The 72,089-nt window shown below is 38.9% G+C and overlaps 1 protein-coding gene across 2 annotated transcripts; it reads left to right on the top strand.

Annotated features, from left to right (window-relative positions):
- The first annotated feature begins 17,839 nt into the window (after positions 1-17,839).
- Positions 17,840-71,007, top strand: SEL1L (SEL1L adaptor subunit of ERAD E3 ubiquitin ligase). 2 transcript variants are annotated; one of them, XM_029238207.1, is made up of 21 exons: positions 17,843-18,023; positions 23,207-23,244; positions 24,081-24,312; positions 40,462-40,629; positions 42,225-42,330; positions 43,131-43,293; positions 46,043-46,096; positions 46,177-46,236; positions 48,495-48,576; positions 48,942-49,096; positions 52,518-52,574; positions 54,870-54,938; positions 57,663-57,740; positions 58,788-58,850; positions 60,159-60,246; positions 60,570-60,718; positions 61,593-61,758; positions 62,287-62,361; positions 63,459-63,631; positions 67,274-67,402; positions 70,257-71,007. In XM_029238207.1, exons 1-21 carry the CDS (start codon positions 17,954-17,956, stop codon positions 70,464-70,466), a joined length of 2,385 nt encoding a protein of 794 aa, XP_029094040.1. In that variant the 5' UTR covers positions 17,843-17,953; the 3' UTR covers positions 70,467-71,007. The 2 variants fall into 2 exon arrangements, with proteins under 2 accessions (XP_029094041.1, XP_029094040.1); XM_029238208.1 differs by lacking the exon at positions 40,462-40,629 and having other exon boundaries at positions 17,840-18,023; positions 70,257-70,466.
- The last annotated feature ends 1,082 nt before the right edge of the window (positions 71,008-72,089 follow it).

The following is a 72,089-nucleotide window of genomic DNA, read 5'->3' as shown; positions in this document are numbered from 1 at the left end:
TTTGCGCCAGGCACCTCTCTGATGGCAGACAACTTAATTTAGTCGTTTCGGGGTTAGGTTTCCTTCAGTCTCATAAAGAAAATGTTTTTTGTTGCTTTGGTTTAGGTTTTTTCACCTTCACTTTAAAATTGAACCAATCCAAGATCTATTGACCCGCACACAACCCCCGTCCCAGGGGGACATCTTACATTAGGGAAAGTTTAAATCACAAAGTGGCATCAAGGCGAGGCAGTATTCCTGGTCCCTGATCTTCCTCCACTGTTCTCTCAGCCCAGCACTGCCTCTGACCTCCCCCTGCTGACCTGGCTCACAGCTTGACCCTGTGACGTAGAAGATTCGATGGGACTTCAGCCACCCTCCCGGCTCCCAGCAACAAGCCTACTGGCTCTCATGCTCCACTCACTCTCCTCAGGTATCTAAGAACATTCAGAGCCTCTCCAAACCACACTCTTGACCCTCCTGTGACTAGACAATCCATGTCCCCATTTTCACAGCATCCCTATGCCTGGTGACATGAGGAGACACTATAAGGTTAACATCTCTTATGGACAATGTTTGTGTCCCCCCCAAATTCATTTGTTGAAACCCTACTCCCAATGTTATGGTATGAGGAGGTGAGGCCTTAGGGAGGTGATTAGGTTCGGATGAGGTCATGAGGATAGAGCCCTCATGAATGGGATTGGTGCCCCCATAAGTGTCCCCAGAGAACTTACTTTCTCTTTGCTCTCTGCCATGTGTGGATACCACAAGAAGTCTGTAGTCTGCAACCTGGAAGAAGGTCCTCATCAGAAGCAACTGTGAGAAATAAATTTATGTTGATTATAAGCCACCCAGTTTGTGGTATTTTGTTATAGCATCCCAAATAGAGTAAGACAATGTCTCCAAAGGACAGGACAGAAAGTGAGCTACAAAATCTCTTTATTTCACACCCAAGGAATTTCAAATTCAAGGAAGGAATTTTCCTTCTGTCCTGGACATTCCTCATGACTACTGTCAGTGCGTGCACGTGTGTGCGCACACACACACGCGCACACACGCACACACACACACCCCACGACAGGTCCGTGAGTGGGGAGGGGATGGGTCTTGCAGAGCACCCTTCTTCGTCCCCTCACTGCAGTTCATCAGCTCTGCTGCTGCAGACTGGGATCCTTTTGCCTCTCTCTCTTCCTTCCTATTCCTGGAATAGAAAAATAAACTCTCTTTGTGTCATATCAAAATCCATCCTGCTCCACTATAGAGTGACAGAAATCAAGAGCCTGGCATCATTGTTTCACGGTGTGAATTGTTTCCACAGCTGTGGATGCTCTTTCCTTTAGCTTTCAAATAAGGAAGGATAACAGCTATTCCTGGCGGCTGAGAAATAGCACATCAGTTAGTACTTTAGAAAGCTATCCACGCTGACTTTGAAGAAAAGAACGCCAGAAAAAGAAAGTGGTTTTATGCTAATGATGGCAGATAAGAGCTTAGAATTACTGTACTTTAAACATTTAAGAAACTGTGCCCTTTGGGGATGAAATGTACAGCATGGGAAGTACAGTCAATAATATTATAACTTTGTATGGTAAACAGACTTATCATGGTGATCATTTTGTAATGTATGGAAATATCAACTCACTATAGTGTGCACCTGGAACTAAAACAGTGTTGTAAGTTAATTATACTTCAATTTAAAAAAAAAGAAAGGACATGTAATCTCAGTATTCTAATAGGTTCTGCGGTGAACAATGTTTACATCGTTACAATGATGCAAACACTAATTATTGATATAATTAAAAGCATGATAAAATTTGGGGGAGAGGATGAGGAAGAAGAGGTGAGGTATTAAATCTTAATCTCTTATAACACTTATAAATTTAAAAATTGCTTCTTTCTTTTCTTTGTATTCTATCTATATGATATGATAGATGTTAACTAAACCTATTGTGATAACAATTTCACAATATATATAAATCAAACCATCATGCTGTATGCCTTATAAACTTATACAGTGATGTATGTAATATTTCTCAATAAGACTGGGGAAGAAAAGAAATTGTGCCCTTATTTTATACTCAAGACGCTCAAGTCAGACCTTTCTAGTTATATGTAGAAATGGCACGTTTGAATTGTGCTTTGCCAAATCTTGGCCTGGGTTGGGGTCCGTCACAAAACATCAGGAGGCAGAGTGGGTAGCCATGGAAGTGAACACTATTTTTATTGAAGTATAGTTGACTTACAATATTATATTAGCTTCAGGTGTACAGCATAATGATTCAGTATTTTTACAGATTATATTCCATTAAAAGTTATTACAAGATAATGGCTATAAATTCCCTATGGTATATAATACATCCTTGTTGCTTACCTATTTTATATGTAGTAATTTGTATCTTTTAATCCCATACCCCTACTTTGCCCCCCTCCCCTCTCCCCACTGGTATCCACTAATTTGTTTGCTCTATCTGTGAGTCTGTTTCTGCTTTGCATATACATCCATTTGTATTATCTTTTGGATTCCACATGTAACTGACATCATACAGTGTTTGTCTTTCTCTGTCTGACATTTCACAAAGCATGATATTTTCTAGGTCTATCCATGTTGCTGCAAATGGCAGAATTTCATGCTTTTTTATGGCTAAGTGATATTCCATATATACATATATAACTCCCATGTGGTGTTATATATATGTATGTCCCACGTCCTAACTTCCATGTGGTGATTAATTTTATTTTAATTTTGAAATTTAATTTTTAAATTTTTCATTTTATTTTTATTATTTAATTTTTTAATTTTATAAACTTGACTGGACCACGAGGTGCCCAGATTAAACATTATTTCTGGGTGTGTCGGTAAGGGTGTTTCCGCATAAGATTAACATTTGGATGGATGGAGTCAGTAAAGCAGATTGCCCTCCCCAACATGGGTGAGCATCACCCAATCTGCTGGGGGGCTAAATAAAACAAATAGTAGAGGAAAGGAGGATTTATTCCCTTCCCCTGCCTGCATTAGCTGGAACATCCGTCTTCTCCTTCCCTTCCTTGGACTCAGCTCCCCAAGTTCTCAGACCTTCTGACTCGGACTGGGATTCACCACTGACTTTCCTAGGTCTCCAGCTTGCAGATGGTAGATCCTGGGACTTCTTAGCCTCTATTTGGTATGATAGATAGATAGCTAGGTAGATAGATCACATAAATATATATTATAAATATAAATAGGAAGATAGATAGAGAGACCTACTGTTTATGTTTTTCTACAAAACCCTAATATACCCCAGTATCTCAATATAACTGTATTTAAAGATAAAATCTTTAAAGAGTTAAGTAAGTTAAAATTAGGTCGTTAGGGTGGGCCCTAATCCAATACAGCTGGTGTCCTCCTAAGGAGAAGAAATTAGAACACAAACACACCCAGGGGGGTGATGATGTGAAGACATGGAGAGAAGATTCCATCAACAGGCCTCAGAGGAAACGAACCCTGCCAGCTCCTTGATCTCAGACCTTCAGAATTGTGAGAAATTATATCTCTGTTGTTTCAGCCACCCGTCTGCGGTCCTCTGTTATGGCAGCCCTAGCAGACTAATACAGGGACATCGGTGTCCTGCAGAAGCCAGAGCCCTTCTCCATGCAGCTTAACATACCCGGAGTTGCAGATACTGAAGGAGGATTCAAGAAAGCAGAGCAGCTGCAGGCCTAGCTGCTGCTTCACACCAGTGGGGTGAGTCAGCAGATCAGCAAGGATGTGTGTGGGCTCTACAGCCTGTGTGAGCTGCTGCTTCCCTTCTGCCCTCTGAATGCCCCACAAAAGTCTTGTGACCCACCCTAACTAGAAACGTACAGGAAGAGGAATTCTGGGGAAGGCAGTTCAGCTTAAGCAAGTTGGCATACCACAAAGTCAACGTAATCACCCAACACGGAACTTAGCCCCTTCTACCATTTCCATGACAACAACGGTCCTCAGCTGGGCTGATTTCGCCCCACGGTGGGATATTTGGCAAGGTTTACATATACTTTTAGCTGTCACAACTGAGAGGTGGGGCTGTTACTAGTATCTAGTGGGTAGAAGTCAGCGATGATCCTAAACTCTCTTCGATACCTGGAGCCCTCATGACAAAGAATTATCCAGTCCCCAAATGCCAATCATCCCAAGGTTGAGAAACCCTGCCTTACAACAAGTCCTTCATACCAAGAATTCTTTCTTTTTTTTTTTAAATACCTATCCATCATTTCCTATTACTCTCTTTTTAAAAAAAAAAAAGATTCCTTTTTACTGCATTTTTTAAATTTATTTTATTTTTAAAATTTATTTATTTTTGGCTGCGTTGGGTCTTTGTTGCTGTGCGCGGGCTTTCTTTGTTGCAGTGCTCGGGCTTCTCATTGCGGTGGCTTCTCTTGTTGCGGAGCACGGGCTCTAGGTGTGCGGGCTTCAGTAGTTGTGGCATGTAGGCTCAGTGGTTGTGGCATGTAGGCTCAGTAGTTGTGGCTTGCGGGCTTAGTTGCTCCATGGCATGTGGGATCTTCCAGGACCAGGGCTCGAACCCGTGTCCCCTGCATTGGCAGGCGGATTCTTAACCACTGCGCCACCAGGCAAGCCCCATACCAAGATTTCTAAGTCTTAGCAGACGTAATGCAGACTGAGCTGGGGAGAGGGGTGTGGACAGTCAGGCTGCACAGTGCCTGGCACACCATCATCTGTTCTGCTTCTCCTTTTTTCCTCCCTTTGCTCTTCACTCCCCCCTACCACAATCCCAGGAGCTCCATATTCTTCCCCTCTAGCTTCAAAGTAGTTTTCCCCTTCTCTAAAATCTTAACAACCTCCAACATCCTGAAACTCAGGATTCCATCTTACACCTCAAAGAGTTATCAAAATATTTTTCCTAAACAATGCGACTTCTAAATCTTGCAATTTCAGTTGACTTGTTTTCCTTTTTTGCTTATCTATATTTCTCATTTATCCCCCACTGAGAAGATATTTTTAGTAGAGGAAAACAGTATGTCTTTGGGGGGGAGGGGAAATATATAACATGTAAAACTTCTTACAAAGTAATACCAAATGAATAAAGTATCAAATTTAGTTGTATACACTGTATGACTTTATTTTTAAAGTGAAAAACAAAAAACCCTAACAGGCACAGGGAACAGCAATAGGAACAAATGACTAGAAAGAAATATTGATACATCAATATGATGTTTAGTTTAGGAAATCAAACAAGAAGTGACTTTGTTTTCTCTGTAGGTGTTTTTCCTAATTTTTAAAAATTAACACAGTGTACATACCCTGACTTAGAGTGGAGGACAGACCTTTAATTTTGATGGATGTCACTCCCATTATTAGGTTACATTATATGGCAGAAGTGAAGGGATTTTTACAAATATAAGGTCCCTAGTCTGTTGACTTTGAGTTAATCAAAAGACAGGTTATCCAGGTAGGGCCTGACCTAATCAGATGAGCCCTTTAAAAGACAGTTTACCGTCCAAAGATTTGAAGCAACAGACTCTCTCTTCTGCTGGCCTTGAAGAAGCAGTGAGTTTGCTGCCATGGCTTTTATCGCTTCAAAGAGATGAACTCTGTGAATATCCACATGATCTCAGAGAAGGAACCCAGGTCTGAGACCCCTCAGTTGCAACCTTGTGAGACCCTAACCAGAGGATTCATTTAAACTGTGCCAGGACTCCTGACCCATGGAAACTATGAGATGATAAATGTGTTTTTAAGCTGCTAAATTTGTTGATCAGCAATAGAAAACTAATACAACAGCCAATGAAAAACATACATTTTAATAAATAAACTTTAGACTGGAAACAAAGTGATCAGGGTCTATATCACCATCATTAACCCGCTATATGATCTTAAACAAGTCACTTCTTAAGGCATGAGGTTTTTAAAATATGTAATGTGAGAGATAAAAGCTTGAAAATTCTATGATTCTAAATCTTGCCACAATAAACACTCAGTTACTGTGCTTTTCTCCTGTCTTGTTGGTAATGGAGTCTTGTAGTGCTAAAGATAAGTAGCCCATTAGTTAGGTTGTCAAAATCTTTTCATAATAAAGAGATTCTCTTTATAACGCTATTTATTCTGTAAGACATGGCACTTGCCTCACTACAACCCAATTATAATTTTGGAATAAAATATGTAGCAAAATGCTTAAGATCAAATACATACAAACTAAAATAGCACAAAGGAATATTTTATGAAAAGGGAAAAAGTCCAACAAGAGACAGATTAAACTGGATGTATGCTTCTTCGAATCTAGAATTGGTTTTTGGAAAGGTCTTAAGACAATCAGGAAATAAGTGCAAGCAGTCTAGCTAGAGGACAGATACAGGAAAGTGCGGGAGTGTCCAAGCAGTATAATTGCATCTGAAGAAGAATGTATGTGCCGTGGGCTGAATTGTATGCACCCTCCCCCCAAATTCATATGTTGAAGCCTTAGACCCCCCCCAATGTGATGGTATTTGGAGATGGAGCCATTGGGAGGTGATTAGATGAGGTCATGAGGGTGGGGTCCTGTGATACATTTAGTGTCCTTATAAAAAGAGACATCAGAATCTGAGGGCACACTCACTCACTCTCTGTGCCTTGTGAGGACACAGCAAAAAGACATCTGTTTGCAAGAAAGCTCTCACCAGAATACAACCATGCTGGCACCTTGATCTCAGACTTCCAGCCTTCAGAACTGTGAGATATAAATTCTGTTCTTTAAGCCACCCAGTCTATGGTATTCTGTTATGGCAGCCCAAGCTGCCCTAATACATATATGTTAGGGGGGAAAATATAAAATTGGAGTTGTAGAGGACAGGAGAGAAAAAAAGGTGTTTGGTGGTCACACGGGGAAATTTTAACTCATTACCCATGGTTACAGGAAATCTTTATAAGTTTTTAAGTGAGAGAGTTTGAGGAAAATGAGTCTGATGATGGCCCCATCAGCAAGTTTATGTGACATGAAGTAATAAGGGTTATGACTAGGATGGTGACCATGGAAATAGAAAAGGAAGTAGAACTTTCAAGAAACATTAGGGGACAAGAATTGCCAGGACTTGGAGATGAATTTAATTGTTGTTAAACTATGAACTCCGTTCTTAAGCCTGACAAGTGAGAAATTCTGATGAGGAAAATGGTGGAGGCCTGGCTAATTAGCATAGAGGAGTTGACGTAGGGACCTGGCCCTCATTACTGGAGGTACCTGCCCTGCCTACTTCCTGGCTAAACTCCCAAGGTCTTCTGGAGAATCCATAAATAACTAAAAATGGTTTCTGGTACCTTTAGTGAGACTGCTCAAGGACAGAATACCCAGGTCGCCCTCTTTCTTAGTCGCCACCTAATCGGTGCTTTTAAAAAATTGCTTAAAATGTTTACAGTCTCCAGATGGTCTCCAACTTTTTCCTCCCTTCTCTTTCTTTATCATAAATCCTTTTTTTCCTTTATTCCTTGACGTAGCACAAAACCCACTCCCTCGTATGTGTACATGCACTCCTTTTGCATGTATATTTGTGTACAAAATATAGAAATGTCTCAATGATTCTGTGATACAAGGATGGACGCCTTCTTCCTCTTCATTCTTGGTCTCTGAAATCAGTCTCCAGGTTGAAATACTGGTGCCCACACTCAGCTTGGGGAAGTTACTAAGCATTTCTATGTCTCAGTTTCTCTGTCTACAAAATAGGGAAAATTGAAGTACCTTCCTCATATTACTATTAACATCAAGCTTAAATGACAACTGCATATGTAAAGTGCTACCACAGTGCTAGGGACACTGCGAGTGCACAGCAAAGCTTAGTTACTACGATTAGGAACTCAGCAAACCTAGGATCTGTCCAGATTGTCAGTAGGAGTGGAATAAATAGAGAGAAATAATAAGCACCCTTTGAAAATGAATAGGTACATATTTGCAATGTCTTATGAGTCAAAGTATTTCAAAATAAAAAGTTATTTTTAAAACCATGAACAAGGACAGCCTGATAAGAAGTTCTCCCCATGACCTTTGCCCCTCTACTCTAGTTACCTTTCACACAAGAGGTAGAATTCAAACTGCCCGACCACAATTGGTCATTAATGCATTTGTGCTGGATAAAAGTCTGACAATAATAAGGCCTTACTCTTTGGTCTTCTGTTGACAGAATCCTTTCTTATTTTATTGCTTTTAATTTTCATGACAGGTCTGAGAAGTAAGGCAAGTGTAGTGATTCTGACTTTGTAGATTAAGAAACTGAGCCTCAGGGAGGTTCCATAAATTGACAAAGTTCCCTGGCTGAGCTGGCAGATGACACAATCCAGAGTAGGACCCAGGTCAGTTCCACAACATGGCTTTTTTCTTAGTAGCACATGAGACTGCTTTTTTAAGAAGTGGTTTTTTTAAAATATATTTTAAAATGAGGTGTATATTAGTTTCCTATTACTGCTATCACGAATTACCACAAATGTAGTGGCTTAGAACACAAATTTATTCTCTTACAGTTCTGGATGTCAGAAGTCCAAAAGTAGGCCTTCGAAGGCTAAAATCGCCAAGTTGGCAGGGCTGTGTTCCTTCTGGAGGTTCTAAGGGATAACCCATTCCTTGCCTTTTCCAGCTTCTAGAGGCTTCTAGAGGCTGTCTGCATTCCTCATGACCCCCTTTCAGCAACAGCATCCCTCCAACCTCTGCCTCCATCATCACTTCTTCTCTTTCTGACTTGGAGCCTCCTGCCTCCCTCTTGTAAGGATGCTTGTGATTATGTTTAGGACCATCTGGATAATCCAGGAGAATCTCCCCATCTCAAGACCCTTAACCACATCAGCAAAGTCCTATGCCTTATAACGGGGGTCCCCAACCCCCACGCAGTGGACCGATACCAGTCTGTGGCCTGTTAGGAACCTGGCTGCACGGCAGGGGATGAGTGGCGGGCGAGTGAGCGAAGCTTCATCTGCCACTCCCCATGGCTCCTCATGGCTCCCTATCCCTTGCATTACTGCCTGCACCATCCCCCCACTCCCCGTGGAGAAATTGTCTTCCACAAAACTGGTCCCTGGTGCCAAAAATGTTGGGGACCGCTGCCTTACAAGGTGACATATTCACTGGTTTGGGGATTAGGACATGAACACCTTTGGCGGGGGTCATTATTTTGCCTGCCCCAAGGTATCATTCCATACAGTAAAATGCATGGATGTTAAGGGCATGGTTCTATGAATTCTGACAAATAGATATATTCATATGAACCGCACACTAGTCAGACTACTGAAGATTGCCATCATCCAAAATTTCCCTCTTGCCTCTTTCCAGCGGCCCTACCTACCCTCACCGGAAGCAGCTGCTGTTCTGAGTGCTGTCGCTATAAATTAGTTTCACCTGTTCTCAAGCTCCATAGGCATGGAATCATAAACAATGTACTCTCTTTTGTGTCTGGTTTCTTTCACTCACCATAATGTTTTTGTGATTCATCCATGATGTGTACAAACCAGTCATCTTTCCTTTTTCTTTTTTTTTTTTTTTTTTGCTGAGTAATATTCCATTGTATAAATAAATATACTACTGCTTGTTTATCCATTCACCAGAAGGTGGACATTTTAAATTATTCTAAAATCTTCCCTATTGTGAATATAGCTACTATGAACATTTTTGCACAAGACATTTTGTGGACATGATCTCATCTCTCTTGAGTACATACTTAAGAATGAAACTCCTGAGTTATACAGTAGGTGTATGTTTCAATGTATAAGAAAAATTTTACTCAACAGTTGAAAGCCTTTACAGCCCCACCAGTTGTATTCTCTTTAAAATATATGTACTGCAGGGGCTTCCCTGGTGGTGTAGTGGTTGAGAGTCCGCCTGCCGATGCAGGGGACACTGGTTCGTGCCCCGGTCCAGGAAGATCCCACATGCCGTGGAGCTGCTGGGCCCGTGAGCCATGGCCGCTGAGCCTGTGCATCCGGAGCCTGTGCTCCGCAACGGGAGAGGCCACAACAGTGAGAGGCCCGCATACCACCCCCCCAAAAAATATATATATATATGTACTGCAAATATTTTCTTCTATTTTCTCTATGGCTCATTCATTTATTTCCTCAGAGGTTTTAATATAAAGAGATAAATAGTTATAGAAATGGATATAGATGTGTGTGGCTGTGCATAGGTATATTATGGGTGTGTGTATGCATTCATATGTATGCACATGTTTATATGCATATGTAGACACACACACACACACACACACACACACACACACACACACACACACTCCCCAACTCAATCCACTAAGAGATTTTGGAAACATTAAACCCACAGTAGCAATGAGTATTCCTGGAATGTAAACACCATTCTCCACTGAAAGAAAGCAGGCTTCCTTGGAGAAATGGCTGATTCCAGGGCTGGGTTAGGAAAAGCAGAAAATATATAAATAGTTCAAAATGTAAGGGGATGCTCAAATAATGATGGGGACATGTCAGAAAGATACAGGACACAGTTTGAAGGAGCACCCACTGGCCAAATATGAGATGATCTGAACCTCAAAATATAATGATAGTGAAGATTACAAACTATTGAATAAAGAAGCTATGAATTTGCACTAATGTAAATTAATTAAATAAATAAATAAGAAGAGAAAGCTCTGCCTACACAAGAAAGCTAATAAAAAATATAGAAATAATGATGGAATTAGAAAATAACCATTTGGCAACCATCATGGTCATTATAGGTTCAGGCAAGAATCATGAATGCACATGGTAAAACTAGTGGGTGAATGTTTGAGGGATGATGAGATATTTACATAGTCTCAAAGTATCCTCTACAAGATACGTATTAATTATAAAAGGTAAATATAGTGGAAACATCCCTTCTTAACAACTGATTAAAATGATCATTGCCAGGATTTGGACTAACCAATAGCACTTGGCTCCTAATGTGATGCACTGAGAAGAATTTAACATCACTTCTGAGGTGTTCTTGCCAAACGTGCATAACCTGAATCTAATCATGACACAAACTGAAATTAGGGCACATTCTATGAAATAACATGTTACACTTTAAAAATGTCAATATAGTGAGGTTCAGGAACACACACACACACACACACACACACACACACACACACACACAGCCTCAGGAGCTGTTCCAGGTTAAAGGATACTAATGAGACATGACAAACTGGATACACCTCACGATCTTGGATTTTCCTTTGTTAAAAAAGACATCATTGGGGGCTTCCCTGGTGGTGCAGTGGTTGAGAGTCCGCCTGCCGATGCAGGGGACACAGGTTCGTGCCCCGGTCCAGGAAGATCCCACATGCCGCAGAGTGGCTGGGCCCGTGAGCTATGGCCGCTGAGCCTATGCGTCCAGAGCCTGTGCTCCGCAACGGGAGAGGCCACAGCAGTGAGAGGCACACGTACCGCAAAAAAAAAAAAAAAAGACACATCATTGTGACAAATTGGGGCAACCCAAATAACGTCGGTAGATTAGATAACAGTATTTGAATCCGTGCTAAATTCCTAACTTTGGTAACAGTTCTGTGATTATGTTAGAGAATTCTTTGTTTTCAGAGAATACACACTAACATATTTAGGGATAAAGAGGCATCATGTCTGCAATTTATTCTCAGTTGTTTTAATCACATACATGTGTGCCTGTGTATACACACATTTTTCATGCATATATGGATATATATTTATTAATGTATATTTTAATATATATAACTCATATTTCTTTTTTGTCAATGCACCCCTTTGAGTTGGATTTGTACGAAGTCAATCCGGTATAGGTGGGAGCCTATTCAAGTATAGGAAATGATGAAAAACCCTATTTTACTTCTAAGGGATTTTCATTTACAATATTATTTGAATATTTTAAAAATCCTTACTTGAAGATCCTTCTCTTGATAATGGCTATTTTGCACTTATCTATCTCAATTCCTAACCAGTGTATAAACTTCCTCTGAATCAAACTTTTGAGTACAATTGTTTTAATTGGTTACTTTAGCATTATGTCCAAACAATTAATAAAGACATTTGTGTAATTAATTGGGTCATTCTGGTGCAGCAGAGGGGAAATCTCCAGGCCATTACTCAAGCCACACTTCAAGATAGCCAGTCTCAGAATATTAAAAAATCGCATTCTGATTACCGTTTAATATTGACCCCAAATCCCTAAACCTTTTGGCCCCAATCTCTTCTCTGACATCCCCTGCTTCTCCTCGCCTGCTATGCCTTCCTTCACCCTCTTCTGCAGCCACAGGCCTCCCTTCTGTTCTTAGACCCTAACAGGTAAGGTTTTCCCTTGGAACCTTCATTTGGTTCCTGTTGTTTATTCCCGGAAGACTCTTCACTCTCACATCTTCATGATTCACTCCCTCATCAATTTAAGTCTTTGTTCAAATGTGTGCATTACAGGGAAGCCTTTCCTGACTTCCCTACTTTAAATTTAAATGGTCCCAACCCTCCCATTAGTATCCTTATTCTCTTCCCTGGCTTTATGTTTTTTCTCTAGAGCACTTATGAGCTTCTAATATATCATAATTTACTTATTTATTTTATTCTTTTTTCTCCCCCTGGCTAGAATGTAAACTCCATGACTTTTGTGTGTTTTGCGGATTGCTAAATCCCAAGCAACAAGAGCCTCACAGGAGGTGCTGAGAAAGGTAAACAAAGAGCAGCCCGTGACATCCAGAAGCTGGCCTGGCATCCACACCCAGGCCATGTTATTCTCCTGTTGGACATAAACAATGTCACAGAATACCAACCACAGACAGGTTACTCTGAGACCAAGGTAAAATGAGACAAAGGAAGGCCGTTTCATAATTTTACCTAAGCACAGACAAAAACAAGTTCCCTGGACCACCCACAAAATACAACACTTCCTCTCTTGGCCAAAATGAGCAATGGCTACTTCTTCACCAATGACAGTTTTATCCTCCTTCTAGTCTCCTCTCCCTTAAGACAAGGTTTATTGATTGATTTCTACGAAATCATAGAAATCAGGGGTATTTCTAATAGCATCCAATCCAGAGCAAAACTGGCTTTCCTGGATCCTCCCACAAATAACACAACCAAAGCCCAAGTCCTATAACAGGTTCTATTTAAAGCCCCTTCCTGAAACACCCTAGAGTGTGTGTGTTCTTCCTCATTGCCATAAGTACTAAACCTAATGTGTTCAACTACTGGTGTATTCCTGGTGGTCTTTGGCTGGAAGACATTGACTGTGCCCCAAAAATATGTGTTGAATCAATGAAGGAAGAAAGGAAGGATTATCCTGTGAATATAATGTCCCTAATCCAACATTCACAAATGAAATACACTGCCATCTACACAGGAGTTAAGTATTCTGAATCTAATGGGAGCTCCCAGCAGTTTATCTCCATTTTCTAAGATTCACTTAATCAAAGTCTTATTGAAATTTAGTTTTAATCCAGTCTTTCTCCAGAACTGGTAGTTAAATCTATGAAAAAGTCAGGTCAAAAGATGCCTGTCTATTTATTCAGGGTATAAAGGTATCCTGGCTTTTCCTTTATCTGGTGTGAGTCAACACTGCTCAGAAAGAATACACATCTCCAAAGTAAATGTCACTTCAGGATGACACTTGGTAAATAGAGCCTTACACTCATACACACGACCCCATCCATTCTATTACCGCAAACTTAGGTAGTATATCAAATACACTTCTCCGTAATCTGGGATCTACATCCTGACTTTTACAAGACTTAATTATAATCATAGGAAGTGACTGGAATATTCAAAGCTTGTTTATTTTGATTACTAAATTATCTACCTGCCATATACAATCCTGGAATTCTAGGTATACAATAAGATATAAAAACATTGTCTGTTTACTCAAGGAGCGCGGAATGTACACAAAGAGATGCCAGGTTCTATCTCACAATATGGTGCAAGGTTTTATATTTTCATTTATCCATGAAAAAGAAACATAAAAATAATGACTTTAATTCACCTCATCTACCTCAAAGAAAGTACTGTACATTCTTCTCCAAGCCCCGAGGGGAAAATATCCTGCTCCCCGTCTCGCCCTTATCCTGCCCTGGCAGATATGTTCATGCAACATATCTGCCTTCACACATTGCCAACTCAGATCTCTAAGAATAGCACAGGCAAGGATACTCAGCTAGAGTTGGTGATAATCACTCCATTCTTGGGAAAAGGCTCTGAGGGTTATCTCACCATCCTTAAATGAAGAACAAGCTGGATTCACATCCTCAACACTTTCAGGAGGTTCTCAATATTTGCTGATTGTTTGATTCATTTCAATGGAATAAGGTCACATCAATGTCAACTGCATAAAAAGGCACTTATTATCTACCTCTATTGGGTCCTATGCTGTGTTGTAATGCAGAGCAAACAGGTTTTCTGCAACTCAGAAATCTGTGACAATGACCTAGAACACTGATATGAACAAGTAGAACAGAGTACAGACAGCTGAGCAAACAGTAAAAAAAGTCTATGAATTAAATAATACTAACATTTTGTACAAATTGAATGAGTACACAACTTTAACTGGGAATGTTGTCAGGAAGCCTTGAGGAGTGTATGCTCAGACCAGATAAGGCCATGGAGAATTCACAACCTTTTCACTAATTAATCAAAATGCAATATAGCAGGCTGACAAAATAAACCTGGCTTTCCCACACCATATTCTAGATCTGCTCTGGAGACTTGGAATTTCCCCCAGGGAGTCAAGGTCTCAGAACATGTCAATTACTCATTGCTGGCTAAAGACAATAGCTTTAGCAGCTCTAAATCTTTTTCAAATTAAGGGAATAAAGCTAACTTTATTAGTCTTAATAAAAATTAATTTTTAATTTGCTTTGCTCCTTTGCTTCAAACAAAGAATCAATAAGAAATAATGTTTGTAGTCTGTCGTTCAGAGTGAAGTAAGTCAGAAAGAGAAAAACAAATACCATATGCTAACACACATATATGGAATCTAAAAAAAAAAGTGGTTCTGAAGAACCTAGGGGCAGGACAGGAATAAAGATGCAGATGTAGAGAATGGACTTGAGGACACCGGGAGGGGGAAGGGCAAGCTGGGACGAAGTGAGAGAGTGGCATTGACATATGTACACTACCAAATGTAAAACAGATAGCTAGTGGGAAGAAGCCGCATAGCACAGGGAGATCAGCTCGGTGCTTTATGACCACCTAGAGGGGTGGGATAGGGAGGGTGGGAGGGAGACGCAAGAGGGAGGGGACATGGGGATATATGTATACATATAGCTGATTCACTTTGTTATACAGCAGAAACTAACACAACAATGTAAAGCAATTATACTTTAGTAAAGATGTTAAAAAAAAAAAAAGAATTACATGGGGATATGATTAAACCTAGGCCCCAGACCCACCATATCAGAAAAAGAGGGCTGGGAGTCTATTTTAACAAGCATTCCTGTAATGTTTATAACAGGACCAATTTGGGAAATACTGATTTTTTGTCAACAATAAAATAAAACTTGTCAATTGAAATGTGGGGAAAAAAAAAAAGAAAGAATGTTTGTAGACGATTCTATAATGAAGAAAGCACTTTTTCCTCCCTGTATATCTCGAACTTCACAACAGACCTCGTGTCCTGGTGAAGAGGGTATTATTAACATACCCATTTTTCAGATGAGGTAAGAGGAGTGAAGTAAATTTCCTGTATAATAGGGGTGCAAGTGCTCCTTAATATTTCCTCTAAGATAAAAGTATGGTAGATTTTTTTAAGATTAAACTATGGTAGACAGCATGTGCTTTGAAAATAGTTTAAAAATACTTTATTGGTAAGGTGTATTCATTAATCAACAAATAATTATCTAGTGCTAGTAGGTGACAAGTCCAATGCTATATTCCTATACATTGAATTGCATAGTTGTCTTTGGCCTCAGCAAGCTACCACCCACTTAAAAGGCAAGTTTGTGACTGTTCTGTAGACGCTTAAAGAAATGAGGATTAATGAGGACTGGCCTGGACAGAGAGGACTCAGCCAAGATGAAATGGAAGTGAAGTTGGGAAGATGCCAGGGTTGTGGCTAAGAAGAAGAAGAAGCAAGGGCAGTGGGGAGAGGGTAGGGGAGCCCATGAGAAGGCAAGAGAGTGTGAATGTGGAAACTGGGAAAGTAGTAAAAGAGAAGCTGAAAATTTGTCATTGCAGCACCTAGCACAGGGCCTTGAATATAAGAAGCACTCAGTAAAGAAAAAGATGAAAAATGAAGTTGGGTCTCAACCAAACAGTGAACTTTCCTCAATCTTATCAGTCAGATAATCACTGTTTCTCTTATGGAGGGCAGAAGTTTCTTCCCCAATACTTCCCACAAGAAAGTAGAACTGTCAGTTTTAAGGCAGCCATTAAAATTTTTTGGAAAAGAAGATGAAAGCAGTGTTTAAGGAAAATTCATCTGGCCATAGTATGCAGTTTAGGTTACAGTGAAGAGAGAATGGTGTTGGTGAGTATGGCTAGAACTCAGGTGCATCAAGAAGGTAAGGGAAAATGAGGGTCAGTAAGGAAGTTTTCAGTGAGAAAGAGAAAAATGGTCACATAGTATACTAGATTTTACTCTATGATTTAAAATGACAGGAACTCTGAGGAAGCATTGTTAATGACAAAAATAGAGATGAGTGTGGTAGTAGTAGAAAAGAGAACTCTTTTTCATGGGACAATATTTTTCCTTCATCCTCTCCAATGTGAATGTTGACAATAGTTTTTTATCCTCTTCCTGGAAAAGAGGACTCTTCCGCAAAGAAGATGGAACACAGATGGTATGAAGATATGTGGCCAGTATGGACTTTGCCAAAATCCTGAACTCAGAATGTCTAGGTTGTAGACCTAAGAGCTGACTGTGGGTGAATACTAGGGAAAGCAGAATGACAATTTGATGAAAGGGTAGGAAGACTAAGCCACCGCTCTGCTACCGAGTTGAGCATGCCTGGAGTTAGTACTTAATACACAAGACTATTTCCACTTCTGCAATGCAATCTGTCACCTTTATCTCCAAATACACCAACCTAGACTCTTGAACCTAGTCAATGTAAGACCTAGGTAGTCAATGAAGAAGAAAACAATGTAACTTACAAAAGGAGAGGGATGAGGACAAATGTTTGAAAGGGTTTTGCAAAGACTGTTTACCCCTTTTTCCAGATTATTATTATCTGGTAGATGTCGTAAAAATGAATACTAGCATTGACATAGTCTGTACTGGGTGGGGTTTATTTCCTCTTGTTTTGTAGGGGAAAGGGGGACCAGTAGTGAGTTCCATCCTGGTTTCCATATATATGGTACTGTTTCGTTTACGTTAAAAAAAAGTACCTCGAATTCAGTCTAGCTGTTGTATTTTTCCTCAGTGCTGATACCACTATGTCCAATTCAAATTTTCTAAATAAAACAAAGAGGAAGAGCTTAACATATTACAAACTCTTAACCTTATAATGTGTGTTTCTTGATATTTATTTGGCTCAAAAAAAAAAAAAAAACCTGTGAGTTCACGGCCTGGAGTTGGTGTCTAGCCCAGGTGTTAGCTAAGTTCTCTTAACTTCTACAACCACCTGCACTTTTAAATATTGCCCCACGATGGACTACGTTTCCCAAGAGCACACACAGAGAGAGGCCCTTGAAGTCCATTGTGGGAATTGTAGTCCTGGGTGACTTTTCGTCCAACCCTGGACTCATGCTCTGATTCCGGGATGATTAAACCCAGGAGCTACCAATTAGCTGGGGCCATGTCGGTGAGGCCGTGGCCCAACCGGGAAAGCCGGTGTGAGAATCTCGCGTAATGATTGGCCAATTCTTGACCCTAGGGGCGGGGCAATAAGGTGGGCGGGAAGGCCGCGGCGATTGGGCGAGGAGCGTACGACGGCGGGCGGGGATTGGCTAAATGCTAGGGCAGGGAGGCCTGGGAAAGGGGCGGAGGAAGGAAACCAGAGCAGGAAGAGCAGCAGCGAGGCGGTGGCGGTGGCGGCGGCGGCGGCTGAGTTGGTGGTGGCAGAGGAGAAAGCGACAGCTCCAGCGGGTGGTAGCGGCCCTGAGAGCAGGATGCGGGTCTGGGTTGGGCTGACGTTCCTGCTCTGTGCGGTGCTGCTGGACTCGGCCTCCGCGTCCTCGGGTCAGTATCCGCCCCCTCGGACTGGAGGCCAGGAGCCACCGCCCCCCCGGCCTCCATCCCGGGGCAGGGCCGTGGGGGCTCCAGCTCACACCTCGTAGTAGCCTGTCACTCGCTGTCATTTCTTGGGCTTCGGTTGGCCTGGGTCAGAGCGGGTGTTTAGGGGAGCTTGAGAGGGGAGGAAAAGAAGGGGCGGTCCCCCTGCTCACACCTCTCCTCACTTCACAAACTTTACACGACTCCTCCCGAATGAGCAGTGCCTCCATGGGAATGAATCCTGACAGCTGGCTTAGACCCACAGTGACACAGGAGCCCTTCCAGAGCTTCCACGACTCTCATGTAGATTATGTACTGCATCGGTTTTGAAACTTTGGCTTTGGGATTTGTAAGTTAAGTAATTGGTACACCTGGGGTTGTCTGGGCAGCGCCAGGTCCATCAAAACCAGGATGTTGACAGTGGTTTGGTGGGTTTGCTTAGCACCTGAGATTGCCCTGTCTCTTTGTTTAAAAAATGAAGACTTTTGATGTAAATGTGCCTACTCTGTACCCCTTTTAAAGAAATATTCTTAAGAAAGTGTTTTTTACTGTGTCACAGTGTTTCTGAGCCGCCCCATGTTTGCTGACAGTAATTTTATGATTTTTGAAAAAAAATCTTGGTTCTTATAAATGTAAACTGGATAGCATCTAGATTTAACTTTTTACATAGATAGAGAAATTCATATGCTTTTGATTTGATTTTCCAGTTAGCTGATTTATACCCTGGCTCTGAAAATTTTCATTTCTCTTTTTTAATAGTTTAATGTACCTACATCTGAAAACGTCTATTTTGAGAGTGTTGGTAAAGAAGCATTTAGTGTTTCTGAGTATTGGTTAAAAAAACAATCAGTACAATAAAGCTTTTGAATTTTAATCAGTTTCAGTTAACAAAACAGCAGTTCTGTGGCTTTAAATTTTTTTTGGAACAAGGCAGGGTATAAATGTCAACTCTTTTTTTTTTTTCCCCAACAGAAAATTTCCCAGATGGTTATCTGAATCCTCAAATTATCCGTCCTAGTTGTAAGTCAATGCTGTAACGTCATTCTGCTTCTAAAATAAGAGGTCTAAACCTAAAATTCTATCCGTAGTGTGGTTTAAGATACCATTTCAAAAGCAACAAGCATATGCCAGTTACTTTACTGCCAACATCATGCTCTGAGGTCTGCCCCCCGCCTTCTAGTGTTGATTTGTGTTCCTGACCAAATCTTTAAAACTCTGTGTAACTCCTGAAGCCACTGCTAGCAGTTATTTGATCAAAGGAAGTATGAAATCAGTACTGTAGAGTACCTGATGGACCATGAACCACCTGCATCAGAATTCCTCTTAAGGGTTTGTTAAAAACGCAGTTTTAGGTCTGGAACAGGTTGGGGTATCTGTAGTTTAAAAAGCTCCACAAGTGATTCTTCACCCTAAAGTGGAAGAACTACTAATTAAAGAACATGGTGCATATCCCTCTGAATTCAATTTGCAGAACTTAAAGAAAATTAAAGCATGTAAACATTTTCCTGCATCTTCCTTTGACTAGATTGCACATATCTAAAGCATCATGTCAGTGGAGATGATGCTTGAAGAAGTTTTTTAGTCAACAGTTGGGATTCTCCATATATTATAATAGAAGACTGTTAATACTGAAGTGTTAAATCTTTGGGTTGTGTTGATGTACTCAAAGGACTATGTTCACAAAACATCTGTTCTGATTTCCATCATAGTTAAACTGCCAAAATGTTTCTCTGGGAGAAGCGAAAATCTTACTCAGCCAGAACTAAAACTATATAGATGTGAATGCTGATCAGTAATAAAGGCACTGCTGTTCTCACGTGAAGTGCAAATATCATAAAACGCTTGTGAGATAAAGTTTTATAAGTTGAGCACATGGATTTTCAGTTGACTTTTTATTCATTAAATTGCTTATTTATACAGGATATCAGCCTCATTTTTATTTTAAAGATTTACTCCTATTTAAAAATCAAGTTTTGGGTCATAATTTTGTGTTGACATAATGTTTGAGTGTTAGTGGTTACCCAGAGCAAGTTGCATTTATTGCCAGGTAGAATTTGATCAGCCAACAAAGGGAATCTTGATCCTATCATTGTTACTAGCTGTTATCTAATATCTTGTCTTAAAGGCATGTAAAAGTATAATACTTTTATTAGAAATGTTTTCTTTTCCTTGTGAATAGATAAATTTAAAGGAGGAGATTTAAAAGATACTACTCTCATTTTCTCAAGATAATAATGAAAAATGCTTTAACTTTTCTCACATGTTTTCTTGTTTTTGACAGGAAGTGTCTTACTGGTTAAAATGGTTTACTTTTTTTCTTTATGCCAAATAATATTACAGAGTCTTGTAAGTTAGGTCCATTGCTAGGTATCTCAGGTAACAGTTATATTAATTAACACCATGTATTTAAAGAGTAGATTTCAGATTGCAGAATATGTTTCATTTCACTGTTCTTTTGTTCCTTAAAACTTTGTTGAGAGTCAACAAGGCAGATGATATTATTCCCTTTTGACACTTGAGGAAGAGGAGGCTGAGCAAACTTGCTATATTGAACCGTGTGTGCAATGTTGACATGTAATGAAGCCAGGTTTTGAGCCTAGCTCTCCAGGCCTTGGATTTGGAGTAATTGGGAATCAGCAGTATCCTAGGATCTGCACAGATTCAATGGCAAAGCCAAAGACAGGATATCTGGTCTCTTTTCACTAAACTTGTAAGACTTTCTGTGTTTGAAGATATATCAGTCTGTTTAATTTACATGACAAGTTGGAAAATGAATTTGTAATGACCACTTTTCCCTGAAAGAGTATCCCTGGTATTTTGCCGTTTTGTTAGCTGATATAATAAAAATGAATATTGGTCTTTTTCAAAGGAAGGGGTATGATTACCAAGGTAATGTAAACCATGGTATTTTGGATATGATACTCTTGAGAGAAATCCATAGCTCTTCATTGAATCCTTTTGCATTCTTCTTGTTGCTTGATATATGTGTTCTGATAAAAGCCTTACTATATTCTTTTTATTTATGTGTAACTTCAGTATTTTTAATCCTTACCTGACTGCCTGTCATAAGTCTCTAGGTTATAAGAAACTTCTTTAAAGTGTTATGTGAATGGACATATTAGTTTCAAAGAGAAAATACCTTTGCTTTAAGATTACCATCTGGAGTAGGCTTTCCCAGTTTAGTAAATGAGAAGGAAAGCTCTTATTTACCAGTAACCTGAGTATATATTCCTAGTTCGTGGAGAGAAAAGAAAGAGAAGCGTGATGCCATTCATACAGAGTAACCCCGATGTCACAAGTTCCCATGTCTCTGGGAGTTCAGAAACACATTTTGCTACTCTAATGCCTGACAGCTTGTAGTGTCTCAAATGTACATGTCTTAAAATTTATTTATAGGCATCTATATTATTTACTTATTAGCTACATATGTGAACTATTGTGACAAGGTACTCAGTTGAGTGATTACTGATTTGAGTTCCAACTAATCTAAAGTTTCAGTATTTGGGGATATACCCTATACATTTCACATTTAATGTCTGCTCTTGATTTATTAACTAGCTAATGTTTATGACTAATTAAATACATTCACACATACAACTTTGTTATTAGAGATGAATTTTTTTTCCTTTATCCAAAGATCTGCTGAGAATGGACTTTGAACCATATGTTAGAACTTGGGCTTTGGGTAATACTTGTGAAGAAGTGAGCATGAAGGATGATTGTTCATTAATTGACATCACTACCTAAATGTTATGGGCACTGTGGGACTAATACATGCTATACCCTTCTCCTCCCCACCCACCAGAAATAAAATATTTGGAAGGTAATCTAAAAGTAGTGAGTGTGAAAATAGCTATAATTTAAGTTTTCTTTGAATTTACAGCACTTTATATATGGCACAACCTCACCAGTAGACTGATTTTTCTCAGATATTCAAAAGAAACAAATACTGTGAAATAGAGTTGGGTATTTGGTACATAATGAGTTGATTATACTTCTTAAAGTTGGCTCAGTACTTTGGTAACACAAACTCCAAAACATGTTTTTGTTGTACTTTGGAGAGTTACAAGTTACCAATCATATTTAGGATCTAACCATATGAAGTAAAGATAAACGGCAACCATAACACCAAATTTTCTAGTAAAAAAATCACATGGTCTTATAGCATTTTGTCTACTGGTTAATTTCTCACATAATTTACGGAGCTGGCAATACTGAAGCTTACACCTGGATAAAATCAGGTAATTTTAATAGTAAGAAGGAAACTTAGAGATCATCTGACAGTTGTTTTTTTAACTGGCTGGGAATACAAAGATCAAATATTTGTGAATGGCCGTTGGGTTGTTGAATGTGTTTATATAAGAGCAGGAAAAAGAATAGCAAGCAGCCAGAATAGAAGTAGCAGAGAAATGCAGAAAGAATAATAGAAGGAAACTTAATGTAATTGGACTAAACCAAAACAGCCAATATGAATTTGGAAGAAAGATGTAAATAGTGGCTGTATTTATTATTTATTTGATATAAGCTATTGATTTCTTAATAAATAGATCTCATGTGAGTAAATATATGATAGTGTGATGCTACTTTTTAATGCATATCTTGTTATGTCTTCAGTAAAGTCAAACACAAATTCTGACTATCTTTGGCCACTCTGCTGTCAGATAATAATAATTCTTAATGTCCATCTTAGTGAACAATAAAATGCTAGTTATCACTAAAATAAGCTAGAGTAACTCCAGATTCTGAGCTGAGGAGAAGAATGGGTGGAATCCCGAACCGCAAAATCAGGGCTCTATTTTTATAAATTTAGCAACTCGTTCTCAGTAGTGGACTAACTATAACAGAAGAACTGGATGGCATCTGAAGAAATGTCTGGTTTTGGTGGCGGTGGTCTTGGTCTTCCTACCTGTGTACCAGATGAAGCTAATGTCTTTCCTGAATAAAGAGGAAAAAAATACCACCCCCAACACCCTTTTTTCCTTTCACTTAATCTTTTCTGAACAGTTGTTGAATACGACCAATTTTTAGATAATTATAGATTTATTTATCCAGTGTCTTATTATTTGTTGTATTATCAAATGCTTTCATTTAATATACCTGCAATTTCCAAACAAGAAAGATGACTAAATTGTCTTAAAATTTCTTTACAGATGAAGAAGGCAACCAGGATGAAACCTTAGATTCCAAGGTGTGTACTCAGATTTACATTGACCATTATTTGATGCCCAATTTAAAAGCATGAATGATGTATCTTCAAAAAGATGTGAAATCTGCATCTTTTGAGCAACAGAACTATATTTTTTTAAAAAAGGAAAAGAAAGATAGCTAGTGCCAATATTAGTTCTTCTGGGAGGAAAAATCACTGACCTATAGGAGAGAGAATAATATTTCTAAGAGTGTTGGTTACTAGATTTAATTCCAACTTAAATGTGCTGTGTGTGTGTGTGTGTGTGTGTGTGTGGAAGAGCCTGAAGGCAGTTACATTTTTTACTGCCTAATGAGAGATTGATTTTATTCTTTCTTTTTTTAGTTTTTTAATTTGAAGATTTAACCTCTGCCATTTGTTTACACTTACCAATTAAAAAAAATCTGCTAATGCACTTACTTGGTTGATTGAATGAATAAGGCTGATTATTACATCTTCAAAGAGACCAATCAGTTATGATCCCTGATCTCTAGATTGGAAGGAATGTAGGTAAGAAACAGGAAGTTATAGTACAGGGCTGTCATATGGGGAAGTATAAGATATATTGGGAGCAAGTAGGGGGAGACCCTAACCTAGACTTGGGGAATTTAAGGAAAGCTTCTTGGGGGGAGGTAACATCTAAGTTGAAATCCGAAGAGTCAGTTTTAGGCAGGTGATGAAGGCATGTGATGGACACATGCCAAAGTGTATAGAGGCGAATGAGTATGACACATTCAAGGAACTGAAGGAGGTGTATCTGGATTAGTGAAAGAAATGGTCAAATTAGGTTGGAGGGAGTCTTGTTAGTAGTGGAAACTAAAAATACTTTATATTGTCAGACTTCTTTGCCGTCAGATGAGTCGGTAGAGGACCATAGCCCAGCAGGCAGAGTAGTCGCTGGTCAGATATTCCTTGATTCAGAAGAATCAGAATTGGAATCACCTATTCAAGAAGAGGAAGATGGCCTCAGAAGCCAAGAAGGGGAAACTGTTACAGAAGAAATCAGCTTTCTAGAATCTGCAAACCCAGAAAACAAGGACTATGAAGAGCCAATGAAAGTACGGAAACCAGGTAGTCTGGACATTTTGTTTACTTTTGCCTTTTAGGAAGGAGGCAACTGAAATTTTAAAACTGGTATAGAAGGTGCAGTAGTCCTATTTTACTGATATTCACCACATATAATGTATAGCGTATAATTTTACAGGATAAGTTACAGAAGCTGAATTTGATAGTCACAATTGCATTTGTATTAGTATTCAAACATTTCTTTTTGGACTCCAGTATGTAACAGTCTGTCAGAGTGGTACACAAAATAGAAACTCAGACAGGAAGTGTTGTCTAACTTGCTGCTTTGGTTATTTTCAGAACTGTGTTAGGATTTTTACTACAATAATCTTTTCAGTCATCCTAGGTAATTTGATTTAGTTGTTTATCCTAAAGTTACATAAAAACTTTAATCCTCTTCTAACTTTTGCTTTCTTGACACTCTAATTTTTAAACTTACAGCTTGATCTTTCTCACAGTAGAGTGTGCTAAATACCTGTTCTATTAAAAATTAGTTATTAATGTATCCACTCTGCCCTGTCCCACCACCCATCTGTCATTTAGTTTATTATTTCAAAGATCGCCGCCATATCTGCTTATTCTGTTATTAGCCAATCTCGAGAATTGATCCAGGTTTTACCTTTTAAAAATATAATTTTTATTACAAATATTTTATACAAAAAAAAGAGAAACCATTTTTTTCTTTGATTAAAAGTACCTTAATCCCATCAAGTAGAAATAACAGCTGTCAACATAGTGGAGAATACTCTTTCAGGCTTTTTTCTAGATGTATGGTTTCAAGAAGACTAAACTGGTTCAAAATGTATATACTATTTTACAGCCTGCGTTTTGCACTTAACAGTTTGTCTTGAACATTTTCCCATATTATTTAATATTCTTTTACAATTTAATGGTTAACGGCTATAAAAAATTTTACATGTAAATATACCATAACAATATTTTTTGCTGGGAGACCATTTTAAGTATACCTTTGTACACATCTATGAAAATTTCCTTAGAGTTAGTTCTTAAAAGTAAACCTTAAAAGTAAAGTATAAAATTTGAAAAGACATTTGAGTTATATTGCTAAACTGTTCTGCAGAAAAGTAAGTCTGTTCCTTTTCCTGTACCTCAGCCAAGTGTATATTACCATTTTTAATTTTTGCCAAATATTTATTTTCATTCCTTTCTTTTTTGTTAGGGAGACTTCCAAACAAGTACAAAAGTAGAGGGTGTAATGACCCCCATGTACGCACCGTCACCCAGCTTCAACAGCCATCAACACTCTTGTTCTTGTTTCATCTTTGCCACTCCATATCCATTTACTCTTTTTTTTCCCTAGATTATTAAGCAAATTCCATTGTTTTACCTGCATACATATCTCTAAAAGTAAGAATTTTTTTCAACAAAATGAAAAATACAATAGTATTATAACACCCACAAAATTAGCTATTATTCCTTTATCACCCAGTACCCAGATTCCGTTTAGTTTTCCCACTTGTTTCAAATGTCTTTTTGGAATTGGTTTCTGTCAGTCGGTGTCCACACTAAGATGTTAGGTTTCTCTTAATCTGTAACAATTTTCCCTTCCTTGTTTTTAAGTGTCATTTTATTTGTTAAAGAAAGAATATCCTTTGTGCCATAGGATTTCCCTCATTCTGGATCTAGCTGGTCATATGCTAGTAATGTAATCGAACTTGTTCCACTATCTGCTGTCTAGTCTATGAACTGGAAGTTGGCTCTGAAGGCCTGGGTAGATTTAGTTCTATTTTTTAATCGATAATATTTATAGTTAGTGTTGTATGCTTCCCATTGCATTACCTGGGAGTTACATAGTATCTGATTGTCCCACTCCTAGTGATTGGTCAGCAGGGTCGGGTGGTGTCGGCCTGACCCAGCCATACAAAAGTTCCTCATTGACCTTTCACCCAGAGCTTTTGGGAACCATTTCGTTTGTTGTCTGGATGCATTATTTCATTAGGAGTTTCAAAATAATGACATGTTAACTTATCATTCCTCCTGCATTTGTTATCTGGAGTTCTTTTCTAAAGAACTTTCCCTCATCAACTATTTGGTTACCCAGAAATATAATCCACACAGCAAGATAAATGCTTGATTCTTTCCCTTGAAATATTTTCAGATAATGATTTGGTGCCCTAGCGACCTCCAAAAGAGACCAGTGAATATGTTTTCTGTTTGTTTTGCTTTGCTTTTGAGCATCATTACAAATCCATGGGTTTTATACAGCTAGGCTTTACTCTTTTGCAATCATGCTTTTTTATTGCTCACATTATTGCATCTTTGGCTCTTGAGAGTCCCTTTAAGTTCATTCCTTTGTCCTTTTGACTAATCGTAGGTAACTTTTAAACTTCTTCCTTTTTAGGCAGGACAAGATGTCCCAAATTCATCTTATACTTTTCCTTACCCCAAAATGAATCTCAGCCATTTCTCCAGGGAATCCATATTCCTTTTAGTGGGAAATTGTATTTATTTTAGATACTGTAATCTAGACACCAAGGATATGCATTGCAACTGAATTGTCATTACTAATAGGCCTTTTTGGTGGGTAAGGTTAGGAAATATAACATTGATATTGATTATTCTAGTTCAAATTAAATATTACAAGTGAGATAACACAGAGGGTCAGAGTGACAAACTCACAAGAATCAGAGATCCTACCCAGTATCAAACTTGACTAATATTTTCAAAGATATAATTATCACAAGACACAAGTCACAGATCTGTGGCTGCCAGAGCTGCTCCCAGGTCCTGTCTTACCTCAGTTAAGATGCTCTCTGGCTTATTTTAACATATGTTTTTAATATATGAGGCCTTTGAGTGATTGATATGGAGTGTCACTTCCACAAAAGGGAGCTATTTCGGTTATGAAACATCTCCAGTTTATTCCCTGATAACTGCATGGCTTGTGTGGTATTTTCTAGGAAGTCACGCCTGATAAATACTTACATCCTAGGTTTATGTACAGTGAGCAGTCTGGACAAACCAGGTCCAACCTGGTAAAGCAGTGCACAAGTAAGGACTCTCCTGGTGGTAAATACCTTGAGTGCATTTGCCAGAAGGTCTCTTGTTAGCATGTGTCTCAGATGATTTGATCACGTCACCTGTCTGTCTCTCTGCCTCTTGGGCAGTAAAAAGAGAGAGTGGATTTCAAGTCTGCTGTTAGTCCTTTCCGCCCATCAGGATTTTTGCTTCTTTCTTTTATGTTTGGGTCTCCTTGCCCTGATGCTGAAAATCATGGCACCTAACAACATTAATGTTATGTTACTTTAATCAAACAAATAAAGTATATATCATTTCAAAATAACAATGGCAACCTTACCACTAACCACCGAATGCAGTGTAAGGTTTCTTTGTGGTTCTTTTTGTTCTTAGTATTTATTTTACTAGTGATTTGTATCAATAATATGATGTGTTTTAAAATCATTTCAGTAATGCTCTGTGTGGTCATACCAACAACTTTATAAACATTCAGATTCACTTGTTTTAGTTTTTCAATAATTGCTTTTTTTCATTCAAACTTGTTTTTAATGTATTATTAATACATGAAAAGGCTTATGTACATACATATAAGTTGCATATGCATGACTTTTTGTGTACTCCCAGCTACATTAGACCTGGGTTATATGACAGTTACTTCTAGACTTGCTTCCTTTGTCAGCCTCTTACCCATGTCTCTGCATATTGATCTTCCTAAAACCCAAATGTGATCCTATAATTCCCCTATTTACAACCCCCATTATCTTCCATTTGCCTATGAGATGAAGTGCTTGCTCCTTAGCAAGATTCACAAAGCCTCTGGGTGCATGTGGCCGCCATCTTCTGTGACTTCATCTCCCAAAGCTTCCCCCCATTTGCCCTTTTCCAGCGATGCTAAACCCATCACCCTTCTTCAGAGGCATATACAAGTTCACCCCACTGCTTAGGATACCTTCCTCACCCCCTTGCCCAAATCCATGTATCGCCTTTCTGCTCATCCTTAAAGATAAACTTAGGTTTCTCTTTTCTAAAGTAGTTCCTGAACCATCCAAGGGTAGTTATGAATCTCTTGTATGTAAGGACTTCTTATCTAGTGTCCCTGTTTTCACCCTTTCCCCTGATGCCAGTTATCTAATAGCAGGCAGACTGATCCTACTTCCTGTTCACAAGCCACCAATGGCTTCCTGTCACGTTCAGAATAAAATCCAAACAAGGCTTTATGTGATCAAGCCTCTCCTCTCTGACCTCATCTGTCACTCACAGGACTCCAGTCACACTTGCTTTCTGCTGTTCGTTGGAACATTTCACACTTATTCCCAGTACCCAAGACCACAGCCCCGGGCTCGATGATTCTCTGGAAAGACTCACAGGACTCAGCATATAGTCGTATTTACAGCTATGATTTATTACAGAAAAAGAGTACAGAGCAAAATCAGCAAAGGGAATGGTGCATGGGGTGAGTCTGGGGGACACCACATGCAAGCTTGCAAGGGTGTTCTCCCAGAAGAGTCACACGGTATGTGTTTAATTTACCCAGCAAAAAGTTGTGACAACATGTGTGAAATGTCTACCAGGGAAACTCCTTAGAGACCTAGTACCGGAGTTTTTATAGAGGGCTAGTCACATAGGTTCTCTGTGCCTAGCACATACCAAAATTGCAGACTCCCAGAAGGAAGGCACGTGTTCAGCATAAATCATATTTTTTGTACAGTTGAGGTGAGTCACTCATAACAGTTAGGGTAGTGGGAACCCTTCCAAAATCTTAAGTTCCCAGACACAAGCCAAGGGCCAGCCTTGTAAGCAGGCCTTTTCAAGGATAGAAGTTTAGGCCTGCTATTTTCACTCTACTCTACGTGGCATACCCCTTTGGTCATTGGCCAGGTTGTCTTCACAGCAAAATTATTATCAATATGACCCAGACAGCAGAGTGAGACCAACCTGCAGTATTGATTTCAGTTGTGCTCTTCACGTGTCTTAGCCAAATAAGAAATCCCATTAATCATAAAGGTCTATCTTAGACAGGTAGCTTCCTCCTTAAGTTTCTGTTTTAACTTTTTTTACCTGGCTCTAAGCATCAGTTCAGGCCCAGTACAAGTCTGGCCAGTAAGTTGAAGCTGAGTTGAAAGCCTTCCGGGGCTGAGGCAGTGTCGTGATAGGGTACACATACAGAAGTACAATCCCAAAAGGAATTTTTGGGAATTCCCAGAGAATCCCTAGAAATGGAAAGTTTACAATCGTTGGGCACCCCGAGCAAGACATAAATTAGGCAGTATGATGTGACTGCCCACTGTGGGTATCTTATCCTAGGGATCCCAGTCCAATCCAAAAAATTTAGTTCAGTGCTTGGTTTCAGAGGGACTGCCAATCAGTTCCAAACAGTTTTGTTGCCTGTGACAACAGTTCATCCACCTCGTGAGTGTGGTCAGCATCGGGAGGTTTTCTGCATAGAAAGTGCAGGGGTTGGGTCAGATCCTGCCGCCTCAGTCAGCGCTGCCGGGTATGATCACAGCTCAGCTGTCTGAACTCAGAGCGCTCTCAACAGCTTGGAGGGGTGCACAGAGAGTTTTCCTTCAGGAAAAGGAGGAAGCTCCCAGAAGTAATTTCGAAGAACAAAGATCATAATGCCCTCTCCCCTCTCTTGTGCCTTTCCAGCTGCAGGGGTTTTGGTTTATTTCCCTTGGTTGTTCTAAAATCAGTGTTTTCCCCTCAACATTCATAATTTTATGTTTTTACAGTCATCCCCTACTTTCATCCAGACCTTTCATCTGGAGGGGTTCTGTAAAAGAGGTGCAAAACATCTTCATAGAAAATCCCCTTTACACAGCCAAACCGGAAAAACGTCATTATCGGTCAGGACAAAACTCCTGAATTTTCAAAAAATTTCAAAATAGTTTTACATAACCTTCCACCGCTTTCACTGTGGTGACTTTATCTGGTGAACAGCCTAGAAAAGATCAGCCCCTTTCTGAGGATGGCTGCATGACTAATCACCTTGCACTCAGGCGTGTGCAGCAGGAGAGACGTGAGGGAAGCAGAGTCAGAGGTGTAGTCCATCGTTGCGAATGGCAGCTCTTCAGGAGACGCAGGCACAGGGAGTTGACCTCAGTTAGACATGCTCTAGAGGGGGTTGGAGTCGGCTCAGCCTGTCAGGAGTGATCAGAGGTCACAGTTGCTGTGATGTACCCTCTCCCAAATTGCAGCTTTCAGCTATAGCCACAAGTTAAGAATGTGGTCAGGCTCTGTGTCAGCACTATACAGGCAGTCAGCAGCTTGATTTCAGATGGTCCCATCAAAGAACAAGTCCTTTCCTGCTGGGATTTGTATGGGACCCAGATGGTGCAGCTGAGCAGCTGTGATGTCCTCATAGGGTAGACCCCCACAGCGAGGTGGCCTAATGTGCAGAGGTCACACAGTATGAGTTTTCTTTATGAGCCTATGCCTGTTTTCAGTTCAACACAGCTCCCACTTAGGTTGGAAGCTTATACCAGACAATATCAGGCCTCAGCTTAGAATCAGATACAGGCAGTTAGGATCTGTGAATTCAGGAGTTTAAAAAAAGTCAGAGACTTTTCTTCAGCAGCAAAGACTAGATGCTACAGGCCAGAAAGGCCAAGTGGAAGATAAGGCTTTCCTATGACCGTCTGGTTTTGTCATTCTTCAAGTCCAAATCAACCCCTTCACAAGTATGCACATCGGTCTCTAAGGGACAGACCTCCACTTTCACAAGCTCTCATTAGCCAACTAAAACCTGCTTTTTAGAACTCTAAAAGTAGATCTCCATCTGTAGGTCACCTTTCTTTCTTATTGTCTCCCTTTTTCCAGAGGCTCCAACAAGCAAAAATTCATATCTTCCATAGCAAAACTCATCAGTTACAGAGACTTGTTCTGTTTCCAATACTCAGAGAGTTTAAATTCCAATCCGCCCACTGGCGGCAAAAAGCAAGGAAGTTGTGTCCCACTAACACATTTCTTTTTTTGCAGCTTCCCTTGATCAGGATGATTCCTCTGGCATGTATGCAGTTACAAGCATTTAACATTTTATATCCATTTTTACCATACATCCAGATGTCATAACCACAAAATATAAAGTCACTAAAAAATTTTCCTTTTTTCTTTTTTCCTCATTGCAAATTTACTTAAACTCCTAGCAATATGTTCAGTGTTTGCAGTGTTAGCATTGCAGCTGCCAGGGAAGATCCAGGCTGGAATGCAGGGGAGGAAGGGGAGTGGAGGAGGTACTGCAGCAGCAGCTAGGCTGAAAAAACTGCTGTGGTGTGACCTCCCTCCCTTTTTCTGTTGTTGTTTTGTTTTGTTTTATCTAAAATGTTGCTCCAGCCCTGGGACCTGATTTAAACCCCACCCCCAGCCCACTTGGAGAAGAGCACAATGCAGACTTTTAACATTTTTGGCCTTTTCACCTTCGGGCATTTGGGGCCCCTTTTTCCTCCCATGGAGGAGAGAGCAAAACCCAAAGGCATCACTTTAGCCAGCATGGCCAGAAGCAGTGTGGGATGCAGCAGGCCTACTCTCCAGGAGTTGGATCTATCATTTTCAGATTCCACAGGTAACTTTTACCTCTCATAACATACAGCAGATCAGCTACTGCTGCATACCATGGATAACCCCATAATCAGCTGGGCACCAAAGATACATCACACCGGGCCCCTTATTCTTCTTTTCCCAAAATTTCACCGTCTATTAGTGAGTCAGGGTTGGTTTAGGGAACCCCACTTCTGATGCCAGTTGATATTGGGAGACCCCCTAGACCACCCCTGGGTTCAATGATTTGCTGGGAGGACTCAGGATATAGTTGTACTCACAGCTATGATTTATTGTAGTGAAAGGATACAAAGCAAAATCAGCATGGGATGAGGTCCAAAGGAAACAAGGTGCAAGTTTCCCAAGGGTCCTCTCCCAGTGGAGTCACACAGGATGCACTTAATTCCCCTAGCACAAGTGACAACACATGTGAAATGTCTTCCAGGGAAGCTCATTAGTGACCCAGTGCCTGGAGTTTTTAGTGGAGACTAGTCATGTAATCACTGTCCGCCTGGAATCTACCAAAATTGCAGACTCCCAGAAGGAAAGCAGATGTTGAGCATAAACCACATGGTTTGTACAAGCAGTTTAGGTACAGTGAGTCACTAGGGTTAGGGTGGCAGGAGCCCTCCCAGAGTCTAAGTTCCCAGATGCCAGCCAAGGGCCAACCTTTCAAAGGATAGCAGTCATGTCTGTTGTGTTAACTGTTTTCTGCATATCACCTCAGTAAACATTTGTTGAAAAGGAATGAATGAAAGGCCACCAAGAGGGGAACGATTACACTGTGGTATTCCCCTGTTACAGAATACTCAATAGTCATTTTAAAAGGAACATGTTTTGTTGGCAAATAACAGAAAATCCATCAAACAGTGGCAGGAGCAGAGGTTTATTTGGCTCACATGACCAGAACTCCATAGATAAGGTGGTTCAGGGCTTGTGCCATCGAGGGTTCCAGCTCCTGCTCTCTCTCCTGTTCAGTCTCCTTAGTAAATTGACTTCATCGTCATGTTTGTCCCAGCCAGTCACACCTGGTGGTAGCTGTATCTCCAGGTCCTAGGTCCTCAGGAAGAAGTGGTGCCTGCATCAGAGGAGCGGCAGCCTCCCTCAGAAGTCACTAGTAGAACTGCCAAAACTATCACTTGACCATCCCCAGCCCTACAGAGGTGAGGAAGGGGTTATGAATTGTTAGCCCGTCTACACTGGCTCCACCTGAAGGAATGTTAGTGATAAGTGAAAATGTCACATTGTAAATAATTCACTTAGTATTGAGAGAAGCCTGGGACCCGGGACCCTTTGCTGCAGTGCTGCAGTGCTTGCCCCTGGACACATCTCTCCTCGAGCAACAAATATATAGAAACTGTATGGGACTAAAAATAACTGCCTGTGTGTGACAGTGGGGCAAAATTATGGACAAAAGATAACAGAGACCAAAAAACCCAACTGCCACTTTTGAAGAGCCACTTTTGAAGAGCCTGGAGCAAAAGCAGGGGGTCGGGAGCAAAAGCAGGGCACTGCTCATGCCTCCTGCACACGCCACCATAAAGGGGTGGGCAGACCACCTAAGCCACCGCTCCGGCCCAGCCCCTGGACACACCCCTACCCTCACCCTGTATAAGGAACCAGCTCTCGCCCCATTGATCCTCTATTGCTCAGGGTGCTCCAGAGAAATATCAATAGAACTGAAGGCCCTCTGCTGGCAGAATTCCTTCTTGCTCTTGTTCTGTTAGGCCTTTAACTGATTGATTGAGTCCCACCCACATTGTGGAGGGTAATGTGCTTTACTCAAAGTCCATGATTTAAATGTTAATCTCATCCAAAAAACACCATCACAGAAACCCAGCGTTGTGTTTGACCAAACATCTGGATGCTGTGGCCCAGCTAAGTTTATACACAGAGTTAACCATCACAGGCCCCTTATGGGAAAGAAAGCCATTTGTTTCCCCACATTTGCACTTGAAAAGAAAAATGAACCTCTTTTCTAGGAACAGTCATTACCTTTGGAGAAAGATAATTTTCAGTGGTAACTAAAGATGACAGTGATTTTTCTTTAATTTTGTATACTTTCCCATTGCTTGGATTGTCTTTTCTACAGTAAACACACTACCCTAATAGTCTTAAAAAAAAAAAATCAAATAACCAGCATCTTGGTCTGTTTTGAATGGCACTGAGCTTAAACTTAACTAAACATGCTTAAAATTGGGTTCTGAAGTAAGAAAGTTGGTTGAGTAATAGGATAGCATTTTTGCTTCATTGTCACATGCAAGGGGGGGGGTGGAAAGGAATAAACAAACCTTAGTACTCTGACTAAACAGAAGATAAATGGTTAAGGAAACATAGGCCATAACCTACAACAGGTCTATAATGTAGAGCTTTCTTTTATCGTTGTTTCTTTTGTTTGGTTGTACAAGAAATTATTTGTGGAAAGAAACGCCTTTGGGAGACCATCCTTGTGGAAAAGCACCCCACCAGGGCTTTTGAACTCAAAATGCCTTTACAGCCATTATTTAGTGAAACTCACTGTTTTGTTTTGTTTTAATATTTATTTATTTATTTTGGCTGCATCGGGTTGATGCAGCCAAAACCCTGGCCCCCTGCATTGGGAGTGTGGAGTCTTACTCACTGGACCACCAGAAAGTCCCCAAACTCACTGTTCTTAAGCAGCAGTTTTCCTGAGCAAGTTTCACGCTGGTTTCTGACTGCCTGTCACCTAAGTGTCGTGAAGCTTTTGTCACTTTCTTCTGGGCACATGGGGCAGTGCTTTCTTCTTTTGAATGATTATTTTCACAGAGAGAACTGAGCTTATATGAACTCTGATCTTAATGTTTTTGTTCATTCTCTAGGTGACTACATTTCATTAATTTTCTGAAAAATACATCTTAATCCTTAAAGCAGTGCCTTCCTTAGTATAGTCTGCATGTCTGTCTGTCCTTCATTAATGTAATTTCTCAACTCTAGTTAGCAATTCTCAACCTTGGGTGAAAACAGTCTTCTTGTAGCAAATAACATAAAATTGTTATTTTCCCTAGAAGATTACTATACCATATTTCTCAGTCAACGGTAAATACCTCTTTATTTGGCCTATACCATTTGCTTTATCTCAAGTATGGTTTGCTTCAAATCATCTGTTATTTGTGTTCCGCCTGTAGTACTTTAGGAAGTTTGATGTTAATTGGTTGGTTGATTGAGTTTTTATCTTTGTGTTTACTAAAATTGCTGAACACTATGACAGTTATCTTGAGGTTGGTACCTTTTTAACGTTAAATGTGTTTCAATTTTTGACTATAAATACGTTTGACTATAAATATAATTTTTGACTATAAGTGTGTATATACATATATATATATTTTTTTTTGTGTGTGTGTGTGTGTGTGTGTGGTATGCGGGCCTCTCACTGTTGTGGCCTCTCCTGTTGCGGAGCACAGGCTCCAGACGCGCAGGCTCAGCGGCCATGGCTCACAGGCCTAGCCGCTCCGCGGCATGTGGGATCTTCCCAGACCGGGGCACGAACCCGTGTCCCCTGCATCGGCACGCAGACTCTCAACCACTGCGCCACCAGGGAAGCCCGACTATAAGTATATTTTTGACTCTAAATATATTTGACTAAAATGCTACTTACTGCTGTATATTTGGAAGTACAAAATTGCTTCAAACAAGCAGCATGATTAAATAGTCGTCTTATTAACAGAATACCCATCTAAACTTATAGATATAACATCAGTCTTTAACAGAGTGTAAATGCTCTTAAAATGAGGAATTTGAGAGCTAAATCCCTTGGCTTTATCTGTATGGATCAAGAGGTTGATGTTTTTGTTTTGTTTTGATCTTACAATTAAAAATGAGGAAAAGATGAGTATTTGTATTCCAGGACATTTAATTCAGTACCAATAGCAACATTCTAGCCACATTTACATTGTTTTCTCTTGGCAACTGAAGAAAAACATACAACCTAAAAGTTGCAATTTATGTTTTATTCGGGGACCTTACTGAGGACTGTATGGTGGGAGACAGCCTCTCAGATAGCTCTGAGGACCTGCTCCTAAGAGGTAAGGGAGGAACCAGGATATATAGTTTTTGCTGGGAAGAAAAAAATGCATGTAGTCAGACATCAAAATATTACTGCTAATCACAAAAATCAGACATCTCAAGTTAATGATTTTAGTGCTTTTCTGTGTTTGGGAAGATGCAAGAGTCTGGGCTCATTGAAATTATTCCTTAGATATGCATCTTAACTATATAGAGCCAGTATCCTGTTTTTCTCCATCCTGAATTCCCCTCAGGGTGCACTGTTGGGGATACAGCTGCAGTGGCTGGTGGCTCTATGGCAGACAACATTCTTTGTTTACTGAATGGCAAACGACAGTCTTTGCCCACACTCTTGAATTCTTTCCACCAACGTTCAAACATGCTATAATATCTGAATATTAGAAAAACCAAGACTTGGCCCCCAGTGCCCCTCCGACAACCACCTTACTCCTCCACTCCCCTTCATAGCATTATTCTTTGGAAGAGTTGTCTTTATTCACTGATTTTGCTTCCTCTCTTTCCATTCTCTAATCGGAGTGTGACGAGGCCCTGGTCCCCTCCAGACCACTAAAGCCACTCTCCTCCAGACGCATTCTAATTGCTGAATACCTGGTCAGTTCTTGGTCCTTACCTTACCGACCCCTCATGTATTTTTTTCCTTTCTCTGAAGATGCTTTCTTCACTTGGCTGTGGTTCCTCGGAACCTGCCTGATGTTGAAACGTAAGGTTGCCCCCGAGACTCAGCCTTTATCTTCTGCTCTGTCTACACCATTCTCTAGTGACCTTTGATTCCATCTGTGTTGATGCCCAGGTTTCTCTGTAACTCCTGCACTGTAGTTGAGTTAACCAACCTACTTATCATAAACCTTTGAGTTCTTTTTGGCTTTATGTTTTTAAAATTATGATGATGCACAAATGCTCTCTTGGACATACCTCTTTGTATCTTCGTGGGAGCACTTCTATTAAGTAAACATCCCAGAAGTGAAAAAATGGGATCGAAAGGTGTATGGAGCTTTTCAATTCTAACAGATATTATTGAATGCCCCTTTACACTTCTGCCAACGGTATGGAAGTTCCCATTTACCTATATTCTGGCCAGCGCTGAAGGATTACAGGTTCGGATAGGGTTTGGGGTGGGAGCGGGGCGCGGGGGGGGGGGGGTTGTTAAAAACCTTTCTAGCTTTCCTAAATGATTCTAATTGACTTTGCAAGAGCAAATTTCTGCTAGTTTAAATATAGAGCAGCATTCTGTTCATTATTATAAGTTCTCAAATACCGTTAAGTTAAATATCTTACTCTCAAGGTCTAAATAGATTGTGATACTATGTCATGTTTACATGAAGGTGCAGAGTTGACTTAACACATTTTTTTCCCTTTCATTTTAAGTGTCACATTTGATTACTGGCTACCATTAACTCAAATTGCATATTCAGTCAGCCTCATTATGCCAGAGCAGTGATTACCATTGTTTTTAAAACTGGTACTGTTTTCATGGCTGTTTTTAAAATAGTAGCTTCGAAATTCTTAGAGAATTTCTCCATGGAAGAAAATTAACTGAAATCAACGCTATTGTGAGGAATATCAACTTGAGATTATTGACTTGAAACCAGCAAGTCCCAGTCAGTACCTTTTGGAAGACTTTAAAATAAGTTTAAAAGGTAACAGCAGTTTCCCTGTGGTGATTTTGCTTGGAGAAGATAGCTGAGAGATACAAATTTTCTTTCTACTAACTTAATAATAAACACATTATTTTGACCAAGATATTTCGGTTTTACTAAATTGATAAAGCAGGTGTACCCTAGGAGTTCTTCCTGCTTAAGTTAGTGCTGACTCAGAGTAGGTTAAAACCTTTTGTTGCTAAAAACCTTTAGGTTCTCTCCAGTTTCTTTTCTGCTGTATTGTTCCATCACATGGAAACGAATGCTTTCCTGTATTTGAACCACTTAGAAAATATAAGTTCTGGCAAATTAGAATTCTTATGACAATTCTTATTTGCTTTTAAAACAGAAATTTCTGTTATCATAGGGAAAAATCAAATATACTTTAAACCACTGTATGTTATTTAAGTTGAAATTCAAGTTTACAAACTGCAGTTGTACAGATATTATCTTTCCAAAGCAAATTTGAATCTAGTAGCAGTGCATGGGAGCGCCTTTTTCAGATTCTGTAGTCAAAGTGATGCCTCTGAGGTTGTTGATAAAGGATGCTTTGCTTATATGTTGCATTAAAGATCATTTCTTAAAAAGTGGACAAATCGAAGGTGAAAAAGTTATTTGCCTCTGGTCAGTGATTACCAGGATGGTGAATGACATTTATCTGGTGGTAAACCATTTTGAATTTGTTTGCCTTTCATAACTTACTGAAAATAATTTTCAAATTAGTCTTAGAATGTATTCTTCTTTACACAGGAAAGAAAGAGCATACATTTTCTAGCCTTTCAGAGCGGAAGTGCCAGGAATAAAATAGCAATTGCCATCTCCTAGACTCTTACCGCCTTACGTGGCAGGCACCATGATGAGTCCCTTACATGTATTATTTCAGTTCATCTTTGTGAGTAACTCTATGCAGCGAGGACTGTTATCCCTATTTGTAGATAAGGAGGTTATCTCCAAATAATTTTATGGGTAAGGAGAGAGATTAAATAACTTACTCAAAGTTCACAGCTAATAATCAGTAGGGTTTGAGTCAGGTGTTCTGACTCCAGAACCTATACTGTTACTTACTAAGCTCTGCTGCCTAATTAAATTCTCCATGTAAAAGCAAAATGAACGTTGACATATATGTACTCATACTTACCGTATGGTTGGAGCCTAGGCTTAGGCCTGGCCCTTTGGTATTCTCATATACCTCTTAATTGGCATTCTTATGCATACTCTTGCCTTCAAATATATCTGTAAACTGGAGAACTTTCTTTTTGGCTACAGCTGAAAAGATGTCTAAGACATTTCACTTGTTTTATTTTTTGTTAGCTACCTTGAATGTAGCAGGAGCAAAGCTTAACTTGTCTCTCTCCTGATCCATTTCATCCCTACCCAGTAACCTACTCCTCCTTTAGTGTTCTCTATCTTAGTAAGGACAACCACCTACTACTCACTTCCTGAAGCCTAATACCTGGGAGCCTTCCTTGATTCCTCTCTCCTCTCATCTGCACATCTAGTCAGTAAGTAGTACCATATCTACTTCCTTAGCATCACTTGAGTACATCCACTTTTTTCATTTCATTGTCCTCTTCAGGCTACCATTACCTCTCGATTAGACCACTGTCACAACCTTTAAACCGGTCACCTTGCATCCAGCCTGGCATTCCATTGTCCCCCTCTCTAAGTAAAGTATAAGTATGCGCATGTCACTCCTACTTTAAACTCTTGAGTTTCCATTGTTCTCAGGATAAAATCCAAATTGAGTTAGTAAGACTTGTCAGGACCTCCCTAGTCTGGCTTCTTTGTGCTTCTTTAGCTTCTTCTCTTGTCCACTTTGACACTCACACTACATGTTGTGAGATAATGAACTTTATTTTCTCTAATATGCCATGCTGTCTTTCATTTGATTCTTAACGCATACTTTTCCCTTTGTCTACAATGCTTGTCCCCCTACCCCACCCCAAAGCATTTCATCCACCACCTCTTCCTAGACATCCATGAGGTTCAGTGTAAACTGCAGTTCCTGACGGGGAGCTTTCCTTTCCATAACATCAATCATACTTGTGTTTAATGTCTCTCTTCCTTGCTAGGCAGTACGTTCCATGTAGCAGAGACCTCTGCTCCACCTCATTTCCAGCACCTGGCATAATTCCCAGCACCTAGGAGATACTTGGAAAGAACTTACAGAACAAATTAGAGATATGGGTTTTTTTTGGTTTTTTTTTTTTGCGGTATGTGGGCCTCTCACTGTTATGGCCTCTCCCGTTGCGGAGTACAGGCTCCAGACGTGCAGGCTCAGCGGCCATGGCTCACGGGCCTAGCTGCTCCACGGCATGTGGGATCTTCCCGGACCGGGGCACGAACCCGTGTCCCCTGCATCGGCAGGTGGACTCTCAACCACTGCGCCACTAGGGAAGCCCAGAAATATGGTTTTTACCCTTAACAAGCTCAAAGTCTAGTGGGAGCTAGAGTATTGTAAAGAAAGAAGCTCAGTGAGTGTGATCAGTACTCTAATAAAATGCTGGGGGATCACAGAGGAGTATGTGAGTGATTAACTTTGCCTGGGGGAGCATTTTCCCTGTGTAACTTTATATTATTGAAGAAATTGACTTACAGCATTCAGATAGGAAAAAAAGGAGAGTTGTGCTGAGCAGTGGAATTGATTCAGTTGCATTTGCCTTATTTTTTGCTCACTGGCTGGGCAGCTGTTTTCAGTAGACTTTTGATATTCTAAGGTTATTATCTCAAGACCTTCCAGAATTCTAACCTAGATATAGAGCTGGGTAGTCAGCTAGCCATGCTCAATAAGTTGACTCACCTTCACGTCGTCCCTGAACAAAATCAGTGCCAGGTCTTTTATGTTCCCCATTACAAATCATGTATCTGTGTCTTTGGATTCTCATAGTTGAAATTGACAGTGTTAAATCCATGAATACCAGAGGTGCTGTTCATGTTTAGATTTTTTTTTTCTTTCCAGCTTTGACCGCCATTGAAGGCACAGCACACGGGGAGCCCTGTCACTTCCCTTTTCTGTTCCTGGATAAGGAATATGATGAGTGTACCTCAGATGGGAGGGAAGATGGCAGACTGTGGTGTGCTACAACCTATGACTACAAGGCAGATGAAAAGTGGGGCTTTTGTGAAAGTAAGTATTGCTCAGTAGGCAGCACATCCCCATTGTTTTGTGTCTCAGGCAACAGTTTAAAGGCCTTTTCGTAGCCGTCCATTTTCCACCTTTGTGAGAAATGGTCAACGTCGATGACGAGGTTGTTGCCTTAAAGCCTGGATGTCAGCGCAGGAAGCGTGCAGTGTACTTACTTCCAGGCCGTCACTCAAGCGGCTTATCACACTTGTGCCTTATTTAGAGGTGGTTTTTCATTGGTGTGCACGGGTTGTTCTGAAACTCTCAGGCAGGCTGCTAAATTAATTAATGTGAAACATTCTTTGGCAATAAAGGAAATAGAACATTATGGTGAAGGCTAATAGTGGTTAAAAGAAAGATAGGGCTTCCCTGGTGGTGCAGTGGTTGAGAGTCCGCCTGCCGATGCAGGGGACATGGGTTCGTGCCCCAGTCTAGGAGGATCCCACATGCCGCAGAGCAGCTGGGCCCGTGAGCCGTGGCCGCTGAGCGTGCGAGTCTGGAGCCTGTGCTCCGCAACGGGAGAGGCCACAACAGTGAGAGGCCCGTGTACCACAAAAAAAAAAAGAAAGATAGATCATACCTTTCCTAAATACTTGAACGAAATGCACTGTGCTAAGGTAACATTTGACAAATATAGTATACTTAACTGTCCTAAGTGTTCATGTCAGTACGAAGGGACTGACTTCTAAATTCAAGCAAGCTGTGTTTTTGGGAAAAACTTTCTAACTAATAAAAAACAACAGAAAACCTTAAATATACCTCATTTGATACCAAATGACATTTTCAGAACAATGGCTCTGATAGACTATTTAGGCTTTCCTAGAATATGTCATACAGTCCGTCTTTGGATGTAGGCCAGTATGATTAAGTCCTCCAGTTTAACACATCAGATTTTGTTTTTATATTGCAAGAACAGCTCACTTCTGTTCCTGTAAATATTAGTCCTCATGAACTACTCAGATGTCTCTTGGTGAATTCTATATTTCTGTTAAATGCTATATTACAGTAACAAAATAATTTTTGAGAAATCTGCAATAATTCTGTGATTTTCAGGGTTGTATTAGTGCATAGGAAAAAAGTAGAGAACTTGAACACTAATTAATCAGGATCTGTAGTTAATAAAAATCAATTTTTTTACTAATTTTTGTTATGTAATTAATCAAATACTTTCTCCTTGTAAAATATACAGCATTTCAGGCGAGACTGAAGTGTTCTTTGACTACAACGGTATTTTTCTGTTTTTTACTGTCCTGATTTTAGCTGACCTTGGCATATATAATCATAAGCTCCTACTGAAATTTTAGTTGAATTATATAAAAAGTTAGAATTACTAGCAGAAAAGTACCCTCCAAAAGCAGGTTGATATTGCTTTCTCTGAAAGAAAGTGATTTCAATGAGGCTTTTTTTTTTCTGCCTTATCTTTTGTCAGATAAAGGCCATACTGAAAACCATGTGTCTTTAGAGTCAGACTTGGAAATGGTGAAAGATCATGGATTATGTTTGCATGACCACCCAAAAGAAAGAATACATACTGATGTTTGATAAATAATTGGTGCAGAATTATCCATGTAAATTCAAAATGTAAATTTTATTTTTAGCTGAAGAAGAGGCTGCCAAAAGACGGCAAATGCAGGAAGCGGAAATGATGTACCAGACTGGGATGAAAATCCTCAATGGAAGCAATAAGAAAAGCCAAAAAAGAGAGTAGGTAGCACAGCCAACTCCCATTCTTACCCTGAGATAGGCCATTACTGAGATAAATGGATAAGTACTTTTTAAATTTAATGTACTGCCAGAGACAAAGGATTTCTTAAGTTGCATTACAAGAAAACTTAATATGATATATGAACATTAGGGGCATCACTTTTATCAGATTTTAGCTTGTTGGGGTAAAAAGGTCCTAAAACCAGTCACAAGAATGAACAGTGAGCAAATGGCAATATTTGATTAAGTTATAGTAATTTCTCAGAGCCAGGAATACATACAGTATCCAGAATTCAAAGTGGCATAAAACAAACAAGGAATTGCTGTCAGGTGTTTTCTGATATTTTTGGTTTTGCTTTGTAATTTTCTTGCAAAGTCTAGAATTTAGGAATGAAAGAACATAAAACAAGTGATTGTCCTGTAACATTTATGTCCCTTTAATTTCAGCTGATTTTTGTTATAGTCTGTGCAAAGAAGACAGTTATGGTGATTATATCATTCATTAGATTATTTACCGGACACCATATTATAGTTCTCACATTGCAAATCTAGTTAACTTTTTTCATCGAATTTTTTAGGATTACTATTAGTGTAATTAGAATTCCAAGATATTGCAATAACAGAACTGGTACCTTATGTAAAAACAAAAGTAAGTTTTGTAAGTAACGCTACTTTAGTAAAAATAAAATATCAGAGGGATTCTATAGAATAAGGAAATTAAGCTGCATTTTAGGAGATCTTGAAAAAAATGGCAGCTCTAAAATATTGCTAATTTGTTTTTTCATTACTTCTGTTTAAAGAGCATATCGGTATCTTCAAAAGGCAGCAAGCATGAACCATACCAAGGCCCTGGAGAGAGTGTCCTATGCTCTTTTGTTTGGTGATTACCTGACACAGAATATCCAGGCAGCTAAAGAGATGTTTGAGAAACTGACTGAGGAAGGTTCTCCCAAGGGACAAACTGTAAGTATACTTTCCGTGGAGAATCTCTCCGCATACAGCACTGGTTTATTTTAACAGCGTGGTACTCTTCTTTGCCCTGACTTCCTTTAACAAGTAAAACTGTAAATATTAATTTTGTGGCAGATCATTTTCCCAGTCTTCTTGGACAGTCTTTTTCCTTAGTTTGAGAACATTTCTAGTCACTTAAGGCGTTTTTGCAATTGCATCTTGCCAAAATTATATTTGTAGTTTTCCAACTTAAATCTTCAGAGAATTAAACGAAGGTAATTGTTTTTTATCTGAAATTACTCACCGTTGTATTTTTTTTCCCTAAGGTCAGGTGCTCCAGCTCCTGTTAATCTTGGTATTTTTGTAAAAAGAAGCAGCACATGTCCTTTATAAGGAAACTAGAAATACAAACTAAAAAAGCTAAGAAAGTAAACATCACATATGTACCTCCCAGACATAGGCACTGGTAATATGTTAGTCCATGCATACCCTCCCTTCTAGACCTTTCTCTTCGTGTAAATTCTTTATTAAAATAAAATGTCATTGCCTACTGTTCCATAACTTGCTCTTTTCAATCAATAGCCTTTAGCTCTTCCAATTCCAGTAAACTTTTACATCATATAACACCCATACCATATTCGTACGGTGTTGAGCGAAAACATTTTCTTTACATCTGTTTTGTCCAAATCAGTATTTGGTCCAGGACTATACTTATATTTGGTCGCTACTTCTAGCATAGCCCGCACCTTCCTTTTTTTTTTCTGTGTTAGAGATAGGGCCAGTTTTTCTACAGAATGTTCTGCCTCAGTTTGTCTATTTGTTTCCTCTTGGTGTCCTTTAGTTTGTTTCTTCATCATCTATGTTTCCTAAAACTGAATGACACAGCTAAAGGCTGATGAACTCAAGTAAAATGTTTTTAGTTAGGCTGCTGTGTAGCAGATGTTCTGATTCCATATTGCCCTTTGAGCCAGTTGATACATAATATCTGCTTGACTCCCCACTAGTAATGGTAGGATTGATGCCTGGATTTAGGAGCCACATTTATTTAAAATGCCGTCAATAGAGGGAAGGGAAAGGGGCTGGGGATTGAGTTACTAATCAATTATACCTATGTGAAGAAGCCTCCATAAAAATCCCTCAACTCTGGGGTTTGGAGAGCCTCCAGGTTGGTGAATACATCCATGTGGCAGGAGGTGGTACACTCCAACTCCATGGGGACAGAAGCTCCTGCGCTCAGGACTCTTACGGACCTCGCCCTTTGTACCTCTGCATCTGGCTGTTTATCTGTATTCTTTATATTGTCTTTTAATTTTGTTTATACGTTTTTTCATGTAAAATAAGCAACTTTAGTTGAATTTATTCATCTTTTCTTTTATGGTTTCTGGGTTTTGTGTCCTACTTACAAAGGTGTTTTGCCCACTTTAAAAAAAAATGCCTTCAATAATAAAGATTTATCGATGGTGTGGGATTTGCTTAAAGATCACACAGAATTTCTAGTCACAGAGGAAGTCTGTTTTCAGACTATGTAAACAGTAAAGGCATTTGGACCATTGTTTTCCACAGGACTGATAACCTGATCAGTATGCAACTCTTATGTAGCCTTGGTTTTGGTTTATAAACAGGTTATATCTTAATTGCTCCCCTTTGTTTTCAAAGCTTTTTTTCCCTTTTTACATAAATCAGGTTATGTAAAATTCACACATATATTCTTTATCTTCAGACACATTCTGTTCTGAGGAATGTTTTTACTTTTAAGGCATCTTTTCCCTCTAATAATAGAACCTTACAATGCCACAGTGCTTTATACACTGCAAAGCACTGTCTCCACCATAATTAATTCTAGCTGATGAAGCAAAGCACCAAAATCACAGTGGCTTCACACAGCATGGAGTTATTTCTTGTTTATGCCAGGTCCCATGCAGCTCTCCTGCCTGAGTTACTCTTCATATGGTGACTCAGGGTCAGGGTCAGGGTCATGTAGCTGTATACCATCTGGAACATGGGGCTTCCAAGCCATCATGAAGGGAGAAGGGAGGACTGGAGGATTCTCTGGGATGTTTTTAAGGGCCAGGTCTGAAAATGGCTTGCATCCCCTCTGGTCACATCCCAGGCAGTGGCCCTACCTAACTTCAAGGGAGGCTGGGAAATGTAGAAGAGCTCGTGGCTTTTGATGAGAATAGCACCTGCGTTTACAACTTTAGCCTATGCTTTCATGTCATCAGGGATAATCCTCAGAGGGCAGAGGGTAGACCCTTACCAATACATTGTTTGGTTGGTTGGGTTTTTTTAAGAAAACTGTGTATGCTCTAGTGTTGTAAAGTGACCTTTCTCCCTTGATCCCTTCAACTTAGCCCCTTGCTGCCTCTTTTTATTCCTGCAATAGCTTATTTAGTAATCTCTTACCCACTATCATTGTGTATCACCCTTCACATAGATAATATGTTGATGTAATGGTATAGGAGACATTTTGTTTTCATAATAGCTGTTCATCAAGAATCAAGTAAAAGTCATATTTAAATGTGTTCAGCTTCAGTTTTCTAGTTGATGTTTTATTAAATTGTCTTTAATCTTCAAGCTAAGCTTTTTTAGTTGCTTAAAGTTATATTTCATTGTGTAATTTGTAAAACCTTGAATGCATTTCTGAGGCTTTTTAATTCCACAGCTGTGCATATTTGCAACTGTTTAAATCTTTTAGCATTTAAAGATTCTTGCATCTTTTCATGGTTCATAAAACTGTCTGCCTTTTATCATTTTGTTTCAGGCTCTTGGCTTTCTCTATGCTTCTGGACTTGGTGTTAATTCAAGTCAGGCAAAGGTAATATTATTAAAACTTTATATTATAATTTGAATTGGGTAAATATGTAACTATGTTAAGCATCTTTTGTTCTTTCACAGGCCCTTGTTTATTATACTTTTGGAGCTCTTGGGGGCAACCTAATAGCCCACATGGTTTTGGTAAGTAAGACTTAAATTGAAGGCTAATAACATTGAATAGTTGGTTTACAAGTGGCCACAACTTTTCTAGGTTTCATGATTGAAATTTACTTATATTCATTAAGACCCAATATTCAATTGAATGTCCTTCAGCTTCTTGTTAATGGATACAGCAATTGAATCTACGTGTGGATGAAAATTGGTAGAGTCCACAGTTTGTCTTTAAAATGATTAGTTTGGCTGATTTCCCTTAAAATAGAAATCTGATAAATGGTTCTTTTTCAGTTTTCTATAAGTTGGAGTTGTTTGTCAGAATCATTTTTTAGATTGGGTTATGACAGATTTTACATTTAAATAGATGAAGGACTAAGTATACAAAGAACCAGTGTCCTATAAAGTTCATTACAGAGTATCTCTTATGTATTACCTGATAGTGTTGATCACTTAAACGGCTTAGTGTTAAAATATAGAATCTTTCCACCACATTTTTTTTTTTGCTGAGGTGTTTAATCTGCCTTCTACTTTATAAATTGACTTTGGGTGAGTCCACATGATCTCTGACCCATATTACTGTTGTAAATGAATATGTAAGTTCTTGCAGGAATGTAAAGAATAGATTGAGCAGAAATGAGACTGAAAGCAGAGAAACCAGTCCAAAATCTGGAGGGGTCTATAGGCCTGGTCATTGATGGGATTATGAAACTTAACAAAGAAGGAAAAGCTAGTTTTCTGGCCAATTGGGTAGATCCTGGATAATTTTCCCTATGTGTATTCCAAAAATATTTACTGAATACTTGTCATTAGAATTCCAAAGATCAGTAAGATATAATACCATCGCACAACAAACTTTTAATGTAGAAAGGGAGACGTGAGTAAGGAGGTCGTTATAATACAGCATGAGAATGTCAGGGAACCACCTAAAAGGCACCTCACCCATACTGGCATTGGAAGGAGATACTTCTGAAGAAAGGAGCAACTAAAACATTGGAAAATAGAATGCCAGGTAGTCTGTCAACAGGACAGGTAGACAGGAATCATGTAAACAGCTGTACGTCACACCAGGGAGCTTGGGCTTAGTCCTGTTACAGAGGTAAACTGCTGAAGGAGTTTCAGTAAGTGAAAAACAAGGGCGTTGCTCTAGGTTTCTGAAACACTCCTTACTAATTTTGAAGTCTTTTTCACTTGTTTGTTTAATCTCCAGGAACGTTTATTCCTCAAACAGTAACTGAAAAGTTATTTTTAGATGAATTTTCAAGAAATATTAGATATTTTTGACACAAATCTTTTTAAACTACTTATCAGTCTCCTTAAATGGTGGCTACAAAACAAGAACATTAAGTATCAATATTATACATGTTATGGGTCTTCCCTGATGGTGCAGTGGTTAAGAATCCACCTGCCAATGCAGGGGAAACGGGTTCGAGCCCTGGTCCCAGAAGATCCCACATGCCGCGGAGCAACTACGCCCTTGCGCCACAACTAGTGAGCCTGCGCTCTAGAGCCCGCCAGCCACAACTACTGAAGCCCATGCACCTAGAACCCGTCCTGCGCAACAAGAGAAGCCACCGCAATGAGAAGCCCGCACGCTGCAACAAAGAATAGCCCCCGCTCTCCGCAACTAGAGAGAGCCTGTGCGCAGCAACGAAGACCCAACGCAGCCAAAAATAAATAAATTTATTTTTTTTAAAAAGTTAAAAAAAATATACATGTTATTATACAGTCATTCCCTAAGGATTGTTAAAATTGGTAAAGCTATTTGAGTCTGTGCTAAATGGCTCCAGAGAGCTCTGTCTTCTGCTCTTTATAATCAGCTATCTTCCCCCTTATTCTGAAGTCATTTATTGCTGGTATTACTGTGCGTGTTCTAGTAGTCTCTTGTCTTCCCTATTTTGCTAATTTGTTCCTTCTTTAAGAGCTACTTTGGAAGATTAACCTGTTTTTATTAAAATTGTATCTGAAGTAAAATTGAAATCTATTCTAAGCAAGAGCCCAAGCAATTTTCTCTTACAGGTAAATGGGCACACTGCATACATAAAGTTGATGGCATCTATTTTGATTGCTCTCGGAACTTTATTATTTATTTCCTAGTTCTTAGCCTGGTTGTTGAAGTTGCTGAATAAGTTACCTCAACGTAAAACTCAGGATAAATGATGTAGCCAAGTACTTGGATCAAAGGACAGCAAAATTACATTCTGCCTGTAGTTAGCTTTATTTGTTCCCACAAGAATGCCACTGAAGCATGTGAAACTGCCTTCTTCTCACCTGAAGTTGTATTACAGGGTTACCGATACTGGGCTGGCATTGGGGTCCTCCAGAGCTGTGAATCTGCACTGACTCATTATCGTCTTGTTGCTAATCATGGTATATACCTTTTTGCCTTTCACCTTACCAAAACCAAAAAAAAATCCAAACAGAATTAATTTTAAATACATCTATTTTCATCGTACTACTTGAAATACTGTGACTGTTTCTCTCAAGTAGAATCATCTTTACACTAGTTGATTAAGAAGTACTTTTCAAACATTTGCTTTGGGTTCCACTTCTTAATATTATGTGGGGAAAAAAAAACCCTGAATTTAGATTACTATTTTGTACTCTATAGACCACTATGGAAACAATTTCCTTTAACACAGTGTCTGTCAGCATTTGGCAGCTGGAATTGTACTTCCCTCTGTGGGACAGTCCCTCTGACTTTCATCCCCATCGTTACTTTGTCCACATTTCAGTTGCTAGTGATATCTCACTGACGGGAGGCTCAGTAGTACAGAGAATACGGCTGCCTGACGAGGTGGAAAATCCAGGAATGAACAGTGGAATGCTTGAAGAAGATTTGATTCAGTATTACCAGTTCTTAGCTGAAAAAGGTGATGTGCAAGCACAGGTATGTGTTTAAACATCTCCCACGAAATCTTACTGCCTTGTATGTGACAGCCTCTGGGGGCAAGCACTTATATCTATAACATTTTCACGGAGCTATTATTAGCTACATGATTACCACACTCTCACGACCTTCCCTTTGGACTCACCTGGGATGTGGCCCAGGCATATTGATGGTTCCATGAAAGCTGGCCGGGGAGACTCCGCTGTGCACCCCAGTTGGAAACTGCTGCTTAAATGGAGCAGCGTTGCTGTGGTGATGAAGGCTCTTCTGGGGGTCACCCAGGATGGAAACTGTCACCCCCCCAAACAAGAAGTCTCTGGCACATTTGGAATTTCAGATGCTCTTCAGAGCTATCCATGTTTCCTTTCCTTATCTTAGACTATAATTTTCTCAAGGTCAAGGACAGAAGTAGGCTTGTTTAATGTAAACTGTATGATATATTCAGTACATCAGAGTATCATGTATAATATGCTGTTTCATGGGTTGTTTTGATGATATTAAAATAAAAAGGAGAACTTCGCTGTCCATTTTAAGAACAGTTAATTTTCAGACTAATAGAAGGGAATATTTTTTTAAAAAAAGAAAAAAACTTAAGCCATATCTTAGCTCATGGAAATTAAAATAAAGTTGTCTCTTCTGATTATACATCTTTCTTTTATATGACACCAATTAAAATTCAAAACACTCTAAATGCTTAACAATAGGGAATTGGCTCAAATATGTCACTCCAATATAATGGAATTCTATGCGGTCATTAAAAATTATGTAGAATACTACTTAATGTAGAAAGCTGATTTCAGTGTATTAAGTGAAAATCTCAAGTTAAAGAAAAAAGTGTGTGGTATAGTATATCATTTTCTTTTTTTTTACTTACTGAGTTATGACATGAATACAGAAAAGTACACAAAACTGAAGTACAGCTCAATGAATTATCAGCAAGGGAGCCTCTTGTGTGGTGTAACTAGGACCCTAGAAGCCCCCCTTTGGAACTCTTCTTCCCTAACTCTTTCCTCTTGCCCGTAGGTAACCACTCAGCTTGCGTCTAACACCATAGATTGGTTTGGCCTGTTTTTGAAGGAGTCTTACGTAAAAATAAATCATACAGCATTTTTTTGGTATCAACTTCTTTTACTCAGCATTATGTTTTTGTGAAATCAATCCATGTGTTTTCACATAGCTGTAATTCATTCATTTGCATTGCTATATAGTATTTCATTGTATGAAACTACCACAATTTATCCATTTTATTCTTCCCAGATTTGGGCTGTTACAAATAATGCTCTGCATTTTCTTGTACACGTCTTGTGCAAATACTGTCTCAAATTTTCATAGCTTTATAGAACTTGATAGCTAGTATAATACATTCTCCCACTATCATATTTTCATTATATTTAGCTCTAATTTTCATCGTGATTTCTTTTGACCCATGTGTAATTTAGAAATGGATTGCTTAGTTTCCACATACAGTCAGCCCTTTGTAACAGCAGGTTCTGCATCCAAAGATTCAACTAACTGGATCAAAAAATTTGAAAACAATTTTTTTTTTTCAGAAAGTTCCAAAAAGCAAACTTTGTCACACACTGGCAGCTATTTACATAGTATTTACATTGTATTGACAACTATTTACATAGCATTTACATTAAGTATTATAAGTAATCTAGAAATGATTTAAAGTGTACGGGAGGTTGTACGTGGGTTACATGCACATACTATGCCATTTTATATAAGGGACTTGGCATCTGCAGATTTTGGTATCTGTGGGGTTCCTGGAACCAGTCCCCCATGGATGCCAAGGGACAACTGTACATGGGAATTTTCTGCTTACCTTTTTTGTTGTTGATATCTGGCTTAATCTACTGTAGTCAGTATATGCTCTGTATGACTTCAGTTGTTAGAGTTCTTGAAACTTGCTTGATGCCCCATCTTGGTCAGTTTGGGCAAATATTCTGTGGGCTAAAGAGAATGTGAATTTCTACAGTCGTTGGGTGTAGTGTTTGATATGTGTCAATTGTCGTGTTTCTTAATCCTACTGTTCAAATCTTTTGAATCCCTACTGAATTTGGCTGCTTTTTCTGTCAAATGCTGAGACAATATTGCTGAAATTTTCCACTCTGATTGTGGATTTGTCTCTTTCTCCTTTTAGTTTCATCAGTTTTGATTTATATATTTTAAGCCATGTGGATGCATAACTTAATATTGTTATCTTTCTGTTGAGCTAACTTTTGTATCATGAAATGACCTCTTTTATCTCCAGAAATATTTTTTACTTTAGTTGTATTTTGCCTGATAACTGGCATAGCTGCACTACTTTTTTTTGGTTGGTATTTATCCGGAATATCTTTTCTATCTTGTACTTTCAACCTTCTAATGTTTAAGGTATGTCTCTTGCAAGCATCATATGACTAGTTTTGTTCATTTTTCTTAATCCATTCAGTCTTTTAAGTAGAGTAATTAGTGATATATTTGAGTTTCAGTTTTCTATCTCACTTTTATTTTGCTTTTCCAAGTTCCTTTTTCTCTCCTTTCTTACCCTATTTTGGTTTGAGTTTGTCTGTGTTTTAATCCTATATGTTTTTGAACCCCACAAGATACTATTATTTTATATAGTCCATCCAATTTAGATTTACTCACAAATTTATGTTTCTCTTGTTTTTTATTTCTTACTGCATCTCCAAGTTTCCCAGGATAATTTTCCCTCTTAAAGAATACTCTTGAGTTCAAAAGATTTGAACTTTTCTTTAGTTTGTGTGGAAATGCCTTTATTTCACCTCTATTTCAGGATACTTTGCAACTAAAAGCAGACATTTTTAGTTTTTTTTTAAATGTAGAATATGAACTTCCCTGGCGGTCCAGTGGTTAAGACTTCGCCTTCCAGTGCAAGGGGTGTGGGTTCAGTCCCTGGTCAGGGAGCTAAGATCCCACATGCATCTCAGCCAAAAAACCAAAACATAAAACAGAAGCGATGTTGTAACAAATTCAATAAAGACTTAAAAAATTGTCCACATCGGGCTTCCCTGGTGGCGCAGTGGTTGAGAGTCCGCCTGCCGATGCAGGGGACACGGGTTCGTGCCCCGGTCCGGGAAGATCCCACATGCCGCGGAGAGGCTGGGCCTGTTAGCCATAGCCGCTGAGCCTGCGCGTCCGGAGCCTGTGCTCCGCAACGGGAGAGGCCACAACAGTGAGAGGCCCGCGTACCGCAAAAAAAAAAAAAAAAAAATTGTCCACATCAAAAGAGTCTTTAAAACAAACAAAAAAAAATGTAAGTTAGAGTAATATCTTAGGGAATTAAGACTAAATGTTTAATTTTCTGTGTTGTGAACAGAAACCTTTTTTGTGACCAAATGATTTCCTGTTGGTCTAATTTCATTACATGCCAGAGGCAGGTGCTGCCATTTACTCTTGCCTCCTTTTTCATTTTCAGGTTGGTCTGGGACAGCTGCATCTGCACGGAGGCCGTGGAGTAGAACAAAACCATCAGGTAACCTTCCTGTTCTTAGGGCTTTACATTTCATATTGTAGCAAGAAATGATGCTCCAGATACATTTCTTGCTAAGTCAGTGACAATATCAAGCTTTGTGATTAATGGATGTTGGTAACGTCACAAATGAGCTTTCAAGATCTAACCCCTGAGGAAACTGAGGAACAAAAATGTGATCATACCTCGTAGTGATGGGAAAGGTTTTATTAATTCCAAAACCTAGTTCTCAATACGGCCGAAAATGCATCAACAATGTCTTGGTTTTCTATAGGTATTGTGATAGAAGTATGTCTTAGAAAACTCCTATTGGAAAATATTTCCTAGAACTGAGGAAAATTCAGTGTTGAGTTTGTGAGAAATTAGGAGTGTACAACTATAGCGGTCAGATCCATATCCACTCACCAATTTTGGTCTGCTTTTTGTCCTGTGTATCACTCGTCTCTTCCCTTGTTGCCATCAATATACCTATCACTTGTGTGAATAATTACCCGCCTGCATTTCCTAAGCAATAGCCTGTCTTTGTAAACTGTGCATCTGATCGTGCAGTTCCATTGCTTAGAACTCTCTTGAGTGGTCTGTGATTTCTAGTAGCTTGGAAACCAAAACCTTTAACATGACCTCCAAGGCCTTGTACCAGTCTCTTTACCTCACCAGCCCCTTGCTTTCTGAGTCACAGGCACACGGACCTTTTCTCAGGTCTTTGAAAATATTAAGAACCTCCCCGTCTCCGGACTTCTGGAAGGCCAGTCCCTCTGACTAGAGTGAATATTATTATCCCACCTCCTTTATTCACGTAACAATCCTAGCCATTCTCCAGAACTCAATTCCAGGATCTCTTCCCCTGAATGTCTCCACTGACCACAACCCCACTTCAAGAATAGGTCATGGACCACAGTTATGACTTCTGAAAATCTGTATTCCCTGTGGCCTTTGTCCATTATAAATTAGTTAATTATGTAATTGTTTCCCCTGCTAGAAAATAAGGTCCAAAACAGCATGAACTATGTCTGCCTTGTTTGCCACTTCATTCCCAGCACCTGGCAGTGCCTAGCATGTATAATATTAAGTTCTCAGTAAATGTTCTTCAAACTAATGAAACTGTTTTTCTACCACACCAGTTAAGTATTCTAATTAAGGTTATTTCAAGCACTATATTATATCAACTTTAAGAATTAGTTTGTAACAAAATACATTTATTGCTAAAACTATACCAAATATTGATGCTTTTTAAAACTATTATTCAAACAGCATTTTGACAACTTTAAGTGTCTTTAGGTCAGTAAAATTACATGTCATTCGGCCCGTGAAGCAGCAGATGAACTGGTTAGTAAAAGTGTCAGGTGAGAGAATTTGCTACGTACCATTACACAGCAGGTCTGGGGTCTCCTTGGCGGTGTATGCTGCCTACCTGTGAAACAATTACACAGTGATGAATTTTCACAGAAGAAAAGGAGTTCCCAATATATAATTGCATGAATTCAACTAAGATTTGAGCACCACCTGTCCCGTCCACTGCAAGGCATTCAGGACACAATGCTGGACCTCACCCTTGGTCCTTACCTTTACAGAGCTTCCAGTTTAATAGAAGCATTAGGTAATTTTTAAATGATCACACCAACAAATATGTAATAAATTGTGATTATTGTTACAAAGGAGAATTAATGAGTCCAATGATAGGTTAATGAGGGGGAGGTGGCACTTGTCTCTGAAGAGACGTGGATGACATTTAAGTTGAACCTTGGAGGTAATACGATCATTCCAGGCCAAAAAGAACAGCATGTGTATAGGTCCTGAGGCAGGAAGGAACATGGCTGGTGTACCCAGAGTGCAGGGAACAAGGTGAAACAGTACTGAGATAAACAGTGTCTGGCCACGTCAGTGTATTCCCTGCAGCACTTCAAGGGGCTGGAAGGACCAGCATGTTGAGATTTAAGAACAGTCGCTTTGGATGACCCCAAGAATAGAAGCAGAAAGATCAGGGAGGGGAGCATTCCAGAAGTTCTGCTGAGAGATAATGCAGCTTACACTAGAATTATGGGAATGGAGGATGGTAGATGGATTCAAGATGTATCAGTATTTGGTGGTGAAAGAAATAGGACTTAGTGATGGATTGGATATGAGAGGGAAGTGGGGTGGGTACCTCAGACATCCAGGAGACGTGTTGTCATTTACTTAAACTGAGATACTGCAGTATAACGAGATTTTTTAAAATGTTCCTGAGGTAATTATTTTGGTTAAAAGCCAAGGGCAGGTTCTATTAACAACTAATAATTTTCATAAATTCCTTTCTCACAGAGAGCATTTGACTACTTCAATTTAGCAGCTAATGCTGGCAATTCTCATGCCATGGCCTTCTTGGGAAAGGTACTGTACATCCTGTGAACATTTTCTGTAGTAGCAAGAGGTGTTCACATAGTAAGCACGTATTGTATTCATCGTCTACAATTTACCAGACATAAGCTGGAAATAAAATTTCCAATACAAGCATATTATATCTTGTCTTCAGATAAGTGCTATTCTGAGGCATTTTCTTAAGTAACTTAAAGGTAACATAGCATTTGCTTGTCAGTATGTTAATTCTCCATCGAAGTTAGCTATCACTGTCTGCACCCCTACTTTCTGTGTATTATACACAGTAATAAGGAATTTATTCTTTATGCTGTGCAGTTTTTTGCTAAGTCTGTCATAATTACCTGTTTACTTTCATGCTGAATAAGAGACATTTAGAGTGTGTAGATGTGTCTGCAAACCTCTTAATTGTCTTAAATATGATAGCCATCACCCACCTCTCAATGCAGTTCTTTTCTCAAGCAAGGGAACCTTTAAGTCTAGATACTTAATGAATAGATTCCATATGTCATGGCATAACCTCAAAACTTCCTTTTTTCATTATTTTGAAAATCAACACATTATAAACCAATGGATATTTTCATCTATAGCCAAGTCCTAAGGTTAGGAGGCTCAGATAGACTATATATCTCAAAAGCTTTTACAAAGAGAAGATCTAACCAGTATTTGCCACAGCTAGTCATTTGGGACTGAAAACTTTACATTTAGACTTCCTGTTACAGCATAGAAATTGGTATTGCCTATCTTTTTTTTTTCATTTATTTATTTATGGCTGTGTTGGGTCTTTGTTGCTGCGCGTGGGCTTTCTCTAGTTGTGGCGAGCGGGGGCTACTCTTCCTTGCGGTGCGCGGGCTTCTCATTGCGGTGGCTTCTCTTGTTGTGGAGCATGGGCTCTAGGCACGTGGGCTTCAGTAGTTGTGGCACATGGGCTCAGTAGTTATGGCTCACGGGCTCTAGAGCACAGGCTCAGTAGTTGTGGCGCACAGGCTTAGTTGCTCTGCGACATGTGGGATCTTCCCAGACCAGGGCTCGAACCCGTGTCCCCTTCATTGGCAGGTGGATTCTTAACCACTGTGCCACCAGGGAAGTCACTGCCTATCTATTTTTGTTAGCATTTAACAACTTTTCATTTCAGCCCTCTCGATTCTTGCTCTGATTTACTAATTTTCCTTATCTCAAAAAAAGATTTTCTTATTTCCTTAATACTTACATTGATAAAAACAGTACTACTGGTCATTCAGTTTACCTTTCTCCTGGCCCTTTTATCAGTTCCCGTACCTGGTACTATATAGACATTCAGTGCTTGAATCCTTTTAAGATAACCTTTTAGTTATTTCCTTTCCTGAATTTAAGACATACCCTGCATCTTATCGTGGGGAAAGCGGTGGTAGAGGAGAAAGGAAGGTGGACATTGCTATCGGCTCTTCTTTTCCTCATTTAATCGCTTATCCCAAGCAATTGTTCAACCATTTGCGCTGGGACAGAGTGAGAAGAAAGATTTGTCTCAGGGTTTAAGATTTCTTCTTTTGACACATGAAAGGATGCTCAACGTCACTAATCGTTAGAGAAATGCAGATCAAAACTACAATGAGATATCATCTCACACCGGGCAGAATGGCCATCATCAAAAAATCTACAAACAATAAATGCTGGAGAGGGTGTGGAGAAAAGGGAACTCTTTTGAACTGTTGGTGGGAATGTAAATTGATACAGCCACTATGGAGAACAGTATGGAGGTTCATTAAAAAATTAAAAATAGAACTACCGTATGACCCAACAATCCCATTACTGGGCATATACCCTGAGAAAACCATAATTCAAAAAGAGACATGTACCACAATGTTCATTGCAGTGCTGTTTACAATAGCCAGGATGTGGAAGCAACCTAAGTGTCCATTGACAGATGAATGGATAAAGAACATGTAGCATATATATGCAATGGAATATTACTCAGCCATAAAACGAAATGAAATTGAGTTATTTGTAGCGAGGTGGATGGACCTAGAGTCTGTCATACAGAGTGAAGTGAGTCAGAAAGAGAAAAACAAATAACCGTATGCTAACACATGTATATGGAATCTAAGAAAACAAAAATGGTTCTGATGAACCTAGGGGCAGGACAGGAATAAAGATGCAGACGTAGAGAATGGACTTGAGGACATAGGGAGGGGGAAGGGTAAGCTGGGACGAAGTGAGAGAGTGGCATGGACATATACACTACCAGATGTAAAACAACTAGTGGGAAGCAGCTGCATAGCACAGGGATTAGCTCAGTGCTTTGTGACCACCTAGAGGGGTGGGATAGGGAAGGTGGGATTGAGGGAGACGCAAGAGGGAGGAATATGGGGATATATGTATACATATAGCTGATTCACTTTGTCATACAGCAGAAACTAACACAACATTGTAGAGCAATTATACTCCAATAAAGATGTTTAAAAAATAAAATAAAATAACTGTAGTTAATAAAAAAGATTTCTTCTTTTGAGTTTGATCAGTGAACTGATTTTATATATTCATGTTTATAGATAAGTCATTAATTTGACATGACATAGAATATATAAAAAAATGTCTACTTTTAAGGTTTTGCTTTTAATTCTAAAATATCTTGTGGGGAATTTTAAACTTTTTTGAAAGATTCCATGAAATCTAACAAAACCCAGAATGAGCTGAGATAGGAGAAAAATGTAATTGGAGAGAAGGTTACAGCTCATATTGAAATTGGGGTCTGTTTTTCAGATGTATTCAGAGGGAAGTGATATTGTACCTCAGAGTAATGAGACAGCTCTTCACTACTTTAAAAAAGCTGCTGACATGGTAAGACTTCATGACTCAGTATATTGAAATGTGGACCATATTACTATTATTTTAATAAGAAAGTTTATTGTGTTAAGGGGGTTAGTCATAATCGACTTCATAAATTATTGGAAGTGCTTATGTAAGTATGATTCATATGGATGAATTGGCTAGAAAAAACCTACTCGGTAAAAAGCAGTATTTTTTTTAGGGACTGGATTACTGAATATTAATTCTCTGTTTCGGTTTCATTGAGAAGTTTCCTGATCAGGGAAATAATGATTTTAGTAATGGAATTGGGTGTTATATAATTTATCCTATTTGTGTTGCAACTTGAGGTTTAAAGCTTACATGACTGGGTAGTTTTGATAACCATGATACATAAGTTAGGCTTTCTTTGGCCCAGAGAAAGCTGCCTATGAATATTTAAGATCCTCTGGCTCCAGTGTGTACACTGACCTCTTTGTCAACTAGTACATGTTACTGTAGTCCCAAATGTCAGTGGAGTGTTTCCCAAAGGGGCACTGTGACACTTTTTTTAAAGATGCCTCTGTCCTTCTGAGTTTAGGTGAATACTAGATTTTTCTCTTTTCGGTCTCAAAACAATGATTGTCTTTGCTCCACAACATTCCAACAGTCTTAAGCATATCCTTGCCACCTGATCCCAATATTAATTTGTTGATCCTGCCCCATGGCAGCATCTTCTTTATTGGGGTGGGAGGTTACCAGTGAAAAACTACCAAAAAGAAAAAAAAGACCTACTTTTAATTTTGAAAAGATTAAATACATGTCATGTTTTATATCATAAATTCATGAAACAGATAGTCATAAGGTAAGTCACCAAAAGTTAATTGTAAGTGAATTTACCATTTACTCTTTTTCAGCAATTACTGAAAGTCAAATCTCTAAAACTCAGTATCATGTTTAGTCTGATGGGGAGGAGAAAATTTTGTTTTAAATTGAAAAGTACTAAAACATGTTTTGAATATGCTTGTAAATTATTTCTTTTGCAGTCATTTATTCTTGCCTATTTTGTAATGAATCTTTCACTTTGTCTCTGATTGGCAGGGCAACCCAGTTGGACAGAGTGGGCTTGGAATGGCTTACCTCTACGGGAGAGGAGTTCAAGTTGTAAGTCTTCAATCTGACGTCTGACTTTAATGAGCAGTCAGCTGGTGAGATAGGGAAGTATTCCTTAACTAGTTCCCAGTCAGCCCAGGTGAGGCCGTTTCATTATAAGCAAAGCTGAAACTCTGAGTTTGGTTCCCTACCACCCCTTACCCCATCCCACCATAGCAGCTGCCTTCTTAGAATAGCTGTGTCTCTGGCACCTTCTCAAGGTATGAAGCTGTTTCTCATTGTTCCATCTATGCTCTCTACCCCACCTACTCTGCTCTCTCTCCCAGACTTAAATATCTCCCTGCTATTTCTTCACCCAAGCCTAAGAAAATTCTTAAGTCCTCCCATGTAGAGGGAGAAAAGCTTTCTGTTCTACCCCTTGCCCTTCTAGCTACCACCTCTCTTCTCTCCAGCCCTTTCCTGCAAAGCCACGTTTCCCCAGAGAATGAACTGTGTGAGCTGCTACCATTCACTCTTCAGCTCTCAACAGTCAGACTTTTACCTCATGTAACTGCTCTACATAGCTCACCAGTAACCTCCTCAGTGTCAGCCCCACAGGACATTTTTTGGTTCTACCTTACTTGAACTCTTTCTTCCCGGGGGCTGTCTTGGTTTTCCTGGGCCATTGCTCTTCATTCTTCTGTGCTACTTGCTCACGTTGGATGCTCCTGGGTCCTCATCTCTGTGTGGTCTCTCCAAGCAATACGTTCTTTTAATTTGGGCCCGAAACTAAGAGCTAGGTATAGAATTCTAATCTGTAGGTATTTCCTAGCACAAAAGACAGTAATGTGGTCTCACTTTGATTCCTTCTAGTCATTTTAGGGTACTGAAATCCAGTAGTGACCTTTGTTTTAATTTTTCTTTGGGGATATGTCTGATATTTGAAATCTGATAATCATATAATGTTTGATAAGCTACCCAGGGAAGAACAAATAAGGAGAGAATTTTTCTTATTTAATATTAGAAATATTGAGGTTTAAAAGGGTTAGTTGGTTAATCGAAAAGATAAAATGACTGTTTCTTAATTTCTGGCCGGCTGTTCTACTAGTGTTGTTTATGCTTTCTGAGAGCAGACATGCAAATTGTTTCACAAAAGAGTATATTTGCTTTTTTTAACAGTCCTAAATGTTAATCCCCCATGACTTAAAAAATATTACCATCTTTGTATTATAAAAAATTAGAAGGTCATCCTTTTAATGATTTTAAGAATATTTTCTGTATGCCTTGTTAATTCTTTTTATGAATGAATCTCCTGACTTCTGAGTATATCAGCCTTTTGAGCTTTCTTACCATGTGATCATATGACCTCTTTTTCTACAGAATTATGATCTGGCACTGAAGTATTTCCAGAAAGCTGCTGAACAAGGCTGGGTGGATGGGCAGCTACAGCTTGGCTCCATGTACTATAGTAAGTAACACTGGAATTAATGATGGACACACCAAATCTAAATTACCTATTTTCCTCTAGATGCCACTATGATATGGAAGTGAGAGCTATCGAATTTCTAGCTGATTAATGTCCTCCCAATACAATGATGTGTGCATCTTGTGTTTCATTGTAGAGTATATTAATCTGTATTGATGTACAAATCTATATTAATAAGATTCACATCTTTCCAGAGTAAGAATTCTGAATTTCATTTAGTTTTATTCCTGTGTAAGGCTTCTCTGACGCTTCAGCTAAATCTTATTTAAGACTATTCCTAACCTCTTGTGTAATTTTCCTTACAGATGGCATTGGAGTCAAGAGGGATTATAAACAGGCCTTGAAGTATTTTAATTTAGCTTCTCAGGGAGGCCATATCTTGGCTTTCTATAACCTAGCTCAGATGCATGCCAGCGGCACAGGTGTAATGCGATCGTGTCACACCGCAGTGGAGGTAAGGGCTTTTCTACCAACCTGTATGTAGGAAATTAATTTGCCCCGTAGGAAAGTCTGCTGTTTTATTTATTTTTTTATTGGAGTACAATTGCTTTACAATGTTGTGTTAGTTTCTGCTGTATAACAGTGAATCAGCTATATGTATACATATATCCCCTTCCTCTTGGACCTCCCTCCTGCCCCACCCCCAATCCTACTGTTTTAATTCTGGTTTTCTTTGCATGATTTCTTCTAGAGTAGAAACAGACTTAGCCAACTAGCACTGGTATACTGAAAGAAGGCTCCGAGGGTCTGTGTGTTAGAATCACACTTATTCCATTTGTCTCTCCCTCCTGGAATCAGCGTTTATAAGGGCAGATATTATTGTCTACAGTCTCTCTAACACCTAAGACAGTATCTGAGACATGGTCAGCATCAAAAAGTGTACGTTAAGTGAACGTTCTTAGCGTTCTCGTAATTGGCACTTTAGAAGGACATTGTTAAACGCTTAGCAAAGTTTCTAAACCACTCTATGCTTCAGTTTCCTCGCTTGTAAAATGGAGCTGTTTGTTACTAGGACTTACCTCATAAGAGAGTGGTCCCTCATGGGAGGAGTAAGTGAGTCAATATACATACTATACATAAATCACTAGGATAGTGCCTGGCCAGAGTAAATGGTATATAATTGTTTGCTGTTATTTTTATAAACCTGTTCTAAAGACTAGGTGAAAGCTTCAAATAAATATCCCAGACTTTTATATATATACTTAGTAAAACTGCCAGAGATTGATTGAGAGAGCAAGCTTAACAATTGCTTATAGCCAAAGTGCAAAAATGATTTTCCAACATATCTTTCTTAATTTTGTATTGATTTTTTTTTCCTGTTTTTATAGTTGTTTAAGAATGTATGTGAACGGGGCCGGTGGTCTGAGAGGCTCATGACTGCCTATAACAGCTATAAAGATGGAGACTACAATGCCGCAGTGATCCAGTACCTCCTGCTGGCGGAGCAAGGCTATGAAGTGGCACAAAGCAACGCAGCCTTCATTCTCGATCAGAGTAAGGTTCATTTTAGTCCTGCCTTGGGTTAACCTGTTTAAAAAGGAAAGCCACAAAGATACTTCTCTATTATTATAACTAGAACATAACAGCACACATACTCAAGTTATTTTACCTCAGATCTCTAAGCCATCAAAGTTAGTTTTATACAGTTGACAATAGAAATGGATTTGACGTCCATCATAAAATTAACTGCTTTCATTAAATACATTTTTCAAACTACAGCAGATGCAGAAACATTGCTTTTCCAGTGGTATGTAGATCTCTAGTGTTTCAGTAGTCTCGTTATTAGTTCTGTGGTGAAAATGTGTCTCAGGAAGTAGTGTTGCCCTGAATGCAATGATTCCTTTGAACTCAGTATTTTATTCCCATACTTGTTTAATTTCAATAGTTTTTTCATTTAATATTTGTTATATCCCAGTACTTATTTAAATTATGCTCCATGTATCCACCCTGGTTTGCAGATAAAGCCTAAAAGTCTAGGGCCTTTCCTTAAACACCTGATTTGTATTTCAACTTTCCTTGTAGGAGAGGCAACCATCGTAGGTGAGAATGAAACTTATCCCAGAGCTTTGCTACACTGGAACCGGGCCGCCTCACAAGGTGAGTGGTTGGTTAATTCTAGGATAAGAATTTTACCCAGGGACCTTTCTTTATTGTTTTTTGTTTGTTTGTTTTTAATCTCACATAAAGATTAAATCATGTCATTCACCACTTTAAAATTAAGCAGAGTTACTAACTATAGTTTAACTTGTTTGCTTTCATGATTGGTATTCATTCTTAAAATGGAAGTTCCAGTCCCAGGGTTTCTAAGTTGAACTGCAAGGTCTTTATCGTACTGGACATTTATATCATACTATGCTTTACTCTTTGGTTTTTAGTTGGAGGCTAGTATGTTGTACTAAATGAGAACTGAATAGAACGTGTGATAGACTATAGGTGTAAAACCTAAGATTTCAGCCTTTCCCCACTGCTTTTTATTTGAATAGTTCTTTCTCACACATACTACTCTCAACATCGTCTGCCTATCCCTTTCTCCAAGCCTAAACAATGGTCCAGTTGAATTATTTTATTTTATTATTTTTTTAATAAATTTATTTATTTTATTTATTTATTTTTGGCTGCCTTGGGTCTTTGTTACTGCGTGTGGGCTTTCTCTAGTTGCTGTGAGCAGGGGCTTCTCATCTTTGCCGTGCACAGGCTTCTCATTGCGGTGGCTTCTCTTGTTGTGGTTCGTGGGCTCTAGGCATGCAGGCTTCAGTAGTTGTGGCGCACGGGCTTAGTTGCTCTGCGGCATGTGGGGTCTTCCTGCACCAGGGATCAAACCCATGTCCCCTGCACCGGCAGGCGGACTCCTAATCAGTGCGCCACCAGGGAAGCCCCCAGTTGAATTATTTTAAAATGTTAAATGACAGAGTAGAGTGATTGATCATCTGAGGAGTATTATTAGTGAAATAGAGATTACACCCACTTTGTTTTACCTCTCCCTGACTATTACAAAAGCCTTCTTCAGAAGAGCAACCCTTCTAGTTAAATTTTTACTGAATTTCTATGTTGGCTGAAGAATTTGTTATAAAGTCTGTGTGTTACAAATTAACATTTAGTTTATATAAACATGTTAGCAGGAGGAGAAATAAGAGTTTGGTCTGTTTTCAACACACCTTATTTATCGGCAGTTTTGCATTTACCTTTTGTTTCAGGCTATACTGTGGCTAGAATTAAGCTTGGAGACTACCATTTCTATGGATTTGGCACTGACGTAGATTATGAGACGGCGTTTATTCATTATCGCCTAGCATCTGAGCAGCAGCACAGTGCACAAGCTATGTTTAACCTGGGATATATGCATGAGAAAGGACTAGGCATTAAACAGGTGAGTGTGACTTTGAAACAAATGTATGGATAATGTAATTGTGATTTGGGGGGAAACATCTTCATTTTTATAGGAAATAGGTTTGCTTTAGAATGTGCTCAGATTTTAGGTGCTAACTTAAGAGACAGTTTTGTAATATTTCAGAAGACTGCCCTGCATCTCTCTCATCCTCGAGCACACACACATATTGATATCTATCTACACTGTTATATTTAGGATATTAAGCCAAAGATAGATTCATGAAAACGGAAAAGCAGTGCTGCCTCTGTTGATAACTGCTGTTTGAGAAACTGTCCATCAATAGCCAAATTCTATCATTTCTAGATTATTTTGAAATGAATTTAATATATTCATTCTTTTACCTTCCTAATGAAGCCTAACGTTCTTTAGACCCATGGTCTTAAGTTTTTGCCTGTGTACCCTTAAAATAATTTTGAAAAACTGTGTATCCTCTTGCACATTTTTAATTTGACATTTAAAATATCTCATCATAAGTTTCAAAGGGTCTAAGTCCTAGCTATTTTAAACACTAACATTTTTATAAATAAAATGACTAAATTACTTTAAGTACCAAAATAATTTGATAACCCCATTATTAATTTTTTAAAAATACACAGCAAATTCGTTAAATGAAAATAGTATCTTTTTCTTTTCTCCCTGAATTTATATTTTAGTCCATTATTCCCACAGAATTGTATACCAGTGTAATGTACTGATCACTGATCATGCTTATCTGAAACAAAAAAGTGTATAAATTCAAATTTGAATTTTATTTCCTGTGATTATAGGCTCTTAAGTATTAAGAAAAATTCTCGAGATATTATTAGCCATAGTTTGTCAGTTATTCATATACTATTGTTCTCATCAACTTCATAATATTATAAAATTTAATAAAATTTTTTGTCGTAATTATTGAAAATGTATCTTTTAATGAGATAAATAGAGCATTTTTAAAAATTAGCCTAAGTATCATGGAACAGGTTTACCATTAATTCTTGTTTTCATTTTATAAATATATGACTGGAACCTTGTTCACATAAATAAGTATATGGGAATGGGAAGAATTTTATTATAGTAAGGTCACTTAATTCTTTAAACTGCTTTAGAGTTATATGCTGTCTTGGTAGTTTGGGCTGCAGTGACAATACTATAGCGCAGTGGCTTGAACGATAGGCATTTATTTCTCACAGTTCTGGAGACCGGGAAGTTGAAGATCAAGGTGCCAGCAGATTTGGTGTCTGGTGAAGGCCCTCTTCTCTCTGTGTCCTCTCAAGAGGAAAGAGCGAGAGAGAAGCAGCAAGCTCTTTAGGGATTCTGATAAGGACACTAATTCCGTTCATGAGAGCTCTACCCTTATGACCTCATCCAATCCTAATTACCTCTCAAAGGCCTCACTTCCTCATACCATCCCATTAGGGAGTAGGGTATCACATATGAATTTTGGGGATACACAAACATTTAGTCCATAACATATGCCAAAAATCAGACTGATCTGTCATTAAAATTATTTCTAATGATCTGTCACTTGATAACTTGGTTAAGCCTCTGTTCAGTTCTGTTGAAAGCAAAGATTTGGAAATTAGAGACTTGCAAAAGGAGGTGTTCCCTGATCACTGGACTCATACTTTCTCAGTTTCTGGGAGTGATGTCTAAAAGGCTTTCCCAAGGCTTATCAATAGCTAATGATACTCCTTGCTCATTCAGTCACTTAGAGACACTTTGTGACCTTATGTGCTTTTAAATCTAGAAGGTTGTTCATTTCATTTTGTTAATGCACTGTTTTTTGTCAAAGTGCTTTTTTATTTTATTACACTTGAGTATTTTAATTCCAATATGTAAGTTTTGATATTTTACATTTATATTAATATAAGATACTTGAATATAGTTTTATCAAGAATCTGGAGCTGCAGGCTGAGTGCGTTCAGTTCATGGACAATCTCTGCCATGTAACATAGTTGTTGAAGCCTCCCTGCATTGTCAGATCAGTCAGCCAAATCAGACTTAGTTTCTATCAGAAAGCCTGACTTTGTTGATTCAAATAAAAGTAATATGGGTTTGATGCCTAATGTAAAGATTACCCGTAAGTTATGGGTTTTATACGCTTAGTAATAATTTGCTAAAGACAATCAGAATTAAAGTAATGTAACAGTCTGTTTTTATAATAGGCTGTAAAACAAGAAAACAAGAAAATTAATCAGTGTGCTTTTCTCATAATTTAATTTGTAATGTAAAGCTTATACAAATTCTTATGAATAAAGACTATGATAAAAGGGATAGAATTCCTTTGATTAGCATTAGGGGAGGGAACCCTGGGATTCAGCTTTTAAGAATAATTAATCATGTATAAAAATCAGAATAATTTCATTCGTTTTTATAAGATATTATGATCACCTTTTCTTACGTTTTCTGTTTTTTTAAATAAAAGAGATACTCATACTCTAAAAGCTAATCAGTCCAGCATCCAGTATAGATAGAAAAATATTAAGTATTAAACAAGATGAGGATTGGTTAAAATTGGAATAAATAATTCAGGATTTGATTGATAGATAAGATTTAATTACCCTATTGAATCATCCACACAGAGTCTGCAGATCACATAAAGTTTGATGCATGATCTTGAAAAATATACTTTTCCGTTATCATGAATCTTGAAAAATATACTTTTCCGTTTTCATGAATCTGTCTTTGGCTTAATATCCTAAATAACAGTGTAGATATCAATATGTGTGTGTGCTCGAGGATGAGAGAGATGCAGGGCAGTCTTCTGAAATATTACTACAAATAAAATTTGTTACATTTTTTAAAAAGTCAAAGACACTGACCATGCTGTTACTGTTATTTGAAGGTGCTCTTCTTTTTAACTAAAAGGATTCACCTCAGGGACAAGTATAGAGAATAGCTGAAAGTAACTGCTTATATTTAAATATGTAGAAAAAGTCAGTCTTAATATTTAGCCTTTCTTTCCCATGTCTCATGGAATTCTTACCTATGAGTTTGGTATTCTTTGACAGTAGTCAGGGGATGGGAGAAGTGAGGTTGTTAAATGAGAATTTTGCACCTCCCACCATCCCATTCTACCACTTATCTAAATGCAGAGCACTCCAACCTGGGCCAAAATTAGTAATGACTTGTTTTGCCCTTTATAGAAATACATCTAAGACAGGAAAACACAGGATGCAAGTCCCTTAACACTGTCCATGCATGCACCCCTTGGAAAACTTTGAGTATGTCTACCCCAGTTTGAAGATCACTGTTGCAGACTGAAACCAGGAATTGCTTACACTGACTGGTTATAAGTAGGAAAATATTAACTTGAGACTTACAGGTCACCCCTGGAAGTCTCCAGGTTAACAGTGTTATGCATAGGTATATAGCTGTGTCCACCGTATCTGCACAGCAAGTGGGATGTCAGATCAGGGGAACACAAGTTAACTTTTAAATTTTTCAACTAAGTTTTTCAAAATTAAGCAGTTAGATAATTAAACAAATTTTACCTAATTAAAGCTTGGGTTTTTTTCTTTAGGTAAGGGAAATTTTAAAATGAAACTTGAAAGGTAAAATAAACTTTCCTAATATATAAATAGTAATTATTTTTACTTAGTTTAACAAGAAATGAACTTTGGTTTACTACCCGTATTATAGGATATTCACCTTGCAAAACGTTTTTATGACATGGCAGCGGAAGCCAGCCCAGATGCACAAGTACCAGTCTTCCTAGCACTCTGCAAATTGGGTATTGTCTATTTCTTGCAGTACATACGGGAAACAAATGTAAGTGGTCCATGTCTCTTTTAACTAAAATACAAATGATGTAACCTTCTCAGTCCACAGTTTCGTTTTTGCAAAGTTGGGGGAGGGGAGGAAGGACCTGCAAGTGTCTGGTCTCTTTCCTTCTTCCCAGATGAAGGGACCTCATCAGGTGAGGGATGAGAATAGCCACAAAGCACTTAACAGTTCCCAGGTAACATTTGACAATGGTTCCCAGTGCTAAAGCATTTTTCATTGGTGCAGATGTTTCCTGGTTTAGGGAAAACTGAGACTAAACCATGGCAATTTGAAATAGTAGTTAACTAATTCCAGTAAACATTAAATCAGATGACTGCCTAGCAGTGACTCAGACCAGCCCCTTAAAAAGAGAGTTTAAGACATGAAAAGAAGTAGAACCTGAGAACCTGTCCAGGCTCTTGTACTTCAGATTCTCCTGATAGTGGAACATGTTAAAAATACCACTGAAACTATATTTTCTAAAAATACCTTGAATTATTTAAATATGCTTAATGATAGTACTTTGCTAGGAGATGGGTGGGTTACCCATTCTCTTCAAAACTACCAACTCTAGTTACCAACACAATGTTGGTTCTCTTGGGTTCTCCAGTTTTCTGTTTTGTTTACAGTACCTATCGTTCCTCCTAATGGATTCACTGGTGCAGCATTTAACTCTGAAAGTCCTAAAATGTATGCAGAAAGAAGGGCTATTTAACTTTAATTCACGCCAGACCAGAAAAGGATGATGTTTCAACCTTTTGTTAATATCTTTTAGAACAAGTTGATGCACCATTTCAGCACTAGATTCCGGAAGGGGCATTCCCTCTTTGTTACACAGATGTAAATTTAGTCCATGCTGCTTCCGCATCTATAAAGAGAAATTCGACAACTTCTCCCTTTTGCAGCCCTAGCACATGCACTGAGGTCCTCCACGTATAGGGCTCCAGAGGGCTGGAGATGGTGGCCTCTGTCCTCTTGATTGCTTATACATTTGTAATGTCAAATTTATAATTGTTCAGTAGCGTGAGCCAGGGTATGCTGTACGCTCCGTTAACTCAAAGGATCCTTGTTCCTTTAACTGAGAAGCTAACAGTGTGGCCGCCTGCTCTTTCTGTCTCAGGACTATTTCAGACCCTTGTCTCTCACAGCTTTCATTAGTAATAAACTACTGATAACAGTCTGGGATTTGGTCATGTATACACCACGTTAAGTTGTTGTGTTTCATACAGAAGTTCCAAGAAGACAATAAAATGCCCAGTAATCCTACCACCTAGATATTCCAACTTAAAAAAAAAAAAAAGAGTAATAAGTATTGATGGTAAGAAAGTCAAAAAATACAGAAAAACAAAGTCTCCTATTGTGGGTCCCACCCCAGGGAACACAGTTAATAGTTTGTTATAATTTTTTTTACAGAAAAATTTTAGCACCTGCACCTACAAATATTATGTTATGGGGACCTTTTAAATGTAATTTTATTTAAACATAAAGGATTATGCCCCATATTTACTTTCTTTGTGGGTAAGCATCAGTCAGAAAATACCAGGAATAATTTAAGTGACACTAAAACAATTAAAATATCATAGATGAAGAAAATAACTTTTAAGTTCAATTTCAGTTGTTAAATATTTAGTTAAATCCTAACTAAAAAGCATTATTTGTTCAGCTATTGAATTTCTGAATTCCTGTCATCTTCAGTTACATGAGAGAAGTAGTAAAATAGCCCTGCTTTCATTAGAAGAGAGCTTTTTTAGCTAGTGTGTCAACACTAGAAATAGGTTATAGGTGAGGTGTGCCAAGATGCTGATATCTGCCCCCCCTTGGTCCTCCATTGTCCCCAGTGTTTGTTTCAAATATTTCCTGCGAAAAATGGTTGGAAATCAGTGCGTTAGGTTACTGATGGAAAGGAACCATAGCTCTGGTCCTCAGACATTATTTTGAGTTTCAGTTGAAGGCTTTTAAAACTTTCTTTTTTTTCAGTTGAACTCATTGTCTTTATATTTTTGTCTTGTTTTATCCTTAATTTTATTAGATTGGATCCTTTGTTAAAGTCTGGTGGGTTTTATTTTTATTTTTTTAATTGAAGTGTAGTTGATATACAATACTATATAGAGTTGCAGGTGTGCAATATAGTGACTCACAATTTTTATAGGTTATACTCCATTTACAGTTATAAAATAGTGGCTGTAATTCCCATGTTGTATGATGTATCCTTGTAGCTTATTTTATACCTAATAGTTTGTACCTCTTAGTTTCCTACCCCTATATTGCCACTCCGCCTCTTCCCTCTCCCCACTGATGACCACTAGTTTGTTCTCTATATCTGAGCCTGCTTGTGTTTTGTTATATTCACTAGTTTGTTGTATTTTTTAGATTCTGCATATAAGTGATATCGTACACTATTTGTCTTTCTCTGTCTGACTTATTTCACTTAACATAATGCCCTCCGAGTCCATCCATTTTGCTGCAGATGGCAAAATTTCATTCTTTATTATGGCTGAGTAATGTTCCATTGTGTATATATGTACCACGTCTTCTTTATCCATTCATCTGTTGATGGACACTTAGGTTGCTTCCACATCTTGGCAATTATGAATAATGCTGCTATGAACATTGGGGTGCATGTATCTTTTAGAATTAGTGTTTCTGTTTTTTCAGATATATACCCAGGAGTGGAATTGCTGGGTCATATGGTAGTTCTGAGTTTAGTAAAACCCTTTTTTTTTGGAACACATTGCAAAATGTTACTAAAGCCAATTGATATAATAAATTCTGTATTTATCTCTAATCTGTGATGTAACTTTCCTAGCTCCTTCTATTACATTTTAATGATCATAATGATTTTTATACTTTTCTCATTAAGCTTCGAGATCTGTTCACCCAGCTTGATATGGACCAGCTTTTGGGACCTGAGTGGGACCTTTACCTCATGACCATCATCGCATTGCTGTTGGGGACAGTTATCGCTTACAGGCAGAGGCAGCACCAGGACATGCCTGTCCCCAGGCCTCCCGGGCCACGGCCAGCACCACCACAGCAGGAGGGGCCACCCGAGCAGCAGCCACCACAGTGACCCACGGCGGCCAGCCTTGACCAGTGACAAACAAGGAAATCGTTTACCAAGAACACTTGCATTTGATTTAGGACCTTGGATCAGTGGCCACCTCCTGGAAGAGGCACAAGGAAGCATTGAATTCCTAAAGCTGCTTAGAATCTGATGCCTTTATTTTCAGGGATAAGTAACTCTTACCTAAACTGAGTTGAATGTCCGTTTCAGTGCCGTATGGAATAACAACTCTCAGTGGCTCCCCTGCCCCCCCTTTTTTTTTCCTGGAAACATGTGAGACACTCAAGGTAATGTCTGCTGTGTCCAGCTATCTTTCTTGGGTCCTTTTGGTCATTCTTTCAATGTGCATAAGTTCTGTCAACCATCTTTAAGGTCTCATGCGTCGACACTAAAAACTGATCGATGTAAAAAGGAAAACCCAGTTAGTTGCAGATTTAACCTTAACATGTTTGAAAGTCTGAAAATAGAACTTGCCTTTTAAGTTAAAAAAAAAAAAAAGCCTTCTAAGTGTTTCAGAACTGCGATAACCGAGGAACTTTTACCAGGCCACATGCAAGTATACGTATTCAGCATATTTGTTACTTTAAAAGGCAAGGTTGGGAGGCTTCTTACTGTTGGTGATTGTCATACTTTATACCATACTTCTCTCCTTCAAAGACTGAAAGGCCATGTTAAAGAGTTTTATGTGAACTTCATTTCCTTGGAATGGAATATATAGAAAACATTGTGAACTGACTTCTTGAGCTAACACGTGAACTTGTCCCAAATTACTCAATGTAATTTGCTTGCTTGTTTTGAGTATACAGAGCCTTTATCTGGAAGCCAGAGGATGGACTAAAGGGGAGAGATTAGAAAACAATATTGAAGAACTCTGAGTGGGGTACCAGGATCACAGACACACTTTCCCAAAAGTTGAAGCATTTGCTCCCAGGATTTATTTTACTTTGCATTTCTTATTGCAAAAGAAAAGACCACCCTCCTGAATTTTTAAAATATGTAATATTGTTGCCAAGCTATGGCATACAGTGACTACCATTACGATACTAACACTCAGAGAATCTGAGATGCATTAAAATCAGTGGTTGAGGAAAGCCAAAGCCTGTTTGTACTGTTCAGGGAGATTTTTATTTCTGCAGTTTGATGTTACAGTAGAAGATCAACCACTTGCTTAGCTTTTGTATTCACCACCCTCGCACTGTTAACATCAGGAAAATCAAGGCTATTAGACTTCAGAATTGTCTGGTTAAGTACTACAGAAAACAACAACGACAGCAACAACAAAGAAAACAGAGAAGGTCACATACCACAAATGAAAAAATTAAAACTTCAACCAAATTGTATTCCTTTTTGTTGTCGGATGGCAGCGTTCACCAGCCTGTATCTGGTCTGAGACTCTCTTAGTGTGTGAGCAGGCTTTCTGTGCCTGCTGACCTCATCTGTTTATATTAATCTTTATACTCTTTTTCCATAACCCCTTATCTGCCAGAAAACTTGAAGAGTTGTAAGACTTTGGTTTTTGAAGTAGAGATTGTATTTAGAACTAGAGTGAATTAGTCTGTAATGAGCGTGAAGGCTCTAAATGTGAAGTAGTGTGCTTTTTTGGTGTTTAGAGTATTATGAGAAACCTGG

The sequence above is a fragment of the Monodon monoceros genome, unplaced genomic scaffold (assembly GCF_005190385.1).
Source record: "Monodon monoceros isolate NGI ecotype Baffin Bay Population unplaced genomic scaffold, NGI_Narwhal_1 Super_Scaffold_21, whole genome shotgun sequence".
Taxonomy (NCBI): domain Eukaryota; kingdom Metazoa; phylum Chordata; class Mammalia; order Artiodactyla; family Monodontidae; genus Monodon; species Monodon monoceros.
The sequence above is the reverse complement of the archived record's forward strand: the minus strand, read 5'-3'. Positions and strand labels throughout refer to the sequence as shown.

What these genes read in the sequence shown, in the direction of transcription:
- SEL1L (XM_029238207.1), top strand. Translation starts at nt 17,954, where the DNA reads ATGCGGGTCTGGGTTGGGCTGACGTTCCTGCTCTGTGCGGTGCTGCTG. An exon ending in TTAAAAAAGCTGCTGACATG is followed by an intron (nt 57,741 to 58,787) that starts GTAAGACTTCAT and finishes TCTGATTGGCAG; the next exon opens with GGCAACCCAGTTGGACAGAG. An exon ending in CGTGTCACACCGCAGTGGAG is followed by an intron (nt 60,719 to 61,592) that starts GTAAGGGCTTTT and finishes CTGTTTTTATAG; the next exon opens with TTGTTTAAGAATGTATGTGA.